Genomic DNA, 72089 nt, shown 5'->3' with positions numbered 1-72089 from the left:
GTTATATGTACAGTGTGATAAATATACATTCTTGGGCTCGAAAATCAGGCTATAGCAAAATATTTTTTTTAAAATTTCATTGAAGCTATCACGTACCCTTATTCAATTGAAGACACATTCCAAAGAAAAGGCGCGAAGATTTACTCGTGACCTTTGGCGCGAAATAATGTATCTTGACCCACCTTTCACAAATGGTCTGATGCAGTAGTGTAGAAGTACAGAAAAAGATTACACAGACATGTCTGTATTTGAAATTGTATAGGATAGAAAGTTGAATGCATAGAGAATAAAGGAAGTAAACACAATAGTTTTTATTTTAGTTTTGATCAGTAACAGATTATTTTCTCTGCTATCAGTTATTGTTAAAACTCAAGTAACAAATCCGATGTAAATCTACTAGTACTTGCACAAAATGTAGCTGGCTAGTTTTCATCCTATAATTCCGCACTATAAGAAAAAAATAATAACCTGCCTGACACTCATTACTTCAGGGAATGAGTGCAAGGTAAACATCGATGATGGCTGGTACATTGCGCTAATGTAGTGGTTTCAATATTAAAGAACAAGGTTCACTTGGGGTCTTCTTTGGCCCTGTGAATTTCAGAACAATTGAAACTGCTTGGTGTTAGTTGACAATGCATTAAATATCATTTAAACCTTTGATGACTGCGTATCAATCAAAAAGACGTAATTTTCTGGCTAGCCAATGCATTATGACGTCATGAAATGCGTCATTTTTTCATATCCTGAAAAATTCTACAAAACAGACAATTTTTAAAGCTATTTTTCGATATTTAATATAAAGTGTAACCTCTGATCTTAAATATGCAACTATTTAATGATAGAACTATTTCTGAGGATTAGAAAACCTGTTTTATTTTTTTAGATCAGAGGGTGCGCTCCTATTATTTCTCTTCTGTGAAAGTACTCAAATATACTTGTTTTCCTTAAAATTCAATAACATTGCAATTCCATGAAGCCTGTTTTCCAGGACCTTGGCTTTAAGGAGAAAATTTTTAATAGGAAATGAAAGCACCAAGTCTCTACTTTATCTTGATGTTTAAAATGGAATATAAAGTGTTAGTCAATAAATTAGTATATCTACAGGTCCATTTTATGCATAAAGTGAACCTAGCTCTTTTCGGGCAGCCGATCTTTGTTTAATCCCGACTATATCTGAATTTTTTGCATTTTTCGTTTTTATTTATCTAGAGTAACCTTAAATATCTTTCAAAATTTCACTTCCTGTTGCGTGTTTTTCTGTCATCAAAATGAGAAATTGTCTGAGCGAGATCTCAAAAAAAGAGAGTAAAAAGTAAAAAGATTAAAACACCAAATTTTTTTGAGTAACAGACCTTGAGGAGTAGGCAAAACCATTTTGGATAAACGCGTCAGTCTAAACTAGGAAGTCATCAAAGAAATCAAAAATTTTAACTTTTCTTCTTTAAATTTAAGTTTGCATTACTTTATTGTATCTCTTTTGCTGTTTTAAAACTTCAACTTCCGGTTTTAGGTGATAAACTAAGTTATTTTGATATTTAACTTTTGTCATAAATATTGCTTATCGATAAAGTACTTGAAATGTTTTTTATGCATTTTGTAGATACTGCAAATGTCTACAGAAACGTCAGAGATTTTTTTTTTTTTTTATAAAATTCACTTCCAGTCGCTTGTTTACCTGTCCTCAAAATTAGAATTTGTTCTCACAATATTGCTCGGCAACAGTAAACGACTGAAGTTTGAAACGTTCAGGACTGATAGTCAGTCATCAGTTTATTTGAATCACGAGAAAATCTTGTATCGCTGTTACTTCCGGTCGTGACAGGGAGTGATGCAAAAAAAGTGAATGGTTAATAGTTGAATTTTCACGCTGACGACCAGGATTAAATCTCCAGAGTGTCTGAATTTCTTTTATCACCTTTTCAGCTTGAATTTACGTTTTTATTCTCAAAATCGGACGGAAGACCTCTCATTGCTCGCAATGAGTTTCTAGTTATTATTATTAAGGTCTTCCGTTTTCACGGAAGACCTTATAGTGATTCTACTGTTTCTTATTATTATTATTAAGGTCTTCCGTTTCAGACGGAAGACCTTATAATGATTCTACTGTTTATTAAGGTCTTCCGTCTCCAACGGAAGACCTTATTGTTTTCGTTCGGTTTCTTTTTCCCTATTATTATTATTAGGGTCTTCCGTCTTCTGCGGAAGACCCTTCTATTATTCTTCGGTTTCTTTTTCACTTTTATTATTATTATTTTTATTCTTTTTTCTTCTTACAAATTTTGTGCAGACGATTTCTCGGAGATGGCTCGTTCAATTTCATTCAAATTTTCATGGTAAATGCGTTGACATCTGAAGTTAATTCCGGCCATTCCGTTAAGGAATATTAACTTCCGGTCGGAAGTTATCGCCCTTTTATCAAAATTTAGAGGACCTCCTTGTCTGCGATGGAACTCAAAAACGGCTTAAGCTAGAGCGCTGAAATTTTCAGTGATGATAGAAGACATGTTGCCATTTTGCACCTGGGTTTGGATATTTTCCGGAAGTGCCTAGTATGGAAGCTCGGTAGGGGTCGAAATTTAGGACACGAAACATGAGTGAATTTTTGAGACATTTTGTATCATATCTTTTAAAGTATAATTATTTTGTTAAAACATACTGAACAATATTTGTGCAGAATGACAAGATCTTTAATATGATATCAAGAAAAAAGGGCTGACTTGTCATATTAGGGGCCGAGAGGGGCCAAAAGTATTAAATCAATAACTCTTTAACGATCAATATTTTGGTATACATTACTGAAGCAAAAATGTTTATCTTAACAATTTACAACTATTTATTATAATATTTATGTCATATGTTACATAAATAGGGGCCATGAGGGGCCAGAATGCCAAATCTTTGACGCTTTATATCTTAAAACTATGAAATATTTTGATAAGCAATATTGAACAAAATATGTTCAAAATAATGTTCTAAACAATATGCAACCTTTCATTTTTTGTTAAACGTCCCCATTAAGGAGTTGAAGGACCGGCCCCTAAATTCTATTTTTGCAAATATCTCAGAAACGAAAAAGAATTTCTGACTAATTGTTGAACAAAAAGTGTTCAAAATCATGAGAGCTTTAAAATGATGTGAAGAAAAAGGGGCTGGACCCTCAAAATAGGGGCTGAGAGGGGCCGAAAGTCTTTGATCAATTACTCTTTAACGATCAATATTTTGTAATGCATTACTGAAGCAAAAATGTTTATCTCAACACTTTACAACTATATATTATGATATTCACATCAAATGTTACATAATTAGGGGCCATAAGGGGCCAGAATGCTAAATCTTTGACGCTGTTTATCTTAAAACTATGAAATATTTTGATAAGCAATATTGACCAAAAGATGTTCAAAATAATGTTCTAAACAATATGCAACCTTTCGGTTTTTGTTAAACGTCCCCATAAAGGAGTTGAAGGACCGGCCCCTAAGTATATCCTTCGCATATATTTTGGAAACGAAAAAGAATTTTTGAATAGTTGTTCAACAAAAAATGTTCAAAATCATGAGAGCTTTAAGGTGATATCAATGAAAAGGGTCTGACCCCTTAAATGAAGGACCGAGAAGGGCCAAAAGTATACAATCAATAACTCTTTAATGATCAATATTTTGTAATATATTACTGAAGCGAAATAGTTCATCTTCAAACACTTTTTCTAAATAACATGATGTTGATATCATATGTTACGCAATAAGGGGTCTTTAGGGGGCCAGATTGCATAATCTTTGGCACAGTATATCTCGAAAAGGAAGAATATTTTGATAAACAGTATTGAACAAAAGACGTTCAAAATAATATTCTGAACAATATGCATTCTTTCAATTTTTGTCAAACGTCCCCATTTAGGATTTGAAGGAACGGCCCTTAATATTTCTTTTGCATATATCCCGAAAACAAAAAAGAATTTCTGACTAGTTGTTGAACAAAAAGTGTTCAAAATCATGAGAGCTTTAAGGTGATATCAAGAAAAAGGGGCTGACCTCTCACATTAGGGGCCAAGAAGGGCCGAAGGTCTTTAATCTATAACCCTTTAATGATCAATATTTTGTTCAACATTACGGTATTAAAGCAAAATTGTTCGTCTTAACAATTTATTTATATCATTATATTTGATCAAAAATCTCAGTCAAGTTCTTATCTCATCTTATCAAAAATCGGACGGAAGACCCACTCGTTGCTCGCAACGAGATCTCATCTAGTTATTATTATTATTCTTACCGATTTTGTGCACGCGAGTTCTCGGTAACGTCTTGGCCGATTTTCATAAATCTTTCACATCTGATAGGTATTGATCTGAACCTTATTGGAAATTTTTTTCGTAGATGACGTCACTTTTTATCTCGAGATATTAAGGATTTTCTGATTTTCAGAGGGTCGGCTTGTCCTGGAAACTCCTCCGAAACGACTTAAGATATTGAGACAAGATTTTCAGTGAAGGTAGGGGAAGGTTTGTAGATTTGCAGGCAGGTGCCCAAATCTCTCTAGCTCAAAAGGCGCCGAAGCTCGGTAGGGCTCAAAAAATGTCTCAGAAACATCTCACAAAATTTTACACCTTTTCTTTCATATCTTCATACCTGTTAAGAATTTGTTAAAACATATAGAAGAAAAGTTGTGCAGAATGATACGACCTTTCATTTGATATCAAGAAAAAGGGGCTGACCCTTCAAATTAGGGGCTGAGAGAGGCCAAAAGTCTTTCATATATAACTCTTTAACCATCAACAATTTGTAATACATTACTGAAGCAAAAATGTTTATCTTCACGATTTACAACAATATATGATAAGATTCTGATCATATGTTACGTAATAAGGGGTCACAAGGGGCCAGAATACAAAATCTTTGACGCTTTTTATCTCGAAAAGGGAGAATATTTTGATAAGCAATACTGAACAAAAGATGGTCAGAATAATGTTCTAAACAACATGCACTCTTTCAATTTTTGTCAGACGGCCCCATTAAGGACCTGAAGGGGTGACCCCTAAATATTTCCATTCAGCATATCTCCACAACGGAAGGAAATCTTTGAATAGTTGTTGAACAAAAAGTCTTCAAAATCACAAGACCTTTCATTTGATATCAAGAAAAAGGGTCTGACCCTTCAAATTAGGGGCTGAGAGGGGCCAAAAGTCTTTCATCTATAACTCTTTAACCATCAATAATTTGTAATACATTACTTAAGCAAAAATGTTTATCTTAACGATTTACAACAATATATAATAAAATTCTGATCATATGTTACGTAATAAGGGGTCACAAGGGGCCAGAATGCTAAATCTTTGATGCTTTATATCTCGAAAAGGGAGAATATTTTGATAAGCAATACTGAACAAAAGATGGTCAGAATAATGTTCTAAACAATATGCACCCTTTCAATTTTTGTCAGACGGCCCCATTAAGGACCTGAAGGGGTGGCCCCTAAATATTTTCATTCAGCATATCTCCACAACGAAAAGAAATCTCTGAATAGTTGTTGAACAAAAAGTCTTCAAAATCACAAGATCTTTCATTTGATATCAAGAAAAAGAGTCTGACCCTTCAAATTAGGGGCTGAGAGGGGCCAAAAGTCTTTCATCTATAACTCTTTAACCATCAATGATTTGTAATACATTACTGAAGCAAAAATGTTTATCTTAATGATTTACAACAATATATGATAAAATTCTGATCATATGTTACGTAATAAGGGGACACAAGGGGCCAGAATTCTAAATCTTTGACGCTTTATATCTCGAAAAGGGAGAATATTTTGATAAGCAATACTGAACAAAAGATGGTCAGAATAATGTTTTAAACAACATGCACTCTTTCAATTTTTGTCAGACGGCCCCATTAAGGACCTGAAGGGGTGGCCCCTAAATATTTTCATTCAGCATATCTCCACAACGAAAAGAAATCTCTGAATAGTTGTTGAACAAAAAGTCTTCAAAATCACAAGATCTTTCATTTGATATCAAGAAAAAGGGTCTGACCCTTCAAATTAGGGGCTGAGAGGGGCCAAAAGTCTTTCATCTATAACTCTTTAACGATCAATGATTTGTAATACATTACTGAAGCAAAAATGTTTATCTTAACGATTTACAACAATATATGATAAGATTCTGATCATATGTTACGTAATAAGGGGTCACAAGGGGCCAGAATGCTAAATCTTTGACGCTTTTTATCTCGAAAAGGAAGAATATTTTGATAAGCAATACTGAACAAAAGATGGTCAGAATAATGTTCTAAACAACATGCACTCTTTCAATTTTTGTCAGACGGCCCCATTAAGGACCTGAAGGGGTGACCCCTAAATATTTCCATTCAGCATATCTCCACAACGGAAGGAAATCTCTGAATAGTTGTTGAACAAAACATTTTCAAAATCACAAGACCTTTCAATTGATATCAAGAAAAAGGGGCTGACCCCTCAAATTATGGGCTCAGAGGGGCCAAAAGCATGCCATCTATAGCTCTTTGAAAATGCTATATAAATCAAAAGAATGAAAACTAAATATGGAAATCTATATATTATTATCTTTTAACAAAGATCATAGTCAAAATCATATCTCATCTTATCGAAAAATCGCACGGAAGACCTACTCGTTGCTCGCAACGAGATCTCATCTAGTTATTATTATTATTTTTTTCCCGTTTTTTGTCCAAGTGATTTCTCAGAGATGGCTCAATGGATTTTCTTGAAACTTTCAGGGATTATGATAAATAAAATAAACTAAAAACATTTTGAAGGATTTTGCAAAATTCACTTCCGGTCGTCAGATATGTCCAATTTCCGTTTTTTTCAAAAGAGATCATGTCCGGACGATATCTCAGAAACGGTAAAAGATAAAGACCTCAAACTCTCAGGGATTATAGATCATGACAAGTACGTTTGCAGAATATGTTTAAATCCGTCAGCCGTCACTTCCGGTCGTCACAGGAGGAGATCAAAGAAATCGAAAATTTCAACTTTTCTTATTTTAATTAAATCTTGCATCGCATTATTGCATCTGTTTTACAGTTTCGAAATATGTTAGTCCCACCGGAAACAGAAATGTCAACTTCCGGTTATAAGAGAAAAACTACATAATTTGAGTATTTTACTTTCCAATAATATCGCTTATAGATGAAGTATTTGAAATGATTTTTAGATATGTTATTTAGACTGCAAATGTCTAGAGTAACGTCAAATATCTTGGTAAAATTCACTTCCGGTCGCATGTTTTACTGTCCGCAAAATAAGAACTTGTCAAAGTGAGATCTCAGAAACAGTAAGAGATTAAGACACCAAACTTATATGAGTAATAGAGCTTAATGAGTAGGCAAAACTCTTTGGGTTAATAGCGTCAGCCGTCACTTCCGGTCGTTACAGGAAGTGATCAAAGAAATCGAAAATTTAAACTTTTCACTTTTGAAATAAAACTTGCATCATATAATTGAATCTCTTTCACAGTTTCTATATGTGTTGATCTCACTGGAAACAAAAAACGACACTTTCCGGTTATAAGAGAGAAACTATGTTATTGGGATTTTTAACATTCCCAAAAATATCACTTATTGATAAAGTTTTTGAAATGATTTTTACATATGTTATTGAGACTGCAATTGTCTAGTGTGAAGTCAACCAACTTAGGAAAATGCACTTCCGGTCGCGTGTTTTTCTGTCCTCAAGTTGAGATTTTGTTCACCTAAATGCTCAAAAACACTACATGACTGAAGTCAAAAACTTGCCGAACTTATAGTTAGTTACCAGTTTATCTACATCATGTAAAAATCGTACGTTGTCGTCACTTCCGGTCGTGACAGGAAGCGATGCAAAAAATTGAATTTTTAAAGTTTTTTTCTTTTTGCAGAAATTTTTGGCTAATGCAGATTTTAGATAGACCATGACCATGCAAATTATATTTATACATTTTATTCGTTTGGAGCACTTTCGTTCATGACGAAGTACATAAAGAAAACAGAAAAGTAATTCCGTTTGTTTTTATCTGTATCTACATATCTTTGGAAGCCTTGATATAACTTTTGTTATTATTTAGAGTAAATTTATTGAGATGATTGTGGTTTTTTCCCCAAAGAAGTCAAGAAAACGGAAGACCTGTTATTGCCTAGGCAATAAGTGTCTAGTTATTATTATTATTATTTTTTTTTTGACCAAATTTTGTGCAGGCGTTTTCTCGAAAACTATTCAGTGGTTTTACGTGAAACTTTCAGGAAAAATTAGTCATTGTATGAAGTTTGTTCATCTCAAGGAAAATTTGGAAAATTCCATTCTGGTTTCAAGTTACGGGCAATTTCCTGATTTTTAAATGGAATGTTGTCCGCGAATGTTCTCAAGAACGGTTAAAGATATGAACTGGAGACTTATTGGAGAGCATAGAACGTGACATTTTAATTTGTGGAATCGCCTTTTCGTTCGTCGTCGGCACTTCCGGTCGTGTACGGAAGTGATCAAAGAAATCGTAAAATTTCAACTTTCTTTTTTTGAATTAAATCCTATATCACATTATTGCATCTTTTGTGTAGTTTCGAAATATGTTGGTCCCACCGGAAACAAAAACGTCAACTTCCGGCTATAAGAGAAAAACTACATAATTGAAGTATTTTTCTTTCCCATTAATATCTCTTGTAGATAAAGTATTTGAAATGAATTTTTAATATGTTATTCAGACAGCAAATATCTAGAGTGACCTCAAATATCTTTCAAAAATTCACTTCCGGTCGCGTGTTTTTCTGTCCTCAAAATGAGAAGTTGTGTGAGCAAGATCTCGGAAACGGTAAGAGATTAAGACACCAGACTTATATGAGCAACAGACCTTAAGATGTAGCCAAAACCACTTGGGTTCAGAGCGTCAGCTGTCACTTCCGGTCGTCACGGGAAGTGAACAAAGAAATCAAAAATTTCAACTTTTCTTTTTTTATTTAAGAATTGCATCACTTTATTGCATCTTTTTCGCAGATTCGAAAGATATTGGTCCCACCGGAAACAAAAACGACAACTTCCGGTTATAAGAGAAAAACTACAAAATTTGCGTATTTTACTTTCCTATAAATATTCTTTATACATAATGTATTTGTTATGAATTTTAAATATGTTATTCAGAATGCAAAGGTCTAGAATAACCTCAAATATCTTTCAAACATTCACTTCCGGTCGCGTGTTTTTCTGTCCTCAAAATGAGAATATTGTCTGAGCGAGATCTCAAAAACAGGTAAAAGATTAAAACACCAGACTTATATGAGCAGCAGACCTTGAGGAGTAGGCAAAACCATTTTGGTTAAACGCGTCAGTCGTAACTTCCGGTCGTCACAGGAAGTGATCAAAGAAATCAAAAATTTTAACTTTTTTTTTTAAATTGAAGTTAGCATCACTTTATTGCATCTCTTTCGCTGTATTGAAATATGTTAGTTTCCACCGGAAACAAAAACGTCAACTTCCGGTTTTAGATGATAAACTACGTTATTTCGATATTTAACTTTCTCATAAATATTGCTTAACGATAAAGTACTTGAAATGTTTTTATTCATTTTGTAGATACTGCAAATGTATAGAGAAACGTCAGAGATTTTTTTTTTTTATAAAATTCACTTCCGGTCGCGTGTTTACCTGTCCTCAGAATTAGAATTAGTTCTCACGATATTGCTCGACAACAGTAAACGACTGAAGTCTAAAACTTTCAGAACTGATATTCAGTCATCATTTTATTTGAATTGCGAGGAAATCTTGTATCGTCGTTACTTCCGGTCGTGACAGGAAGTGATGTAAAAAAGTGAATGGTTAATGGTTAGCACGTTGGATTTCACGCTGACGACCAGGGTTAAATCTCCAGAGTGTCAGAATTTCTTTTATCACCTTTTCAGCTTGGATTTACGTTTTTATTTTCAAAATCAGACAGAAGACCTCTCATTGCTCCTCGCAATGAGTTTCTAGTTATTATTATTATTTTTTTTTTTTTTGACCAAATTTTGTGCAGGCGTTTTCTCGAAAACTATTCAGTGGTTTTTCGTGAAACTTTCAGGAAAAATTAGTCATTGTATGAATTTGTTTCACCACAAGGAAAATTTGGAAAATTCCATTTTGGTTCCAAGTTACGGGCAATTTCCTGATTTTAAAATGAAATTTTGTCCGCGAGTGTTCTCAAGAATGACTAAAGATATGAACTGGAGACTTATTGGAGAGCATAGAACGTGACTTCTAAATTTGTGGAATCACATTTTCGTTCGTCGTCGGCACTTCCGGTCGTTTACGGAAGTGATCAAAGAAATCATAAAATTTCAACTTTCTTTTTTTAAATCAATACTTACATCACATTATTGCATCTCTTTTGTAGTTTCGAAATATGTTGGTCCCACCGGAAACAAAAACGTTAACTTCCGGTTTATAAGAGAAAAACTACATAATTTTAGTATTTTTCTTTCCCATTAATGTACTTTGTAGATAAAGTATTTGAAATGAATTTTAAAAATGTTATTCATACTGCAGATATCTAGAGTAACATCAAATATCTTTGTAAAATTCACTTCCGGTCGCGTGTTTTCCTGTCCTCAAAATGAGAAGTTCTCTGAGCAAGATCTCGGAAACGGTGAGAGATTAAGACACCAAACTTATATGATCAACAGACCTTAAGATTTAGGCAAAACCATTTGGGTTCAGAGCGTCAGCTGTCACTTCCGGTCGTCACAGGAAGTGATCAAAGAAATCGAAAATTTCAACTTTTCTTTTTTTAATTAAAAATTGCATCACTTTATTGCATCTTTTTCGCAGATTCGAAAGATGTTGGTCTCACCGGAAACAAAAGTGACAACTTCCGGTTATAAGAGAAAAACTACATAATTTGAGTATTTTACTTTTCCAGCAATATTTTTTCTAGAAAAAGTATTTGAAATGAATTTTAAATATGTTATTCAGACCGCAAATGTCTAGAGTAATCGTAAATATCTTTCAAAATTTCACTTCCGGTCGCATGTTTTCCTGTCCTCAAAATGTGAAGTTGTCTGAGCGAGATCTCAAAACCAGGTAAAAGATTAAAACACCAAACTTTTATGAGTAATAGACCTTGAGGAGTAGGCAAAACCATTTGGGTTAAACGCGTCAGTCGTCACTTCCGCCTGTCACAGTAAGTGATCAAAGAAATCTAAAAAAAAATTAACTTTTCTTTTTTAAATTAAAGCTTGCATCACTTTATTGCATCTCTTTCGCTGTTTTGAAATATGTTAGATTCCACCGGAAACAAAAACGTCAACTTCCGGTTTTAGGAGATAAACTACTTTACTTTGATATTTAACTTTCTCATAAATATTGCTCATCGATAAAGTACTTGAAATGACTTTATGTATGTTGTATATACTGCAAATGTCTAGAGAAAAGTCAAAGATTTTTATAAAATTCACTTCCGGTCTCATGTTTCCCTGTCCTCAAAATTAGAATTTGATCTCACAATATTGCTCGGCAACAGTAAACGACTGAAGTCTAAAACTTTCAGGACTGATGGTCAGTCATCAGTTATATGAATCGTGAGAAAATTTTGTATCGCCGTTACTTCCGGTACTTCCGGTCGTGACCGGAAGTGATGTAAAAAATGAATGGTTAACGTTAGCAAGTTGGATTTTCACGCTGACGACCAGGGTTAAATTTCCAGAGTGTCTGAATTTCTTTTATCTCTTTTTCAGCTTGAATTTTCGTTTTTATTTTCAGAATCGGACGGAAGACCTCTCATTGCTCGCAATGAGTTTCTAGTTATTATTATTATTCTTTTTTTCATAGTTATGGCGATATCTCAGCTGTGAGTAAGCAGATTTCAGAGATTTTTTCAGGGAAGATGCATCATGTAAATATCTCCAGACGTGTTTTTCACTTTTTTAAAATTCACCTCCGTTCTCGATTTTTGGGGAAATTTGTATTTTTTAAATGGAATTTTGTCCAGAATTTTTCTCGAGAACGGCTAAAGATATGAAATTGAAACTCACTGACGTGATAGAACATCAAATGGAGATATGGTGATCGACCTTTATTTTTCGTCGTTCGTACTTCCGGTCGCGAACGGAAGTGAATTCAAAAATGTTAAATTTGCAACTTTTTTGTATTTCAATATTTTTCTTTGAAATTTACAGGATTAATAGAGACTTTTCTAAGAATTCTATGCATATTTTCATCGTTTTGATTGATACATTTATTGCAAAGATATGACCGATACAAACTTTCTCGTATGTTGCAGGTACGAATCCTGCAGGGGCGGGAGATTGTTTTTCTCTTTTTTTCAGTTGTAAATGATATCTTCTCCGTGAAGACGTATGATAGCTTTCGCTTATTTTTTAAAGCTTTGATAAGAGAAATTCTACAGAAATCCTTTAATAATTATGATTTATGTTGAAAGAATGTGTTACATAAACGCAAACGAAAAATACCTTCAATAAAGTATTAAATAAAGTGAGATAGCATAGCGTTCTGGAGAAAAGTTCGGTCGGAAGACCACTTGTTGCCCTAGCAACAAGAAACGCATCTAGTTAAGGTCTTCCGTTTCAGACGGAAGACCTTATAGTGATTCTACTGTTTATTAAGGTCTTCCGTTTTAGAAGGAAGACCTTATAGTGATTTTACTGTTTATTATTAAGGTCTTCCGTTTCAGTCGGAAGACCTTATAGTGATTGTACTGTTTATTATTATTATTATTATTTTTTTTTCCCCATTTTTTGTCCAAGCGATTTTTCAGAGATGGCTCGATGGATTTTCTTGAAACTTTCAGGGATTAAGTAGAATTAAATAAACTAAAAACATTTTTAAGGATTTTGCAAAATTCACTTCCGGTCGTCAGATATGTCCGATTTCCGTTTTTTCAAAAGAGTTCATGTCCGGACGTTTTCTCAGAAACGGTAAAACATTAAGACACCAAACTTTGAGGGATTATAGACCATGACAAGTAGGTTTGTGGAATATCTTTAAATCCGTCAGCCGTCACTTCCGGTCGTCACAGGAAGTGATCAAAGAAATCGAAAATTTTAACTTTTCTGTTTTTGATTAAATCTTGCATGACATTATTTGCATCTGTTTTGTGGTTTCGAAATATGTTGGTCCCACCGGAAACAGAAACGTCAACTTCCGGTTATAAGCGAAAAACTACATAATTTGAGCATTTTACTTTCCCATAAATATCGCTTATAGATGAAGTATTTGAAATGATTTTTAGATATGTTATTTAGACTGCTAATGTCTAGAGTAACGTCAAATATCTTGGTAAAATTCACTTCCGGTCGCGTGTTTTACTGTCCGCAAAATAAGAACTTGTCAAAGTGAGATCTCAAAAACGGTAAGAGATTAAGACACCAAACTTATATGAGTAATAGAACTTAATGAGTAGGCAAAATCCTTTGGGTTAAGAGCGTCGTCCGTCACTTCCGGTCGTCACAGGAAGTGATCAAAGAAATCAAAAATTTTATCTTTTATCTTTTGAAATAAAACTTGCATCATATAATTGAATTTCTTTCACAGTTTCTATATGTGTTGGTCTCACTGGAAACAAAAAACGACAACTTCCGGTTATAAGAGAAAACTATGTAATTGGGATTTTTAACTTTCCCAAAAATATTGCTTATATATAAAGTCTTTGAAATGGTTTTCATATATTTTATTGAGACTGCAATTACCTAGTGTGACGATAACCATCTTATGAAAATGCACTTCCGGTCGCGTGTTTTTCTGTCCTCAAATTGAGATTTTGTTCACCAAATTGCTCAGAAACAGTACATTGCTGAAGTCTAAAACTTTCAGAACTAATAGTCAGTCCTCAGTTTATCTACATCATGTAAAATTCGTACGTTGCCGTCACTTCCGGTAGTGACAGGAAGCGATGAAAAAAGTGAATTTTTAAAGTTTTTTCTTCTTTTTACAGAAATGTTTGGCTAATGCGAATGTTAGGTAGACCATAACCATGCAAATTATTTTCACCGGAAGTGCCAACCGAAAACCCGGAAGTTGTCTCAAACATGAGTAGTTTTTCATGGAAACTTTTAAGGATGATCAGTTGTGAATAATTTAGGTGTAGAATGAACATTTTATTCGTTTGGAGCACTTTCGTTCACGACGAAGTACATAAAGAAAACAGGAAAGTAATTCCGTTTGTTTTTACTTGTATTTACATATCTTTGGAAGCCTTGAGATAACTTTTGTTAATTATTTAGAGTAATCTTATTGAGAAGATTCTGTTTGTTTTTCAAAGAAGTCAAGAAAACGGAAGACCTGTTATTGCCTAGGCAATAAGTATCTAGTTATTATTATTATTTTCCCGTTTTTTGTCCAAGCGATTTCTCAGAGATGGCTCAATGGATTTTCTTGAAACTTTCAGGGATTATGACAAATAAAATAAACTAAAAACAATTTTAAGGATTTTGCAAAATTTACTTCCGGTCGTCAGATATGTCCAATTTCCGTTTTTTCAAAAGAGATCATGTCCGGACGATATCTCAGAAACGGTAAAAGATTAAGACCTCAAACTTTCAGGGATTATTGATCATGACAAGTACGTTTGCAGAATATGTTTAAATCCGTCAGCCGTCACTTCCGGTCGTCACAGGAGGAGATCAAATAAATCGAAAATTTCAACTTTTCTTATTTTAATTAAATCTTGCATGACATTATTGCATCCGTTTTACAGTTTCGAAATATGTTAGTCCCACCGGAAACAGAAACGTCAACTTCCGGTTATAAGAGAAAAACTACATAATTTGAGTATTTTACTTTCCAATAAATATCGCTTATAGATGAAGTATTTGAAATGATTTTTAGATATGTTATTTAGACTGCAAATGTCTAGAGTAACGTCAAATATCTTGGTAAAATTCACTTCCGGTCGCGTGTTTTACTGTCCGCAAAATAAGAACTTGTCAAAGTGAGATCTCAGAAACAGTAAGAGATTAAGACACCAAACTTATATGAGTAATAGAACTTAATAAGTAGGCAAAACTTTTTGGGTTAATAGCGTCAGCCGTCACTTCCGGTCGTTACAGGAAGTGATCAAAGAAATCGAAAATTTAAACTTTTCACTTTTGAAATAAAACTTGCATCATATAATTGAATCTCTTTCACAGTTTCTATATGTGTTGGTCTCACTGGAAACAAAAAACGACACTTTCCGATTATAAAAGAGAAACTATGTTATTGGGATTTTTAACATTCCCAAAAAATTTCACTTATTGATAAAGTTTTTGAAATGATTTTTACATATGTTATTGAGACTGCAATTGTCTAGTGTGAAGTCAACCATCCTAAGAAAATGCACTTCCGGTCGCGTGTTTTTCTGTCCTCAAATTGAGATTTTGTTCACCTAAATGCTCAAAAACACTACATGACTGAAGTCAAAAACTTTCAGAACTTATAGTTAGTTACCAGTTTATCTACATCATGTAAAAATCGTACGTTGTCGTCACTTCCGGTCGTGACAGAAAGCGATGCAAAAAAGTGAATTTTTAAAGTTATTTTTTTTTTTTTTTTTTTTTTTTTTTTTTTTTTTTTTTTTTTGCAGAAATGTTTGGCTAATGCAGATGTTAGATAGACCATGACCATGCAATTTATTTTTATACATTTTATTCGTTTGGAGCACTTTCGTTCATGACGAAGTACATAAAGAAAACAGAAAAGTAATTCCTTTTGTTTTTATCTGTATCTACATATCTTTGGAAGCCTTGAGATAACTTTTGTTATTATTTAGAGTAATCTTATTGAGATGATTGTGGGTTTTTTTTCAAAGAAGTCAAGAAAACGGAAGACCTGTTATTGCCTAGGCAATAAGTATCTAGTTATTATTATTTTTTTCCCGTTTTTTGTCCAAGCGATTTCTCAGAGATGGCTCAATGGATTTTCTTGAAACTTTTAGGGATTATGACAAATAAAATAAACTAAAAACATTTTGAAGGATTTTGCAAAATTCACTTCCTGTCGTCAGATATGTCCAATTTCCGTTATTTCAAAAGAGATCATGTCCGGACGATATCTCAGAAACGGTAAAAGATTAAGACCTCATACTATCCGGGATTATAGATCATGACAAGTCAATTTGCAGAATATGTTTAAATCCGTCAGCCGTCACTTCCGGTCGTCACAGGAAGAGATCAAAGAAATCAAAATCAACTTTTCTTATAATTATTAAATCTTGCATCGCATTATTGCATCTGTTTAACTGTTTCAAAATATGTTAGTCCCACCGGAAACAGAAACGTCAACTTCCGGTTATAAGAGAAAAACTACATAATTTGAGTATTTTACTTTCCAATAAATATCGCTTTTAGATGAAGTAGTTGAAATGATTTTTAGATATGTTATTTAGACTGCAAATGTCTAGAGTAACGTCAAATATCTTGGTAAAATTCACTTCCTGTCGCATGTTTTACTGTCCGCAAAATAAGAACTTATCAAAGTGAGATCTCGGAAACGGTAAGAGATTAAGACACCAAACTTATATGAGTAATAGAACTTAATGAGTAGGCAAAACTCTTTGGGTTAATAGCGTCAGCCGTCTCTTCCGGTCGTTACAGGAAGTGATCAAAGAAATCGAAAATTTAAACTTTTCACTTTTGAAATAAAACTTGCATCATATAATTGAATCTCTTTCACAGTTTCTATATGTGTTGGTCTCACTGGAAACAAAAAACGACAACTTCCGATTATAAGAGAGAAACTATGTAATTGGTATTTTTACTTTTCCCAAAAATATCACTTATTGATAAAGTTTTTGAAATGATTTTTACATATGTTATTGAGACTGCAATTGTCTAGTGTGAAGTCAACCATCTTAGGAAAATACACTTCCGGTCGCGTGTTTTTCTGTCCTCAAGTTGAGATTTTGTTCACCTAAATGCTCAAAAACACTACATGGCTGAAGTCAAAAACTTTCAGAACTTATAGTTACTTAATAGTTTATCTACATCATGTAAAAACCGTACGTTGTCGTCACTTCCGGTCGTGACAGGAAGCGATGCTAAAAAGTGAATTTTTAAAGTTTTTTTCTTTTTGCTGAAATGTTTGGCTAATGCAGATGTTAGATAGACCATGACCATGCAATTTATTTTTATACATTTTATTCGTTTGGAGCACTTTCGTTCATGACGAAGTACAAAAAGAAAACAGAAAAGTAATTCTGTTTGTTTTTATCTGTATCTACATATCTTTGGAAGCCTTGAGATAACTTTTGTTATTATTTAGAGTAATCTTATTGAGATGATTGTGGGTTTTTTTTCAAAGAAGTCAAGAAAACGGAAGACCTGTTATTGCCTAGGCAATAAGTATCTAGTTATTATTATTTTTTTGACCAAATTTTGTGCAGGTATTTTCTCGAAAACTATTCAGTGGTTTTACGTGAAACTTTCAGGAAAAATTAGTCATTGATTGAAGTTTGTTCATCTCAAGGAAAATTTGGAAAATTCCATTCTGGTTTCAAGTTACGGGCAATTTCCTGATTTTTAAATGGAATGTTGTCCGCGAATGTTCTTAAGAACGGTTAAAGATATGAACTGGAGACTTATTGGAGAGCATAGAACGTGACATTTTAATTTGTGGAATCGCCTTTTCGTTCGTCGTCGGCACTTCCGGTCGTGTACGGAAGTGATCAAAGAAATCGTAAAATTTCAACTTTCCTTTTTTGAATTAAATCCTATATCACATTATTGCATCTTTTGTGTAGTTTCGAAATATGTTGGTCCCACCGGAAACAAAAACGTCAACTTCCGGCTATAAGAGAAAAACTACATAATTGAAGTATTTTTCTTTCCCATTAATATCTCTTGTAGATAAAGTATTTGAAATGAATTTTTAATATGTTATTCAGACAGCAAATATCTAGAGTGACCTCAAATATCTTTCAAAAATTCACTTCCGGTCGCGTGTTTTTCTGTCCTCAAAATGAGAAGTTGTGTGAGCAAGATCTCGGAAACGGTAAGAGATTAAGACACCAGACTTATATGAGCAACAGACCTTAAGATGTAGCCAAAACCACTTGGGTTCAGAGCGTCAGCTGTCACTTCCGGTCGTCACGGGAAGTGATCAAAGAAATCAAAAATTTCAACTTTTCTTTTTTAGATTAAAAGTTGCAACACTTTATTGCATTTTTTTCGCAGATTCCAAAGATGTTGGTCCCACCGGAAACAAAAACGACAACTTCCGGTTATAAGAGAAAAACTGCATAATTTGAGTATTTTACTTTCCCAGCAATATTTTTTTTTCTAGATAAAGTATTTGAAATGAATTTTAAATATGTTATTCAGACTGCAGATGTCTAGAGTAATCGTAAATATCTTTCAAAAATTCACTTCCGGTCGCATGTTTTCCTGTCCTCAAAATGTGAAGTCTGAGCGAGATCTCGAAACCAGGTAAAAGATTAAAACACCAAACTTTTATGAGTAATAGACCTTGAGGAGTAGGCAAAACCATTTGGGTTAAACGCGTCAGTCGTCACTTCCGCTTGTCACAGTAAGTGATCAAAGAAATCTAAAAAAAATTAACTTTTCATTTTTAAATTAAAGCTTGCATCACTTTATTGCATCTCTTTCGCTGTTTTGAAATATGTTAGATTCCATCGGAAACAAATACGTCAACTTCCGGTTTTAGGAGATAAACTACTTTATTTTGATATTTAACTTTCTCATAAATATTGATCATCGATAAAGTACTTGAAATGACTTTATGTATGTTGTATATACTGCAAATGTCTAGAGAAAAGTCAAGAGATTTTTATAAAATTCACTTCCGGTCTTGTGTTTACCTGTCCTCAAAATTAGAATTTGATCTCACAATATTTCTTGGCAACAGTAAACGACTGAAGTCTAAAACTTTCAGGACTGATGGTCAGTCATCAGTTTATTTGAATCGTGAGAAAATCTTGTATAGCCGTTACTTCCGGTACTTCCGGTCGTGACCAGAAGTGATGTAAAAAAGTGAATGGTTAATGGTCAGCATGATTGATTTTCACGCTGACGACCAGGGTTAAATCTCCAGAGTGTCTGAATTTCTTTTATCTCTTTTTCAGCTTGAATTTTTGTTTTTATTTTCAGAATCGGACGGAAGACCTCTCATTGCTCGCAATGAGTTTCTAGTTATTATTATTATTTTTTTCCCGTTTTTTGTCCAAGCGATTTCTCAGAGATGGCTCGATGGATTTTCTTGAAACTTTCAGGAGTTATGATAAATAAAATAAACTAAAAATATTTTTAAGGATTTTGCAAAATTCACTTCCGGTCGTCAGATATGTCCAATTTCCGTTTTTTCAAAAGAGATCATGTCCGGACGATATCTCAGAAACGGTAAAAGATTAAGACCTCAAACTCTCAGGGATTATAGATCATAACAAGTATGTTTGCAGAATATGTTTAAATTTGTCAGCCGTCACTTCTGGTCGTCACAGGAAGTGATCAAAGAAATCAAAAATTTCAACTTTTCTTTTTTGGATTTAATCTTGCATGGCATTATTGTATCTGTTTCGCAGTTTTGAAATATGTTGGTCCCACTGGAAACAAAAACGTCAACTTCCGGTTATAAGCGAAAAACTACATAATTTGAGCATTTTACTTTCCCATAAATATCTCTTATAGATTAAGTGTTTGAAATGGTTTTTTAATATATTATTTAGACTGCAAATGTCCAGAGTAACGTCAAATATCTTGGTAAAATTCACTTCCGGTCGCGTGTTTTACTGTCCGCAAAATAAGAATTTGTGCAAGTGAGATCTCAAAAACAGTAAGAGATTAAGACACCAAACTTATAGGAGTAATAGAACTTAAGGAGTAAGCAAAACCATTTGGGTAAATAGCGTCAGCCGTCACTTCCGGTCGTCACAGGAAGTGATCAAAGAAATAAAAAATTTCAACTTTTCTCTTTTGAAATAAAACTTGCATCATATAATTGAATCTCTTTCACAGTTTCTATATGTGTTGGTCTCATTGGAAACAAAAAACGACAACTTCCGGTTATAAGAGAAAACTATGTAATTGGGATTTTTATCTTTCCCAAAAGTATCGCTTATAGATAAAGTTTTTTGAAAAGATTTTTATATATGTTATTGAGATTGCAATTGTCTAGTGTGACGTTAATCATCTTAGGAAAATGCACTTCCGGTCGCGTGTTTTTCTGTCCTCAAATTGAGATTTTGTTTACCAAATTGCTCAGAAACAGTACATTGCTGAAGTCTAAAACTTTCAGAACTGATAGTCAGTCCTCAGTTTATCTACATCATGTAAAAATCGTACGTTGCCGTCACTTCCGGTCGTGACAGGAAGCGATGCAGAAAAGTGAATTGTTACAGTTTTTTTCTTTTTACAGAAATGTTTGGCTAATGCGCATGTTAGATAAACCATAACCATGCAATTTATTATCACCGGAAGTGCAAACCGAAAAACCGGAAGTTGTCTCAAACATGAGAAGTTTTTCATGGAAACTTTTAGGGAGGATCAGTTGTGAATAATTAAGGTGTAGAATGAACATTTTATTCGTTTGGAGCACTTTCTTTCATGACGAAGTACATAAAGAAAACAGGAAAGTAATTCTGTTTGTTTTTATTTGTATTTATATATCTTTGGAAGCCTTGAGATGACTTTTGTTAATTATTTAGAGTAATCTTATTGGCAAGATTGTGTTTTTTTTTTTTTTTTTTGTTTTTTTTTTTTTGGAAGAAGTCAAGAAAACGGAAGACCTGTTATTGCCTAGGCAATAAGTATCTAGTTATTAGGGTCTTCCGTCTTCAGCGGAAGACCCTTTTATTATTCTTCGGTTTCTTTTTTACCTTTATTATTATTATTATTTTTATTCTTTTTTCTTCTTACAAAATTTGTGCAGACGATTTCTCGGAGATGGCTCGTTCGATTTTATTCAAATTTTCACGGTAGATGCGTTGACATCTGAAGTTAATTCCAGCAAATCCATAAAGGGATATCTACTTCCGGTCGAGAGTTATCGCCCTTTTATCAAAATTTAGAGGACCTCCTTGTCTGCGATGGAACTCAAAAACGGCTTAAGCTAGAGCGCTGAAATTTTCAGTGATGATAGAGGACATGTTGCCATATTGCACCTGGGTTTAGATATTTTCCGGAAGTGCCTAGTATGGAAGCTCGGTAGGGGTCAAAATTTAGGACACGAATTATGAGTGAATTTTTGAGACATTTCGTATCATATCTTTTAAAGTATAATTATTTTGTAATAACATACTGAACAATATTTGTGCAGAATGACAAGATCTTTAATATGATATTAAGGAAAAAGGGCTGACCTATCATATTAGGGGCCGAGAGGGGCCAAAAGTATTAAATCAATAACTCTTTAACGATCAATATTTTAGTATACATTACTGAAGCAAAAATGTTTATCTTAACAATTAACAACTACATATTATAATATTTATGTCATATGTTATATAATTAGGGACCACAAGGGACCAGAATGCTAAATCTTTGACGGTTTATATCTCGAAAGTGAGAAATATTTTGATAAGCAACATTGAATAAAAGATGTTCAAAATAATGTTCTAAACAATATGCAACCTTTCATTTTTTGCTAAACGTCCCCATTAAGGAGTTGAAGGGCCGGCCCCTAAACATATCTTTTGCATATATCTCGGAAACGAAAAAGAATTTCTGAATAGTTGTTGAACAAAAATTGTTCAAAATCATGAGAACTTTAAAGTGATATGAAGAAAAAGGGGGTGAGAAGGGCCGAAAGTCTTTGAACAATAACTCTTCAACGATCAATATTTTGTAATGCATTACTGAAGCAAAAATGTTCATCTCAACAAATTACAACTATATATTATGATATTTACATCATATGTTACATAATTAGGGGCCATAAGGGGCCAGAATGCTAAATCTTTGACGCTTTATATCTCAAAAGTGGGAAATATTTTGATAAGCAATATTGAACAAAAGTTCTTCAAAATAATGTTCTAAACAATATGCAACCTTTCATTTTTTGCTAAACATCCCCATTTAGGAGTTGAAGGGCCGGCCCCTAAATACTTCCTTTGCAAATATCTCAGAAACGAAAAAGAATTTCTGAGTAGTTGTTGAACAAAAAGTGTTCAAAATCATGAGAACTTTAAAGTGATATGAAGAAAAAGGGGCTGGCCCCTCAAAATAGGGGCTGAGAGGGGCCGAAAGTCTTTGAACAATAACTCTTTAACGATCAATATTTTGTAATGCATTACTGAAGCAAAAATGTTCATCTCAACAATTTACAACTATATATTATGATATTCACATCATATGTTACATAATTAGGGGCCATAAGGGGCCAGAATGCTATATCTTTGACGCTTTATATCTCAAAAGTGGGAAATATTTTGATAAGCAATATTGAACAAAAGATGTTCAAAATAATGTTCTAAACAGTATGCAACCTTTCATATTCTGCTAAACGTCCCCATTAAGGAGTTGAAGGGCCGGTCCCTAAATACTTTCTTTGCAAATATCTCAGAAACGAAAAAGAATTTCTGAATAATTGTTGAACAAAAAGTGTTCAAAATCATGAGAGCTTTAAAGTGATATGAAGAAAAAGGGACTGGCCCCTCAAAATAGGGGCTGAGAAGGGCCGAAAGTCTTTAAACAATAACTCTTTAACGATCAATATTTTGTAATGCATTACTGAAGCAAAAATGTTTATCTCAACAATTCACAACTATATATTATGATATTCACATCATATTTACATAATTAGGGACCATAAGGGGCCAGAATGCTAAATCTTTGACGCTTTATATCTCGAAAGTGGGAAATATTTTGATAAGCAATATTGAACAAAAGTTCTTCAAAATAATGTTCTAAACAATATGCAACCTTTTGATTTTTTCTAAACGTCCCCATTAAGGAGTTGAAGGGCTGGCCCCTAAATATATCCTTCGGATATATCTCGGAAAGGAAAAAGAATTTTTGAATAATTCTTGAACAAAAAGTGTTCAAAATCATGAGAGCTTTAAGGTGATATCAAGGAAAAGGGTCTGACCCATTAAATAAGGGGCTGAGAGTATACAATCAATAACTCTTTAATGATAAATATTTTGTAATATATTACTGAAGCGAAATAGTACTTCTTCACACACTTTATCTAAATAACATGATGCTGATATCATATATTACGCAGTAAGGGGTCTTAAGGGGGCCAGATTGCATAATCTTTGGCGCAATATATCTCGAAAAGGAAGAATTTTTTGATAAACAGTATTGAACAAAAGACGATCAAAATAATATTCTGAACAATATGCACTCTTTCAATTTTTGCTAGACGTCCCCATTTAGGAGTTGAAGGGCCGGCCTTTAATATTTCTTTTGCATATATCCCGAAAACAAAAAAGAATTTCTGACTAGTTGTTGAACAAAAAGTGTTCAAAATCATGAGAGCTTTAAAATGATATCAAGAAAAAGGGGCTGACCTCTCACATTAGGGGCCAAGAAGGGGCGAAAGTCTTTAATCTATATTCCTTTAATGATCAATATTTTGTAAAACATTATTAAAGCAAAATTGTTCGTCTTAACAATTTATTTATATCATTATATTTGAACGAAAATCTCAGTCAAATTCTTATCTCATCTTATCAAAAATCGGACGGAAGACCCACTCGTTGCTCGCAACGAGATCTCATCTAGTTATTATTAAGGTCTTCCGTCTCCAACGGAAGACCTTATTGTTTTCGTTCGGTTTCTTTTTCCCTATTATTATTATTAGGGTCTTCCGTCTCCAACGGAAGACCCTTCTATTATTCTATTGTTTCTTTTTCACTTTTATTATTATTATTATTATTCTTTTTTTTTCTTTACAATTTTTGTGCAGAAGATTTCTCGGAGTTGGCTCGATCGATTTACTTGAAAATTTCAGGGAAGATGTATCTTTGTCTGAACCTTATACGTTTTTCTCATTTTTTTGAAATTCACTTCCGGTCGGAAGTTATCGCCTTTTAATCAAAATTCAGAGGACCTCCTTGTCTGCAATGGAACTCAAAAACGATTAAAGCTAGAGTGCTGAAATTTTCAGCAATGATAGAGGACATGTTGCAATTGATCACCTGGGTTTTCAAATCTTCCGGAAGTGCCTAGTATGGAAGCTCGGTAGGGGTCAAAATTTAGAACACGAATCATGAGTGAATTTTAGAGACATTTCTTACGATAACTTTTTAACTATGAGTATTTTGTTAAACGATATTGAACAGAAATTGTATAGAATTACAAGATCTTTTATATGATATCAAAGAAAAAGGGCTGACTCATCACATTAGGGGCTGAGAAGGGCCAAAAGTCTTTAATCAATAACTCTTTAACGATCAATATTTTATAATGCATTACTGAAGCAAAAATGTTTATCTCAACAATTTACAACTATATATTATGATATTTACATCATTTGTTGCATAATTAGGGGCCATAAGGGGCCAGAATGCTAAATCTTTGACGCTTTATATCTCAAAAGTGGGAAATATTTTGATAAGCAATATTGAACAAAAGATGTCCAAAATAATGTTTTAAACAAGATGCCACCTTTCATTTTTTGCTAAACGTCCCCATTAGGGAGTTGAAGGGCCGGCCCCTAAATACTTCTTTTGCAAATATCTCAGAAACGAAAAAGAATTTCTGACTAGTTGTTGAACAAAAAGTGTTCAAAATCATTAGAGCTTTAAAGTGATATGAAGGAAAAGGGGCTGGACCCTCACAATAGGGGCTGAGAGGGGCCGAAAGTCTTTGAACAATAACTCTTCAACGATCAATATTTTGTAATGCATTACTGAAGCAAAAATGTTCATCTCAACAATTTACAACTATATATTATGATATTCACATCATATGTTACATAATTAGGGACCAGAAGGGGCCAGAATGCTAAATCTTTGATGCTTTATATCTCAAAAGTGGGAAATATTTTGATAAGCAATACTGAACAAAAGATGTTCAAAATAATGCTCTAAACAATATGCAACCTTTCATTTTTTGCTTAACTTCGCCATTAAGGAGTTGAAGGGCCGGCCCCTAAATATTTCTTTTGCAAATATCTTGGAAACGAAAAAGAATTTCTGAATAGTTGTTGAACAAAAAGTGTTCAAAATCATGAGAGCTTTAAAGTGATATGAAGAAAAAGGGGCTGGCCCCTCAAAATAGGGGCTGAGAGGGGCCGAAAGTCTTTGATCAATAACTCTTTAACGATCAATATTTTGTAATACATTACTGTAGCAAAAATGTTCATCTCAACAATTTACAACTATATATTATGATATTCACGTCATATGTTACATAATTTGGGTCCATAAGGGGCCAGAATGCTAAATCTTTGACGCTTTATATCTCAAAAGTGGGAAATATTTTGATAAGCAATACTGAACAAAAGATGTTCAAAATAATGCTCTAAACAATATGCAACCTTTCAATTTTTGCTTAACTTCCCCATTAAGGAGTTAAAGGGCCAGCCCTTAAATACTTCCTTTGCAAATATCTCAGAAACGAAGAAAAATTTCTGAGTAGTTGTTGAACAAAAAGTGTTCAAAATCATGAGAGCTTTAAAGTGATATGAAGAAAAAGGGGCTGGCCCCTCAAAATAGGGGCCGAAAGTCTTTGATCAATAACTCTTTAACGATCAATATTTTGTAATGCATTACTGAAGAAAAAATGTTTATCTCAACAATTCTCAACTTTATATTATGATATTCACATCATATTTATATAATTAGGGTCCATAAGGGGCCAGAATGCTAAATCTTTGACGCTTTATATCTCAAAATTGGGAAATATTTTGATAAGCAATATTGAACAAAAGTTATTCAAAAAATGTTCTAAACAATATGCAACCTTTTGATTTTTGCTAAACGTCCCATTAGGGAGTTGAAGGGCCGGCCCCTAAATATATCCTTTGGATATATCTCGGAGAAGAAAAAGAATTTTTGAATAATTCTTGAACAAAAAGTGTTCAAAATCATGAGATCTTTAAGGTGATATCAAGGAAAAATGTCTGACCCATTAAATAAGGGGCTGAGAGGGGCCGAAAGTATACAAACAATAACTTTTTAATGATCAATATTTTGTAATATATTACTGAAGCGAAATAGTTCATCTTCACACACTTTATCTAAATAACATGATTTTGATATCATATATTACACAGTTAGAGGTCTTTATGGGGCCAGATTGCATAATCTTTGGCGCAATATATCTCGAAAAGGAAGAATTTTTTGATAAACAGTATTGAACAAAAGACGAGCAAAATAATATTCTGAACAATATGCACTCTTTCAATTTTTGCTAGACGCCCCCATTTAGGACTTGAAGGACCGGCCTTTAATATTTCTTTTGCATATATCCCGAAAACAAAAAAAAAATTTCTGACTAGTTGTTGAACAAAAAGTGTTCAAAATCATGAGAGCTTTAAAATGATATCAAGAAAAAGGGGCTGACCTCTCACATTAGGGGCCAAGAAGGGCCAAAAGTCTTTAATCTATATTCCTTTAATGATCAATATTTTGTAAAACATTATTAAAGCAAAATTGTTCGTCTTAACAATTTATTTATATCATTATATTTGAACGAAAATCTCAGTCAAATTCTTATCTCATCTTATCAAAAATCGGACGGAAGACCCACTCGTTGCTCGCAACGAGATCTCATCTAGTTATTATTATTATTATTATTCTTACCGATTTTGTGCACGCAAGTTCTCGGTAACGTCTTGGCCGATTTTCATGAAACTTTCAGATCTGATAGGTATTGATCTGAACCTTATTGGAAATTTTTTTCGTTGATGACGTCACTTTCCATCTCGAGATATTTAGGATTTTCTGATTTTCAGAGGGTCGGCCTGTCCTGGAAACTCCTCCGAAACGACTTAAGATATTGAGTCAAGATTTTCAGTGAAGGTAGGGGAAGGTTTGTAGATTTGCAGGCAGGTGTCCAAATCTCTCTAGCGCAAAAGGCGCCGAAGCTCGGTAGGGCTCAAAAAATGTCTCAGAAACATCTCACAAAATTTTACACCTTTTCTTTTGTATCTTCATACATGTTAAGAATTTGTTAAAACATATAGAAGAAAAGTTGTGCAGAATGATACGACCTTTCATTTGATATCAAGAAAAAGGGGCTGACCCCTCAAATTAGGGTGTCAGAGGGGCCAAAAGTCTTCAACCTATAACTCTTTAACGATCAATAATTTGTAATACATTACTGAAGCAAAGATGCTTATCTTAACGATTTACATCAATATATGATAAGATTTTGATCATATGTTACATAATAAGGGGTCACAAGGGGCCAGAATACTAAATCTTTGACGCTTTTTATCTCGAAAAGGGGGAATATTTTGATAAGCAATACTGAACAAAAGATGGTCAGAATAATGTTCTAAACAATATGCACCCTTTCAATTTTTGTCAAACGGCCCCATTAAGGACTTGGAGGGGTGGCCCCTAAGTATTTCCATTCAGCATATCTCAACAACGAAAAGAAATCTCTGAATAGTTGTTGAACAAAAAGTCTTCAAAATCACAAGACCTTTCATTTGATATCAAGAAAAAAGGGCTGGCCCCTCAAATTAGGGACTCAGAGGGGCCAATAGTCTTTCACCTATAACTCTTTAACGATCAATAATTTGTAATACATTACTGAAGCAAAGATGCGTATCTTAATAATTTACGACAATATATGATAAGATTCTGATTATATGTTATGTAATAAGGGGTCACAAGGGGCCAGAATGCTAAATCTTTGACGCTTTATATCTCGAAAAGGGGGAATATTTTGATAAGCAATACTGAACAAAATATGGTCAGAATAATGTTCTAAACAATATGCACCCTTTCAATTTTTGTCAAACGGCCCCATTAAGGACTTGGAGGGGTGGCCCCTAAATATTTCCATTCAGCATATCTCCATAACGAAAAGAAATCTCTGAATAGTTGTTGAACAAAAAGTCTTCAAAATCACAAGACCTTTCATTTGATATCAAGAAAAAGGGGCTGACCCCTCAAATTAGGGACTCAGAGGGGCCAATAGTTTTTCACCTATAACTCTTTAACGATCAATAATTTGTAATACATTACTGAAGCAAAGATGCTTATCTTAACAATTTACGACAATATATGATAAGATTCTGATTATATGTTATGTAATAAGGGGTCACAAGGGGCCAGAATGCTAAATCTTTGACGCTTTATATCTCGAAAAGGGGGAATATTTTGATAAGCAATACTGAACAAAATATGGTCAGAATAATGTTCTAAACAATATGCACCCTTTCAATTTTTGTCAAACGGCCCCATTAAGGACTTGGAGGGGTGGCCCCTAAATATTTCCATTCAGCATATCTCCATAACGAAAAGAAATCTCTGAATAGTTGTTGAACAAAATGTCTTCAAAATCACAAGACCTTTCATTTGATATCAAGAAAAAGGGGCTGACCCCTCAAATTAGGGACTCAGAGGGGCCAAAAGTTTTTCACCTATAACTCTTTAACGATCAATAATTTGTTATACATTACTGAAGCAAAGATGCTTATCTTAACGATTTACAACAATATATGATAAGATTCTGATCATATGTTACGTAATAAGGGGTCACAAGGGGCCAGAATGCTAAATCTTTGACGCTTTATATCTCGAAAAGGGGGAATATTTTGATAAGCAATACTGAACAAAAGATGGTCAGAATAATGTTCTAAACAATATGCACCCTTTCAATTTTTGTCAAACGGCCCCATTAAGGACTTGGAGGGGTGGCCCCTAAATATTTCAACTCAGCATATCTCCACAACGAAAAGAAATTTCTGATTAGTTGTTGAACAAAAAGTCTTTAAAATCACAAGACGTTTCATTTGATATCAAGGAAAAGGGGCTAACCCTTCAAATTAGGGGCTGAGAGGGGCTAAAAGTCTTTCGTCTATAACTCTTTAACGATCAATATTTTGTTATACATTACTGAAGCAAAGATGCTTATTTTAACGATTTACAACAATATATGATAAGAGTCAGATCATATGTTACATAATAAGGGGTCACAAGGGGCCAGAATGCTAAATCTTTGACGCTTTATATCTCGAAAAGGGGGAATATTTTGATAAGCAATACTGAACAAAAGATGGTCAGAATAATGTTCTAAACAATATGCACCCTTTCAATTTTTGTCAAACGGCCCCATTCAGGACTTGGAGGGGTGGCCCCTAAATATTTCAACTCAGCATATCTCCACAACGTAAAGAAATCTCTGAATATTTCTTGAACAAACGTTTTCAAAATCACAAGACCTTTCAATTGATATCAAGAAAAAGGGGCTGACCCCTCAAACTAGGGGCTCAGAGGGACCAAAAGCATGTCATCTATAGCTTTTTTAATAATGTTATATAAATTAAAAGAATGAAATCTAATTAGCGAAGTCTATGTATTATTATCTTTTAACAAAGATCATAGTCAAAATCATGTCTCATCTTATCGAAAAATCGGACGGAAGACCTACTCGTTGCTCGCAACGAGATCTCATCTAGTTATTATTCTTTTTTTTCTTATTTCTTTTTCGGTACTTTTTTGTCCGCGAGTGTTCTCGGAAACTGCTCATCCAATTGAGTTAAAACCTTTTTAGGGTTAGTAGGCATGTTGTGTAGATGTGCTCGTCGAAGGTCATTTTGCGCGCACATGCATGCACGTGCGGGCGCGTGCAATGAGTGAAATGACTGATATACTTTATATAGCTGTAACTTTTATATTTTTTGATGAAATACTTTGAAACTCATTATATAAAGACACATTAGTAGTGTAGACAAGATGACATGGTCAAATTAGCATAAACTCACGCGCATGCATGTGCGCTTTGCTCTGATTGGCTGGAACAAAAATCTCAATATCTTCTTTGTTTTTTGACAAAGTACTTTGAAATTTAAGATATAGGCATATATTATAAGTCTCTACAATATGATTTACATAGAAATTCTTGAAAACACGCGCAAGCACGTGTGCTGCAATTTGATTGGCTGAAACTTTGAATGGCTATAACTTCCTTAGTTTTCAACAAAACAGGGTGAAATTTAGAATATAAATAGGCATAATGAGTTTGTACATAACAGTACTATCAAAATTGAATGCAAGGACATGCATGCACGTGTTCTGAAATCTGATTGGCTAATAGTTTATAGGCTGTATCTCTCTTACTATTCAATATAATTCTTTGAAATTTTAAACATAGTCATACATTAGGAGGTTCTACAATATGATATATATAAAACTTCGTGAAAACACGCGCATGTAGGTGTGCTGCAATCTGATTGGCTGAAACTATAAATGACCGTAACTTCCTTAGTTATCAGCAATACAGGATAAAATTTATAAGATTGACAGGCAAAATGGGTTCCAACATTATGCTTTGATCAAAATTAAATGCAAGAGCATGCATGCACATGTGCTATATTCTGATTGGCTAATACTTATATTACTGTATCTCTCATAGTTTTGAATTAAAATCTTACAGATTTCACTCGTAGATATTTATTGTGAGTTTCTTTACGAGAAAGACATGAGAAATATCTAGAAAACATGGGCAAGTACGTGCGCTGAAATCTGATTGGCTAATACTTAAAGGACTATAATACTGGCATTGTTTTTCGATGAAATACTTTTGAAAATAAAGTGTAGATCTATTAAAGAAAACAATTGCCTAAATTTAATGAAGTTTGTAGGGAATGAGGCCCAAAGGGGAGTAGGGGAGCGTTTGGGGAACATCTGTAACGGTTCCCGTTACAATTAGTACTAGTTATACATTTGATTCTAACATTTCTAAAAAAAAAAAAATAAATAAATAAATAAAATACATTGGGCATTAACACTTGAATTTGAAACATACTCTCTGCCAAATTAAAATACCACTGCCGACACATGTATATTTTGAACTACTATTGTTTAATGACTTTTTTAGATGCATGTTGTTTTGAGACTGCAATGTTTGTGCTAAAAAACACATTAACTTCTTTTTAAATGTCAATTAAAATATACTGGAAATACTGACTAAGTAACCAATTAAGGAGTGGGGGGGGGGGGGGGGGGGGGCTCTTAATCATATCGAATGGCAAACATATAAAGTTACAGTGAAGGAAGAATTTATTTTCTCTATAACTATAGACTTTATGTATTGTAGAAGAGAAAATCCTGTAGTGTATTACATTTTAAATAAATATTTTTTTACAGTCCCTGAAACGTTCTACTTTCCCATTTTTCCGTTCGCTCACCGTTCGTTCAGCGTGCGTTCACCGTTCGTTCAGCGTGCGTTCACTGTTCACTCTCCGTTCACAGTTTTGCGTTCACCGTTCACCGTGCGCTCGCGTTCAGCGTTCACAAAGCGTTCAGCGTTCGCTCTTCGTTCCGTTCACTCTGCGTTCACCTTGCGTTCAGCGTTCACCTTGCGCTCAGTTTTGATTGTCATTCGGAACTCCGAAGTGAAAGGACTTATCTTTTTGTAGGTAAAGAGTTACAGGTTTTTTTTTAATTTAATAACTAACATATCGTGTTTGAAAAATCATTATTTCATGGGGAAAATTATCTACGATATATATATTTATTATTCTAACTTAGCTGTTGGGTTATTTATCAAATTACTCTGGAAAATAAATGTTGTTATAAGCACATTCTTTACCTATGTAGACCGATGCTGAAATGTTAAATTTAACTAAGGTCAATGTGCAAATACGTCTAACACTGCAACAATTTGTTGTTTTGTTAAATTAAATGTTTGTGATATAATTATCGAAGTAAAATAATTACGCAGCAAAATTACGAAAATATTTATTTCTAACACGTTTTTTTTTCACTTACTATAGAAAATATGATAGAACTAGTTCTGATAGTTATACATAGTACTGCGGATATCCTGTTTGTTTATATTTTCTTTGGAGCGAATGAATGAAATTGATAGTGTGGTTAAAAGAAATATTTATTTAAATTGTAATGCACTACAGAGTTTTCTCTACTATAATATGTTAAGTTTATAGTTATAGAGAAAAAAAATTCTTTCTTCACCGTAACTTTATATGTTTGCCATTCCATATGATTAATACCCCCCCCCCCTTTCCCCCTAAATCGGTTACTTAGACAGTACTGTATTTCCAGAATATTTTAATTAACATTTTTTAAAAAAAGTTAAGGTCTTTTTTAGAACAAAAATTTCAGTCTCAAAACAAACATGCATCTAAAAAAGTCACAAAACAATAGTAGTTCAATATGTACACGTGTCGGCGGTGGTATTTGAAATTGGCAGAGAGTATGTTTCAAATTCAAGTGTTAATGCCCAATGTATTTTATTTATTTATTTATTTTAGAAATGTTGGAATCAAATCTAGAAATGATAAAAATCAATGTTATAACTTGTTGGAAATACTCGCACTTCGCCTTCGACATGACGAAACTTTCACACCTGCACAGTGTCGAATGATTTTGATTGACAGGACAAGCACGTGGACTTCGTGTGAACTTGAAGCAGGAAAATAAAAACGAGTATGACTGTCAAACAAATGGATATGATTTGTTGATTAAAAAAAAGTTACTTTCACTGTCTGATATATTTAGAAAAAAAAATTCAGAGTTTTTGTTTGATATAGGTACAAACATTTAGTGAAGCCTGAAAGGAGGGGGGGGGGGGGTAAAACGGAATCTCTCTCTCTCTCTCTCTCTCATTTGCCTGTTTAATAAACACTATAACAGCATTTTACTTAAATATTGAGTTCTGAAAATTGAATTTATAACAAATAATATGAATATGCATCTTCGTATTATCTTGTCCGAGTATAATCACGGCCATCTACAGATACATAAAGAAGTCTGCTCAATAAATCATCATGAAAAATAGAAATGACACAATATATTATTGTATTAAACATTTAAAATACGAGCGTATAAATGCAAAATGTCCACTGACCTTTGTAATTAATTTTTTTTTTCATTCTTTACACGAAATCGTCTTGACACGGAGATATATGAATGGATGTTACAACCGCTTTAATTCATTCTGTAAGTCAGAAGTTTTCTCTGATTTGTTATCAAATAAGAATAAACATTTTTATTTTCCACTAAAAAACAAAAAAAAAAAACACACATCTTTTATACTTCAGCGTTTGGCAACAATTACAATGTTTTAATGCGATAAAAATCGTGTGATTAAAAACTTAATGTGCATGCATCGTCTTTCAAGTTTGGAGAATTTTTTTATTAACTTATTTATTCATTCATTTATTGGTTTACTTATTTATTATTTATTTATTTATTTTTTTTTTTTGGCACCTAACATTATAATACAATAAAATTGGTTCAATGCAAGGAAAACATCAGAGGCATTCCGAATATATCGTTCATCTTGCGTTCACCGTTCGTTCACCGTTCACTTTGCGTTCGCGTTTGCGCTCCGTTCGCGTTCTGCGATCGCTCACCGTTCACAAATCGTTCACCAAGTTGCGTTCAGTGTTCACACATCGTTCACTCACCGTTCGCTCTGCGTTCGTTCAGCGTTCGTTCACCGTTCAAGTGGGAAAATAGAACGTTTCAGGGACTGTAACCACACTATCAATTCAATTTGCTCCAAAGATATTTATTAGTCCCCTACCGGTGAAACCGGAGGGGACTATAGGTTTCCTCTGAGTCTGTCCGTCCATCTGTCTGTCTGTCTGTCCCTCTGTCAATCTGTCCCACTTGGTTTTCCGCACTTTTTTTCATAAACGCTTGCAGATACTGAGCTGATTTTTGGTATGTGAGTATACCTTGATGAGTTACAGTTCAAGTTTGCATTTCGTTCTGCTTCACTGATTTTTGACGGAATTACGGCCTTTTCAATTTTTAGGGGTTTTCCGCAATTTTCTTCTAAACGCTTTCAGATATTGAGCTGATCTTTGGTATGTGACTTTACCTTGATGAGTTATAAATCAAGTTTGCATTTCGTCCCACTTCATTGATTTTTGTCGGAATTATGGCATTTTCAATTTTTTAACGGGAACCAGATTACACATGCCGGTAGGGGACTAGTATTGCTAATGCAATACTCTCAGAATGCTTGTTTAACAGGATATCTGCAGTACTATGTATACTTCTCAGAACTAATTCTATCATGTATTTCTGTAGTATTGAAAAAAATTAAACGTCTTAGAAATAAATATTTTCGTAATTTTGCTGCAGTTTGTAAATTAATTGACTTGGATAATTATCTATCCATTAACGATTTGTCGTCTTTAACATAACAACAAAATGTTGCTTACTTGAAGTATCTTAAAATTGCCCGTATTTAAATGTAATTTTTCAGCATCGTTCTACATAGGTACATACTTATAACAACATTTATTTTCCATAGTAAATTACCTTACAGCTAAGTTAGAATAATAAAAAATAATGAGAATATTATGGATAATTTTTATTTCCATGAGATAATAATTCTTTCAACACGATATGTTAATTATTAAATTAAAAAAGCTGTAAATCCTTACTAACAAAATGATAAGTCCTTTCACTTCGGGGTTTCGAATGGCACTGAAGACTGAACAATAAGTGAATGTTGAACGCAAGGTGAACGCAAAGTGAACGAACGGAGAGCGAACGCTGAACGCTTTGTGAACGGTGAACGCTGAACGCAAAACTGTGAACGGAGAGCGAACGGTGAACGCACGCTGAATGAACGGTGAGCGAACGGAAAAATGGGAAAGTAGAACGTTTCAGGGACTGTATGTGTTCAAAACCTACTAATGTGATGGAATCTTTTATTTTTAGGTGTTCTACAAATGCAGCATCTGAAGCAACTCTGATAGTATGCATCAATGAATTATCATCAGTGAAAAGTTGGTAAGCATAGGGCACTTATAGAAACTTTAGAAAGAAACTGCTCCAAAAACATTAACCTGGACATTCATTCCGAAAATGTAATTAGATCCAGCATCCGAAGCAAGATTGGTAGTGTGCATCCTTAGGCCAAATAAAAAAATATGTGTGGTTCCGGTTACCCGACCTTCCCTATTTTATACCCCCGACCCTAAACTTTTTTTGGCAATTTTCATATTTTTTCTGCAATTTTCCCCGATTTCCATCAATGGCTCCAGTTTAAGTTTTAGTTTCAGCAATGACGGCCTCCTTGCAAAACGTAGTGCAAGTGTTTAATAGTGTTAAATCCAAAGCAAGCTGGCATGTAGGTGTCCCCTACCAATATTGACTAGTATATTATCACAACACATCTAAATTCCATTTGCAAAGCAGTGATAGGTATTATTTAGAAAAAATTAAGAAAATCATTTTGTTAAAAAAAAAAAAAAAAAAAAAAAAAAAAAAATCCCTACCTACCTACCCTAATTTTTTTGGAAGTGTAACCGGAACCACACATATTTTTTTGTTTGGCCTTAGATGCATCATCCATGCAAGTTTTGTGAACATAGGGCTTATATATACCCAAGGAGTTCACAGTAGCTCTTGCAAGATTTAGTGAGACTACAGGAAAACAAGGTAAATTATTAGGGTACCTTAATTAATACTACAGGAATTTTATGCTCAAAAAAAAAAACCCAAATCTACAAAAATCGGAAAACACAAAGAATTTTTTTTGTATGCAATTCGTAAATGGAAAGCAATATGTCCACTTTTTTCTATTATTTCCAAGCTCACAATTACAAACAATTCATTTGTTTAATGAAACATGGAATTCTAGGTTTCTCAAAGCCATACTGTAAGGTGAATTGCATCTGTATTCCTACGTAAGAGGATTGATTTGATTCTATCTCAAGAGATTTTTTTTAAGAAGAGGCCCAGGGGCCTTAACGGTCACCTGAGTATAATACAACAATTTAGAGGATCCATAAACTGATAAATGAAACTTATTCTGATGAAATGTTTATGTGCATAAGACTGCATCCATGTGTAGAACAAAATAATTTCTATGGTTTTGTTGATTTAAAAAGTTCAAGCCAATACAGATTTTAACTGCTAGTAACATACAAGAAACTTACTTTCATATATCATGAGTTTTTCTGCAATGCGTCTTCTCTCTTTTGTCAGACCAGAAGAGGCAATTCCAGTTAAAGGTTGCTGCATTAAATATCTTTCAGCAAACTTAAAATAAAATATGTAAATTACTTTTATCAAATTGAATGCCATTTGATTTAACAATGAAAGAAAAAGTGAGCAAGCTCACATACCCCACACTCCCCCAAAACTCGACAATGCAACACATAATGAATGGCACAGTGCATTTTAAATACACAATATAATTCAACAAGAGACCCAGGGGCCACATTGCTCACCAAAGCACTCTGGCTAGGAAAAAGCAGAAAGCAGTTTAGTCTTGAAAAGTTTTGATATAAAAGTGGTTTGAAATGGGGGGGGGGGGGGGGGGGGGTTGATTTGAGCTAATTTGAATTTATAATTCATAGGGATGCTTTTGAATTAATATGACAAATAATGGCTTTGTTGTTCTTAAGAAGACAATTTTTATTGATATATCATTTGTATTCCTTTGTTTGACTATGATCTCCTGTTATGGCCCCTCTATTCTCGGGGATGGAGGGGGGGTTGGTGGGTGGGGGTTGGGGGGGGGTCATGATTTGAAACAAAATTTGAATGTACATTACCTGAGGATGCTTCCATTTAAATATGACTAATTATGGCTTTGCTGTTCTTGAAAAGAAAATTTTTAAAGATTTTTTCCTGTATATTCCTATGTAAAACTTTGATAGCCCATTGTGGCCCCACCCTACCTTCGGGGCCCTGATTTTAACAAACTTGAATCTACACTACCTGAGGATGCTTCCATATAAATATGACCAATCATGGCTTTACTGTTCTTCAGAAGAGGATTTTTAAAGATTTTTCCTGTATATTCCTATGTAAAACTTTGATTGCCCATTGTGGCCCCACCCTACCCCCAGGGGTCATGATTTGAACAAATTTGAATCTACACTACCTGAGGATGCTTCTTTTAAGGTCATAAAATATTTCACATAAAATTTCCTTACAAAAGCTGATTCCAGTGGATTTCCTTATTACCTAGATGGAAAGTTTCTTCAATAATAGGCAAACCTCTTAAGGCAAAAATAATGGAATCGGATTTTCCTGGTAATTTGCACATCTACACATTGTGTCCTAAATATCCTCAAAGTTTGACGAAATTCTGTGCAGCAGTTTATGAGGAGTTGCGCTGACAAACTCTTTATCTCTATATTCAAGATATGGCCAAAAATCTAAGTTGAAAAGTGCCGAAATTCCCAGAAAAAATAAAGGAATCGGAATTTCCTGGTAATATGCACATCTACACATCTACACATTGTGTCCTAAATATCTGCAAAGTTTGACGAAATTCTGTGCAGCGGTTTATGAGGAGTTGCGCTGACAAAAAAACAGGACTGACAGACTTACTGACTGACGGACTGACTGACTGACAGGTCAAAAACATTATACCTCAGGCAACTTGTTGCGTGGGGTATAAAAAGAAGTATACACTGACAAAATGTCAATTAAGATACTCAAGCTGTAGAAAGTCTACTAAGAAATGTCATAAAATGTCGACATAAGATGTAGGCTATCAAGTTTCAAAAACTTCTCATGAAAGAAATACATGTACTAGAAAACAATGCAAATATATGCATGTTTAGTGGTAATCACGAAATTGCACTTGTGTTAAAAAATACTTAGTAGTTTTAATTATTTTACTGTAAATTCATTTAGAACTCAGAATTAATGTAATTAATTTATAAAATTAATCCAAATATATGCGAAGAATTAATTAAAACATAATTTTGCAAGAAGCATCACTCCCGAAATAAAATTACTCGCTTTTATTTTTATGGTGCTGAAATGCATGTAAAATCTCAAGATCAAACCTCTACTTGCAAATTATTGTTCTCGCAATTGGATGTCTAAGGGCCATTTCCCAATATAAAGTACTCGCAAAAAAAGGAATCTACAGTAGAGGTCGGAGCAACCTACTTTCAATGCACAACACAACTTCTACCCAAGAAGTATCAGCTGACAAAGTTTGATATTTCTACGTCTAATAGTATTAAAGTTATGAGCCAGACACGAAAAAGCTAACAGACGGATGGACATACATGAATGCCATAACATTATACTTCCCGTCTTAAGACAGGCATATGAAAAGCAGACAAATCAGACACATTTTAAATTATTCAAATAGTGAGAGGGTGTGTTTATGTTTTCACCCATTTTGTACTAAAGTAAAAGTTTTTGTATTTTATTTCATCTTAAGGACAGATGATACATGTAAAAACTTTTATTTAAAAAATTGAACAACTTGAGTCATGTTTATATAAGTAAAATGAACATGTTTAACTGAAAGTTTTTAATTTTTCATTCAAAATTTCACAATAATGGGATTTGAAGTGACAAAAATTGTATAGACTAATAAGGATTAATAAGGATGGCTGCAGAAAGGTAGAATTTTGAACATCATAGAAAGTTTACACTTTCTTCGTATCTTAGAAATTTCTTATTTCCATCATATACAACAAAAATAGGCCCAAAATTATTACCAATCCAGGCATTGGTTTTTTTCTTCGTATCATCTGTTCATAATAGAACCTTAAATAACAAGAAGCCTAGTATATTTTCTGGAATTTAAATTCTGCATTTCTCTTACCATTAAGCAAAATACTCCACAATTGAATCCATCATTTCGAACTGTATGGTCTACGCAGTGCACTTTCCATGAAATAATTTGTTCCATCTGCCTCTCATTTAAAAATGCACTAAAAACAGAAGCCATGAATTACATGTATTATTCAACTGACTTGTGATCACAGATACATTTAAACAGAACAACTTTTATAAATCAGAATTTGCTTTAATCAGGTAGACTTCAAGAAGATTTCAGCAGTATTATCAGACAGAAAGTCCATGGACCACAATGCTCACCTGAGTAAAAGGACAAGCTAGGCTAAGACCCCTTTTTGGCCCCTGGTTTTGGGTGTCTTTTAGAATGATGCAACAGTTTATTAATAAAAACCTCTTGTCACCCCTGCCACAAAATGAGTATTGGTTCTAAGTTATGGGATACACAGAGGTCACAGGAAGGTCAGAAAATGTGTCAATTTCTGGATTTTCTCATTTTTATGCAATTTTTCATCGATTTTACAGAACATTTTGTTTCAGAAAACATAGAGCACAAGCTTGCCTATCTACCAAATTTATATATTTCATACACTAGTATCAGATGCATCTTGTGTACAAAAATCTCAGATAGGCAAGCTTGTGCTCTATGTTTCCCAAAGTGAAATGTATCCCAACTTTGACCAAATTCCACCAGAATTGAGGAAATTCAGGAAAATGTCCTACTTAAGCACCCTCTTGTGGCCTCCATGTTAGCTTTGAATCAAAATTAGTGCTGTTTTTAAAACAAGCATCATTTTAAGTTCTTAACTAAAAACTATCACAGTTTAAACTGTGTTCTGATTTTTACATCAAATAAGGGGCCAGATTCGGCTGCTACCATACCTTGTCCTTTATCCTCGATTTTAGCCCATCTCAAACCAAGGTTCATAATTTAAAACAAGAGGCGCAAGGACCTTAAAGGTCACCCGAGTACAATACAACAATTTAGAGGATCCATAAACTGATAAATGAAGCTTTTTGCCCAAAATCAAGAAAAATAGTATGATTTGCATCAACAAAATAATTAGTCTAGTATATATCTGTCCCCCATTTATCACTATTTCCATGCAGACTATTAACAAACTGTCTATTTTTTAACCCCATGTTATTACTTCTCACATTGGCCTCTCTTGGCCTTTGAAGAACAGTTAAAAAATATAAGTTATTTTTGTCTCAATTTTATTCATCTATAATTTCCAAGTCTACCTGATCATTACAACTATGAAAGTACTTTTTGTATTATACAATAAATATTCTTGCATAATTCTCTTATTCTATTAAGCATTCAAATACATAATTTACAGTGATTTATTATCAAAGGTGAATGGCAAAGGGGAATAACTTTGCTCAGCAGAATACATGTTAAAAGAGCACTGGCCAGGACCAGAACACTTGATTAAATGGTCCAGGTGTTTAAAATTCTGGTAAAATACCTTTGCATATGGAAACTTTTCTCTGTTTGCCAAATTTCACGGCCCCAGGGTAATGAGCTTATGGGCAATGGGTCAGATGTTCTGGTGTAAGGATGGGGCTTTATTTATCTAATATTATCAATAGAGCCCCACCCAAACACCAGAACCCCTGACCCAGGGGCCATGAAATTCACAATTTTGGAAGAGGCAACCATGCTCATCATAACTATGCACTAAGTTAGTTTATTTAAAACCCAAGAGCAGAGAAGATTTTCAAGGAATTAATGCAATTTTACTATATAATCAATAGAGCCCCACCCTAACACCTGAACCCCTGACCCTGGGGCCATGACATTCATAATTTCTGAAAAGGCAGCCATGTTCACCATAACTATGTTCTTCAATAGTTTATTTAATATCCAGTAGCAGAGAAGATTTTCAATGAATTAATGCATTTTCACTATATAATCAATAGAGCCCCACCTTAACACCAGAACCCCAGACCCATGGGGCCATGAAATTCACATTTTTTGTAACCTTCATTACTGCACCCCAGTCCCAATCTTTTCAAAGTTTTCATCCTGCCCAATTTTTTTTTTTCAAATAGTCATTTGGACAGATATTTTCTTGCAAGTTATTGGTCCATTTAAATTTCACTAGCCTTAAAATTGCCAACAGGATGGACAGGTTTTCCATAACTCTGGTCTACATGTTTTAAAGTGGGATCTTTGAAAGCCAAAATCACTTATTTTGAACTTCATTTATATTGAGAAAAAAAGTGTTGGTCCCCTGAATTTCAATATATCCAAAGTAGACAGTATATCATGAAATACATGGAGATAACGAACAGTATTCAAGCTCAAAAGTCCATTAAACAATACAAAATAGGAGCAGAGCAAACACGGACCTCCAAAACATCAGAGGTGGGATCAGGTGCCATGGAGGAGTGAGCATCCCCTGCCAACCAGTCACACCCACCGTGTGCTCCTTAATTGTCATGATCGGGAAATAAGAAAAAATCCGTCGACAATTCAGTGTGTAAATAATGGCCTAACAATTAGTATGAAAAAAAGTCAGTCAGCTAGCATTTGACTCAATGATAAATTGTATTTGCTGACAAGGTCATTATATTGACCATAGAACTTACAAAATGATGACTTTAAAGGAGACTGCTGATATTCTTGTTCCATCAACTTGTTTGTCAATAATTTACTTCGTTTTAGAAATTATACATAATTATTACGTAGATCATGCTCTTGCATATCGAATCAACTAAGAGATATAAACCCCGTATGCAGGTGATGAAGGTATATTGCTGCATAAGTAAGGGAAGCTGACGATTGAAAAGTTAAAGTCATCATCATTTCGTACAACTTGTCTTCTGTTAACCCCTTGCAACAGAGTTGTAGGGGATATAGTAACGCAACTGTGTGTGTGTTAGTGTGTGTGTTAGTTTGTCCTGTGCGAAACGGAAGTGACATTATTTGCATCAGGATTGATGTTGAATGCTGCCTTTATTATAGATATGCTCTTTGCTAAGGCATGCTCGGCTTCAGGGTGCCCTTGTTTTATTTTAATTCCTATTCTCTCCCTATTTACTAACTATAGCATTTAAGGTAAATAAATCTTACCTTGACAAATTCCTGTTTAGCACATGTGTGCATAATAGAAACATTTCTTTTATTTATAGATTATAAAACAAATTAAATTTATTGAATTCAAAATGTTCAAGCAAATGAATTACAAACACTACAAATTTCTTCATGTACCAAAAACTGAAAATGCTTGAATTTGCTTTCTATTGATTCTTTCAAAATTTATATTTGGCTGATCCTTAATTAAAATTAATAACATGAACATTATTCTTTATCAAAATATACTATGTTGTTGTTTTGTTTTTTTTTTGTTTTTTTTTTAGACGGGGTCACATGACCCTGCATGTCTATTAGTTAACTGTTAGTTAAGGACTCAAAACGGAAGCTGTGCGTAGAACACATGATATTAAATCTACGTTAACTAAAAGAGTGCATAAATTGTGTTGATCAAAATACAAACACACTGGATCAAACTAAAGACAGTAATATGAAGATTTTCTTACTCAAATTAAAGAAACAATTCGAAAATTTTAAACATGGAAAATTTAATATTGAACCACACTAGTATACAAACTACTCAGCTGCGTAATATTAGAGTGCATATGTGTCATTGATTGCTTACTTCCAGAAATGTTATATTAATTTGGACCCATTGAAATTCAGACAATTCAAAAAGGTTTCTTAATTACCAGTAATTACTGATTAATCTATGTAACAGAGTGAATTAAAAACATGAAGGTATATTTTTTACTTTTTTTTATTTTAATTTTTTCTTTCATATATTTTATGATAATATCAAATGTATAAAAAAGTTTTAAGTTGTATCAAAACCCTTAAAAAATTTTTCACCATAAAGCAATGAAATTTGTAAAATCATGAAATTAATTATTTTGACCCCATCTTTCAGTACTGTATCTGCTAGTGCTTCAATTTTTTTTCAAGGAGGGAGGGGGGTATTACCTCCAATTTTGCAGAGCTTTTGATGCTTGTTTCTGTTTGTGTCCAAATGGGTCAATATAATAGAAGTTTCCTTTGGATGGTTCTAGCACCTGTAAAATGTCGAAAAAATAGTTGCAAATCAAGGAACTTGATACTTTCTATAAATGCTTAGGACTCACAGTTAAGAAATCAAAGTTATTATTTAAACACAGGTTTTTCCAACAGAATTAAAATTAGAATTCTTACATAACCAACAAATTGTTAAGAAAATATGGGAGTTTTGGGAAACAAGGTTATATAACCTGTAAATTTGAATTCAAAACCTACAAATTATCTCCTTATTATTGGTACTCCAAATATTGCTTGAGATTCATTAATTTACAGATCAACTGCTACAAAGCACCATGTCTCCATTTCAAAAACGTGAGTAAATTGCATGTGGAAAAGATTATACAATTAATTACCCCTTATGAGGTCAACATGTTGAAATAAGGACCCGAGACCTGGCCCACGAGGTGACCTGACCTGACCGAGGCCACGTAGTGGACGAGGTCAGGTCAGGTCAGCGAGTGGGCCAGGTCTCGGGTCCTTATTTCACCATGTTGAACTTATAAGGGGTATCAATTGTTTTATTATACCTATATAAGTTAAGACAATTTTTGTAGGCTTAATTACTAAAATAATCAAGTGTGTATTTATAGACCTACGAACTGTTATTATCAGTGTTTCATCGGGATCGGGATTTGCTAGTGAAGTTGTTTACTGCAAGTCTTGCAAGTTTTTGCAACGCCGATTTATTAAAACACTCTGTGATTGTCAGTAACATGCATTTTTATAAATTCACAAATACCATTTGCGAGTACAATGACAATCTGGTGCAGACTTTTACTGTACAAAAGAGCCAAGTCTGCATTCGTTGAATTTGACATTGTAATGAAAGTTTCAATGAAAATGATAAATTTTATGATGCATCTAAAGGACAATTGTATATGTATCATAAAAAGACTATACATATTTTTATAACGGCATTTTTTGTAAAGAACAGTCATTACTGTATGCATTAATTTTTAAATTTAAATGGGATTTAGATTAACAGGTCATTTTTAGCGGTCATTATTTATAATGACCGGGTCATTATACCCCACGTGCAATGATTCATAGGTCATTATTGCTGTAATCGGTACTTTTTGGAGTCAATATTGAGTTTAAAAGCCTTCTAACAAGCCAATCAAATTTAAGTATTCTTAATAGAGGTATAAAAAATAATTTAATTACTTACAAATTAAAGTATCATCTTTTGTTACAAAGGAGATGGGTGAACATGACGAGCGATAAGCCTAAAGTGTGACAAACATGAAGATGAAAAAGTAAATTTCTATTATATCAAAATTTTCCTTGATATTTCGTCTAACATTAAAATATACTTTATGTAATATCTCTACAATTTGCAAAAATCCCTCAAAGATTGAAATTATTTGCCTGTGAAATATTGGACACACACTTAAGCGGGGAAAAAGAGTCATTTTTGCATACTATAACACTATTTTTCGATATGAGTGGGTCTTCACTCCACCTTTATGAAAGTTAATCCTCAAAGTTTGCATAAAAATATACATTTTTTGGTTCCCAAAAATATGGAGCAATGACCCACTGTACCTTAAAAATATACTTTAATGACATAACATTCGCATCTTTTCGAGAAATACTTGAAGTCCATTAAGTCAAGGGTCATATCACAAACATGATTTAAATGCCATTATTCATCAGGACTTGTGTAGTCTAGTGGTTAGCGTGCTAGTCTCAAAAGAAAATGATACTCAGGATTTTTTTATTGCTAGGGTTCAAACCCCACGAATACCACATTAATTTTTTTAATAAAAGAATAAATTTTGCCGAGAAAATTTTCCTCAGAAAAGTTTTGTTTATCACAATTATATAAATTTCAATAATGAGAACTTTACTCTAAATATTAAATTCACAAATTGAACATGATTGATTGTATGTTGTTTAACGTCCCATTCGAGAATTTTTCACTCATATAGAGACGTCACCATATACCGGTGAAGGGCTTCAAATTTTGACCTTTACTCGGCACTCAGGGCCATTGAGCAGTGAGGGATCTTTATCGTGCCAACGCCTACCGTGACACGGGGCCTCAGTTTTTAAGGTCTCATCCGAAGGACCCGCAACTTTCACTTCAAAGTGCCGAGCGCATGGTGAAGGAACAGTTGCTACCCATTTTTTATCGACTTAGGTCAGTCGCGGCCGAGATTCGAACTCACGACCTCCCGATCACGGAGCGAGCGCTCTACCGACTGAGCTACCGTGAACGGTCAAATTGAACATGATTTTTATATTTCTGAAACTATAGGCTTTCTGCACACTATGTTCGCCCATCTCCTTTACTTTTCTTGTAATAAATTCATGCATGGTTTTAAATCTTGCAACATTTTGGTTGTAAGTAAGATTATTAATTGTATCCATTCAAAATAAGCTGTGAAGATGAAGGCATTGGTAATTGAAAAGTATCAAAATACTGATTTAGACTTTCAGTGTTTTCTTTACAATGTATTCATGAAGAAGAGGCCCAAAGACCTAACTAGCAGTTAGTGGTCACATGAATATTATTATAAAACACTGTAAAGAATCCAAAGAAGTAAAAAATAAATTAAAAGAAACTAATAGAAGAAAATATGTCCAGAAGCAGAAATTTTCAAAGAATTGAGGCATTTTTCACTTTATAATCAATTAAGTCCCAACCTAACACCAGGCCTCGGGATCATGAAACAGACTTAGAATTAAGTCAAATTTTCACTTGCCTGTAAATTGTTTATTAATCTCTAAATTTGCAGATATCAAACCTTTTGTGACACAATATTGAAAAATGTTATAATTTTGGACTGATTGACTTCTACAATATTTTTCAATAAAGCCTAAAGATTTTGACTTAAGCTTAAGATGTTTCATGATCCCGGGCCAGAACCAGCCATTACTTAGGTGTCTTGAATATCACAATTTTGGAAAAGACATGCATCCATAATGCTCATCATAATCATGCAATTAGTTTGCTTACTTAATAATCAGGTGCAGAAAAGAAGATTTTCCAAGTAATAAAATATTTTCACTATATAATCAATATAGTGCTGCCTAACATTTAACACCTGAACCCCTGACCCATGGGCCATGAAATTCAAAATTTTGGGACAGGCACCATTAATTGCTCATCATAACAAAGAAATTTACACTTACCACAAGAATCCAGTGGGATCTTCCCTGGTTATACGCTCCCAAAAGAACATCATATGATGTAAGTAGATGCTATTTTGAGAAAAAAGAGATTTTAAAAGTAACACTTGCTCATGATGAATTCCTGTATGTATGAGGGTTGTTCGTACAGTTCATGGACAAGCTATAGTTGAAATACAAGTTGTGTTATAGATATTTATGCCCTGTTCACACGGAGAGTTTAATTCGCAGTAAATTAATGCGAAGTAAAATAATGCGAATCAAAATAATGCGATTTAAATTGCATTCACATGACAGCTAAGGCGAAGTAAACTAATGCGAATTAAAATTTTCTTTCTACAGTAAGGCTATTCAGTAAGGCTATTATGACGTCATTTTCAAATCACGTCACCTTATGCAGAGCAGACCCATAGATGACATTCTGTCATAGTGTCTATACACATTTCAGTGATTAACATAATTTTTCTTTGTTTTCCACTAAAAAATAGCATAAGTACCTATATCTGACCACTGACAAGTGGCATGTGACTTAATTGTGCCATTACGCATGCGTCAAAATTTAATCTGAATTAGCTTCGCTTAGCGTTCACACGGAGCTAATGCGAAGTAATTTAATGCGCAGTAAATTAATTCGAATTAAACTAATTCGCATTAAATTACCCGTGTGAAAGCGGTTCAAATTTAATTCGCAGTAACTTAGTTTTAATTCGAATTAAACTCTCCGTGTGAACAGGGCACTATTATTAGCATATTTATAATCCTTTACTATATGAGAATTACAAAATGTAAAATTTTATTCAATTTTAAATGTATTATATAATTACATTTATGACTTCATTTTTAGACTTGACCTTAGATGGCGACCCAGAGCATGGCAAAATTAATTAAAAAGTTATTTATCACTTTATACAATTCATTTGTATTTTGTAAAATTCTGCGAAAATTTGGATGGAAGAAGTTCGCGACGTGATTGACAGTGATCGGCGACTTACAGTTTTATTTCCATACATAAAGTCATTTTTACACAGACAGAGGTATAATGAATTGCAGGATCTGAGACAGGAAGTGTTAAATATTATTTCATGTATGAAACCAGAACAGTTTGTGCACATGTTTTATGACTGGTTAAAGTGACATAAGAAATGTGTTGAGTAAAACGGTGACTATGTTGAGAAGAGTTAAATGTATTTAGATTTTGACTTTGGGTAATGTCAAGAATTTTTTTAGTGCTAAGGGTATGAGTGTGTGTCTTTTTTTGTATCTGTTAAAATATAACTATTTGTGCTTTATTTGTGATGAAAATTTGCATATTAATGAAATGAAATATGAATTTAATGAAAATAATAGTTTCATATATTTTACCAATGTTTGTCAGTTATTATCAAGATTGACTAAGAACTTTTCGGACAACCCTCATATCTTAGATGAACTGATATACATACACTATAATTAGGTCTTAATTTTCCACATTCCTGTGGAAAGACCTATTGAAATTGTTCTGTTTATTATTATTATTTTTCCGCCGAGTATGTTTTTGAGTTCCAAGATTCATCGAAAAGATCTATATACTTCATGAGAATGTACTCCTTAAAAGATTTTTTCGCTTGACCCTGCATATATGAACATATATCCCCTTGAAGAGTTATTACACCTCTTGCAATAAAAGCTTGTTATAGCTACTCCTTGGAAACCATAAACCATAGAGACACCAAACCATCACCAATGTCTTTGACTAACTTCATGAACGCTCTGAGCTATTCAGTGCCAAAAATAACTTCATAAATAGTCTACAGGTACAAATCAAGTAGATTAATTCAAAGTGTGTGCTATTGTACATAAACCTCGTACATGTATAAACCAAGATCAGGTATTAAATGACAGTCTGAATTCTGATGTATGTGTAATGTCTAAGAACAACCTAAATACGATACCAAATGAAAGGAATAATTTATATTGTAAGTGTTACTTAACTGCTTAAAGTCAATCAAAATGAGTCAGCGTAAAAGTTATGGTATGTAAAAAGAAAACTATCATAAATTTCTTAGCCAACAAACTTGAAAGGTTGTATGTGTGCATATAATTTGCACTTCAAAGGGAAGTTCATATTACACCATGTTTGCCGTGGCGAAACTTTTCCATGATGGAATCAATCCTCAGCAGTAAAAACGGATGAAATTTACATGTATTTTCCTGTTATTTATTATTATTTCAATCATCATAATTATCATTTTTTTTATTTTGTATTTGAATCTCATGTAGTCGCAATGTATATGCAGGATAACAAATTGTGAAATGCATTTAAAAAATAAATTTAAACAAACACCCAGATTATCAGACCTATATGACACTGTAAACAATTTACAAGTGTTGAGTACATTTTACCTCTTCTGGATATTTTGAAATTCCTGACTAATTTGTCTATGTCTTTAAAAAGTTATCCAACCTTTTTTAAAGAAACTCTTTCCACAAAATTGGCATAAAAACGTCATTATTATATATATTTAAATAGTAAAGCGTAAAAATAGTACTAAAAACTATACCGCGTTTACAGTAATGCAGCATTAAAACTACGTACACAAATTTAATAAAAATTACAGATAAAATGCTATAAATTCTAAGGAACATTATATCAAATTTTTAGGATATGTTTTCTCGTAAGAATTTTTAAGCGGTAAACCTGCGACCTACCTTAAAACTAAGAGTCATAAAAACATGGGACTAACTGCAAAAAAACCTTTACCTTGAATATTTGCTCAAGGTCAAAGATCAAGGTTATTTCAATTTCTTTCAATATTTTTGTTTTTTCCAAGCAATTTCTAGCTTCCTTTTCATGGAATTTAATTGTAAAGAGTTAAAATCTGAAAAATTACTGAAATTTAAATAAGGTGGAAAGACCTTTAATTGTTCTTTGACTAATTAGTCTACTAGTTATCAAAGTGCTTTTTTCATGGAAACCCCTTGGGTGTCTTATTGGTTGGGATGTATTTATTTATAGCACAATGTAACTGTCTCGACTGTCCATCATTCAAAAAAAGATTTTAAAAATTTAAAATCTTAAATAAAATTAATAAAAGTTACAACAAATATAAATGTTTCTGAAAATTGTATCAAACGTTCAGGTGAAGGTCAAAAGGTAAGATACTGTGATCCTGACACAAGATAAAAAAATAAGAAAGTCCTGTCTCATCTTGAGCAAAAGTTATGGCCAAAGTAAAATGTCTTGTCAAGAAGTCAATTAAGGAATGAATTTAATAGCTAATACTGTATAACCTGGATTGGGGTACTTTATGCTTTATAAACCACGAAGCGGTTATAATAAAAAAGCCTAAACTTTTCCAACCCAGGTTATACCAGTATAAATTGGGTAGCTATCAATTTTATCAGTCAGGGGCATCATGGAAATAAGTTATTTTGAAATAATTTGTTTAAGTTATTAAGGGTCATTATTTTGGTTTATCTTTTCCTGATTTTGTTTTTCTTCAGTAACTTTTTGAGGTTATCAATACTTAACTATTATTTCATTATTTCTAACTTACTGGTATCTGAAAAGCTTTATTCATGCTGTACTTGGGATATTAACTAAACAGAAAAAGTTCAATGGCAGTAAAAGTCATCTATCTTCAAAATTTTACTAGTTGAAATTCTACAAATCATAACTTATTTCATTTATTTCATCCTTAATCTACCTCACTTTAGAACTCTTGCACAAAAAATCTACAGATCTGCACAAAAAATATAAGACATCTAGAGATTTTACATCAATATCAAAGGATTTTAGGAAAATTCTCTGTGTTGGCAAAATTGGCGGAAGTTGTGCAACTGACCACTGAAATGTCCATTGAATGGAATTATTTTTCTCTGATATTTTGATAAATATCATCCTATCTGCTAAGAAGATATCAAATCTGTCAAGTCTATCAAGAGAAGTCCATGTATTTACAACTTTCTCAGCCTTACATCATCTTAAATTAGCAGCAAACTCAAAATATTGATGTTTTTGACAAAACTGATAGGCATTCTAGTTTTTGTCTACCGCTTTCACTGAAAGTGGGGGATATCAATTTGGGTCTGTCTGTCTGTCCGTCTATCTGTATTTCTGTCTGTCTGTAATGCTTTCGTTTCCACGCGATATCTTGAGAACCCTTTGAGCTTTCGCAATGAAATTTTGCATAGCAACTCCCTATGGCCTAAAGAAGAACCCTATTGATTTTGAGGTCAAAAAGTCAAAGGTCAAGGTCATAAATTCAAAAATTCTGTTTTAACACTTTTGTTTCCATGCGATATCTCTAGAATCCTTTAAGCTTTTGCAATGAAATTTTACATAACAACTACCTGTGGCCTAAGGAAGACCACTATTTTGAGGTCAAAAGTCAGAGTTCAAGGTCGTAAATTTATACATTCTGTCTGTGTGTAGCACTTTTGTTTCTGGGCAATATCTAGAGAAGCTTTTGAGCTTTTGCAATGAAATTTTATACCATAACTCCCTAGGGCCTCTCTGACCCCTCTCAAAGTGCCCTACCCTGTTTTTTAATTATTACTTACATGTATTGTATTAAAAGTCGCTTGGCACTATTTTTAGCACAGGGGCTTGTGGAGAGTTATTACTTATAATACAGGTTGTCGGCGGACATTATATTCTTGTTACATCTATTAGAACTGTTTAGTAAAGGCTAAATTAGACACCATGTATTGATTAAAATTTTGACAATATCAAACATCAATATAAACATTATATGTGAATTAATGTTTGCATTTAATTTGCTCTAAAATCAAGTGCCTCCATGGTCTAGTGGTATGTTTCTCGCTTAGCAAGCAAGAGGCCCGGGTTCAATCCCCGGACGATTCTCTTTTTTTTGGGGGGGGGAGGGGGGGGGGATTTACTAAATGATACTATTCAACATGTGAAATGAAAAAGTTATGATGTCTGGTGTGTACAAACGCATAAAATCATTATTACAGTGTGATAAATATTCTGTATATTGAAAGTAATCTTCTATACAAAGAATTTATATTAAAGAATAAGCAATGAAATCTTTATATCCATATTGGCATTTTTTTAAATTTGCTTCAATATACATGTATACATTTAATAATTCTACAAATACAGGGGGCAGTGTGACCCCCCCCCCCCCAGCCTGGGGCTGGGATGGACGTGTTAATTAGGTGTTTACATAGATGATAATACACCTGTGAGTCCTCTGAGTGTTGATATAATTAATTGGTTCACTGATAAATTATGAACAAATCGCTTCACAACTTATTTTGACTGGACGAGACGATAATTTTGAGAAAAAAATTTAGGGATGTGTCCATAATTTTCCATAGATTATGAACTTTAATATTATTAGAGTCTACACAATCCCAGTTTGGCAAACATTGCACTAGAAATCCTATCTCAAGAATTGTATACCGATTATGAGCAATCTTGTGAAGGACCGATCAAGCCCGCGCCCGGGGATTAGCAAAATCGACGATTGCTATTCAGGTTTCATGTAATCATGAAATGAGAACAAATAAATATAGAAACTTAAATTAATCATTTTATTTATTCAAAACACGATCATTGTTGTTGAAATCAAGTGAATAACCTGTAAAATACGAATGAAAACGTGTAATGACATTATCAACATATACTTCCGGTATGTATAATAGTAGAACAACTATGGTCGGAACTGAAAATTCTGGATTTTATTCACTTTCTATCTCTCGAACCCCCCGATCTCTCAAACTTTTCTTACGATACCTTGAACTTTGAGAGATCGAGAGTCACCTGTATTTAAATGTAACGTCAAGCGGATTGATAATTTTTCATTACATAAGTCATTGTGACCTAGGCAACACAGGTTATACAATATAATCTAAGTTTTTATCAGTGTTGTCAACAAGTACCCGGTTAACTGTGGAACGATGCGAGTATTGGTTAGTAAAACTGCTATTCGGTTACTCGGATGTATAAAATTTTAACATTTTATTTACCATTATTTAACAATAGCCTCAACCTAGCATTTTATAAATATGATCAATTTCTTTTAATAAGTATTTCACAATTTATCTAATTTGTGGCTTTCATTGCAAAGGGGTATACAAGTTTTGAAGGATGCAGTTAATTTTACTTGCCTCACACAAATCTCTGCTAGTCTGCAGTAAATGATTAAAGAGGATGCCACCATATGCATCAAAATGATTTTTAAAAATTGCTGAATTTAAGTCCGTAAGGTGTAAAATATTTTAATTGGAATTTTCCTAAACGGGTGGGGCAACAAATAATATGCTAAATCACCTAAGATTGAATAAAGGAAATCCTGCAAAAAAAAAAAAATTACTGGATATTAGAGAAAAAAAAATTATTTGGAAGATATTTAACACTGTGAGTTTGTATTTAAGAATAAAGTTCATAAGCAGTACATTTGTTTTATATATATACCAGTATGCGTACATGTACAACGATAAGCTTTATATAGAAATGGTAACGATGTTACATATACAAAATGTATTTCAGTTACCACTGAGTACATATACCGCAAAAAAGGATGTTTTGAGTGCTAAAGAAAAACCATTTACTCGATCAGAAAAGTAAGCCGGTAAATGGTTACTAAAAATTGTCCCATTTGACAACACTAGTTTTTATCCAATCGAATGAGGTGTTACAACCAAATTTAAATTATATAGTTATGTCTCTAAAAGGTGTTGTCAGAGGCAATGAACATGTAAAATATATAAAAGCTAGCTATTTTCCCTAAATTAAAAGTAGGGTCACCAAGTTAAAAATTTTGAAAAGTACTGTAGATTAAACTTAAAGGATAAGGTTGAGAAGATCACAAACCATAGCAATTTAGAAAGGTCTGCAAACAGGTAATGCATATGTTAAATATGGATACCCTATCTCATCTTATTTAAAAGTTATCACCAAACCCAAGTTTTAGATTTCATAAAGTTGGTCATGCACTTCCTGAAATGAAACATTTTACTTTCCCACCTGAATGGTTAGTGAAATGCTAATATTACTAAATGAACTGTGAGCAAATGTTGAACAACTCAGAGCAAATGGTATTGTGTGAAAACTGGGTTAATGCAAAGACGAGTGCAAAGTGAAGGGAGAGCACACAGTGAATGCAAGAGGAACAATATATAATGTCTCTGATGTTCTTCTTTTATTGCACATGCACCACTCCCCATCCCCTGGTGGGAGAAGAGGGTCCATGAAATTAAACAAGAGGCCAAAGGGCCTTAACGGTCACCTAAGTGTAATGTAAAAATCCATAGATTAAAACAGAATAAGCTGATAAATAAAGCTATGTTGCTCAAAAGCAAGAGAAATAGGATAATCAGGGATCAGCAAAATATTAATTTAGTACTCAATAACAAATCTTAAAAGTTGATCTATTTATTTGCCTGTACTTTCCCCCATTTGTCACTATCCTCATGCAAACTAGACAAAACACTATCAGTTATCACAATTCATCCCCCCTTGCATTGGCCTCTCTTGCTCTTTAAACATTATTTATTGTACAGAGATATGGTATTTTTGTACCATTTTCATTTATCTATTATCTTAAAACTTTTCCTGACCATTAAAAACTATGAAAGTACTTTTGTATTAAATATTATAAAAATTTCTTGCATAATTCATTTATTTGCTTGACCTTTTAGTGTTACATTATTAACAGTGATTAACTATTATAGGTAAATAGCAAAGGTGAATAACTTCTTTCAATAGAAAATAATAAATTGACCAAAGGGTACAGAACCTCAAAATCTGGTAAAAACATCCCTGCTTTTTACAACATTTTATACTTCAGAACAGAGAAGAAGATTTTTAAGGAAATAATACATTTTCACTATAGATTCAATATAGCCCCACCCTAATACCAAAGCCCCTGACCCATGGGCCAAGATAATCAAAATTTTGAAAGAGTTGCCCTTGCTCATCATAACTATATATTTGTTTTATCTCCTTAATACCTAGGACCACAGATGAAGACTTTCACAGAAATAATGCGCTTTCACTATATAATCATTAGAGCCCCATCTAAACACCACAACCCCTGACCCAGGGGCCATGAAATTCACAATTTTCGAAGAGGCAATGCAATCTTCCTCATCATAACATTGCATTTATTTTGTTTGCATAATACCCAGGAGCAGAGGAGATTTTTTTGAGAAATAATGCATTTTCACTATATATTCAACAGTGCCCCACCCTAGCACAAGAACCCCTGACCCTGGGGCCATGAATTTCACAATTTTGGTAATGCTTATTACAATCATGCCAACAGTTTGACTGCTTGATGTCCAGTAGTAAAGAAGAAGATTTTTAAAGATTGCATTATTTTAGCAATTTGGGCCCCACCCCTCATGGGGGCAGGGACCATGAAATTCACATAAAACTCGTGCTTTCTGAATCATTGAAATTCCATGTGGAAAGATCATACAAATCACTTTTCTCACATGACCCTCTAAATGCTAATTGTGATGTCATAAACTTGTGCATTTTCCCTATTTTCTTCAAAAGTTGCAGAAGACACCAATTTTCAATGGAATTTTCTTTCAGATAATATTGTCCACAGGCATCGCCCACAAAGATTTTGAGATATGTGAATTTTCAAAGAATTTTACACAACATATCTGAAAATTAAAGTGGGCGACGGCTGTGGACACTATTTTCTTAAGGAAAATAACTCTTCAAATGGGTCATTTTGAGGCTTTTTCTGTTTAAAATAGAGAAATGCATTATATTAATGATGTCATATTTCTAGAATGGTACGCCTTCATGCCATATTCTTTCCTGATTTATCACAGTCATATACTCAACTAATATTTGAGCCACTTTCAAAACGTTTTAAAAACATTAAATTTTTAGGGCACAATAAAGCCAAAACCATACCTTCTTCTTTTCTCATAGGAAATGAAAGCACTAAGTCTCTACTCTATATTGATGTTTGAAATGGAACAGTGAGACTTGCATGGTCAGTTAATTAATTGGTATATGTACAGGGCCATTTTAAAGATAAAGTGAACCTAGCTCCTTTGTTCAATGATTATAGATAAAAAGCTGAAAATGATCATGAAGTTAACAACAGATGATGATAAACAAAAAAAAATAGTAATAGGTCATTTGAGTGACTCAGGTGACCTAAAAACCTATACAAAAATCAAATGCACAATAATTTTATACATTCCTATTTGTCAAGGGAGACTGAACATAGTTCAGCTCCCTACCATTCCTAAATAAGAGGTCATTTACATTCTTTGTCCCTGGACAAAACCACACTGAGTAAAAAAAAAATACATTTTTCAACATATAGTACTTTTCAACATATAGTACTTTTGCTATGGTTCATATTTTGAATATCATAATGGGTAAAAGTTTGAAAGATTGGAGTCTACTAATATATGAAGTTTCAAGAAAATCCATGATTATGAATGCCAAAAGTGCATACAGTGAATGGTTTATTCAGTATGATAAAAGAAAAAGTACGAGTAACAAAAGATAAAAATGTTTTCATTAACACCTTTCAATTTAAACAACAAAGATAGTTGACAATAGCATGAATTTTAAAAGTTATTTACCTTTGGAAAAAAAGGTGATTTCTTATTTGCTCTGCCAGGAAGCATAACCATTCCAGTACATATTGATGTCATTGCCTGTGTAGGAATATGTAGGACTGGCTTTCCCTTATCAAGTTCTGCTTGGCAAAGCATTCTCAAATAAGCATCAATAACCTAAAATTAGAAATCAAATGAAAACTAATATAATATCATTGAGATTGTGACCATTTCAAAAGATTAAGATGAAATAGACTGTATTTGGAGAAACCTTTTTTAAACTCGGATAAATACTTGTGACTGCCATTTGCAACTACAATGAAATAAAGTTACTACAGTAAAACTTGGTCATAGCCAAGTTCTGTGGACCTGTGAATTTAATTCGCTATATATCCGTAATTTGTTATATCCATATAACGATTTTGTATAACTACAGATAGCAAATTCGCAATATACACGTTTCCCTTCAAGTATTACTACCTAATATGGTAAGGAAGCAATTATTACAAAACATACCTTGGATAACTAAGGTTTTATTATAAATTGAATTTTGTGTACAAATACTTAATGAAAATAAAGTCAGTTCAATATATCAAATTTTGAAACTTTGAAAATTTGTTATAAAAAATGTAAATTTCATTATTTTTAACTTCTGCGGGACTCAGAATCAGTTCGCTATATCCATAAATTCGTTATATCAGAGTTTGTTATATCCGTAATATTTTACAAGGAATTGTTAAGAATCTTGCCGGGGACCCCGAAAATTTTGCTATATCCGTGAATCTAAAGAAGTTTTACTGTATATCATACCTAGTTTCTCTTTATTGTAAGCATACTTTTTAAGTCAAAGTAATCTACATTTTGTTCCAATTTTTTCACCAAGGATGCACCAGCTGACAAAGGACAAGGTTCAAATGATATAATTTTTGGCCCTGGGAATTTCTAACAAGAGGCCCATGGGCCACAACGCTCACCTGAGCACATTGGCTAGGCAAAAGCAGAAGTCAGTTCAGTATTGAAAAAGATTACCAAATGGGGGGTGGGGGGGTGGTTGAATTTTAAACTACTTGATGATGCTTCCATGTCAATATAACAAATGGCTTTGTTGTTGTACTTGAGAACATTTTAAAAAATTTTTCTCATAAACTCCTCCCTCTCCCAGGGGTCATCATTTGAACAAACTTGAATCTACACTACCTGAGGATTTTTCCACATCAATATGATGAAACATAGCTTTTCCGTTCTTGAGAAGAAATATTTTTTCTATATGTTCTTGTGTAAAACTTTCGACCCCCCATTCGGCCCAACCCTACCCCCAGGGGTCATCATTTGAACAAAATTGAATTTACACTACCTGAGGATGCTTTCTTATCAAAATGACTAAACATGATTTTCAGTTCTTGAGAAGAAGATATTTTCCTATATGTTCCTATGTAAAATTTTCGATCCCCCATTGTGGCATAAACCCTATCCCCGGGGGTCATCATTTTAACAAACTTGAATCTACACTACCTGAGGATGCTTCCATATCAAAATGACTAATCATGGCTTTGCAGTTCTTCAGAAGTATTTATTTTCCTATATATTTCTATTTAAGACTTTCATCCTCCATAGTGGCCTCACCCTACCCCCGGGGGTCATGATTTGAATAAGTTTGAATCTACACTACCTGAGGATGCTTCCATACAAATACAGTGCCCACTGTCCAATCCGACAACTGTGCAATCCGGCACACTGGACTTTCGGACCTCATATTTTATTCCCAAAATTTTCTTTAAATTTTATATAGAACAAAACACTGTATATTCCGACCACTGTACATTCCGAATTCTGGCGCTTTTTTTTCATCAAAACTAGATAATTACATTATGATTTCACCTGGGAAATCCGACATAATTACACGGGTGATCCGTAATTAGCCGCAGGCAAGGTGACATGAATGTCCCGTTTGGCCAAAAGATTGGTCTACTTAGAGAGTAGTTAATTACATGTAAGTTTGAAAGTGTTCATGTAAGCATTAAATGATCAGTTATAAATTTTAATTAAAAAATTAGGCAATCAATTCTCTTTGTTGTTATCAGTTTTATTCTCGCATTTAAGAAATAGCATCCACGCGACAGAAAATAAAAAGAGTACATGATATTTTGATTACATTAAGATTTTTAGCTTGAAATTAAAATCAAACATGCAGTCAGTCCTTCATAAAGCCATGTCCTGAAAAAAAGAGTACGGCAAACGTAACATGTAGACAATGCACAAGTTGAATGGTACATCTTGTCTAAAAGAAAAAGTTTCATTTCAGGGTTAATATACACTGAATTAAGCAAGGCTGTGCACATAAAGGATTTGCCGGAAGCAAAAATACCGCTTTAAGTTGCCCATTAAATTTTAAAATATTACGATTGTTTGATAAAAATCACAATGTTTTAGAGTTATGAAAAGTATGAAAAGCCGCATGACGGTATTAATAGCACAGTCTATGTTGAGAAGTAAACAGTGGAGAAAATTCGGAGAGAAATGTAGTGTAGAAAAAAAAATAATACCACTGTGTAAAGAAGGTACATGTAAACGAAATATTTACTTAACCATCTACTGCTTTAGTAAAATGCTAAAAATTAAATTGCAACATCTCGAAGCGATCGGCGGTTCCATCTGTTTTGTCCATTAAAAAAACAAACATCGTATATTACTACAGAGTTTACTAATGCTCAAAGAAATGCTAATTAACGAAGGTATATTTTATACAACAAAGAAACACACAATTATGCAAACATTTTGACAATTAAATACACGTGTACTCTAAACCTAATGAAAAATGGTTTTTGAAGTCATTTGACACCAATCATAACGCTCAGAAATATTCAACACTGGGTAATCCGACACACTGTCTAATCCGACATTGATTTTATTTCCGGCAGTATGTCGGATAAGACAGGTTTCACTGTATGACCTATCAGGGCTTTGCTATTCCTGAGAAGAAGATTTTAAAAGATTTTTCCTATATGTTTCTATGTAAAACTTTGGTCCTCCATTGTGGCCCTGCTCTACCCCCAGGGGTCATCATTTGAACAAAATTGAATCTACACTACCTGAGGATGCTTCCATATAAATATGACTCATCATGGCTTTGCTGTTCTTGAGAAGATTTTTCCTTTATATTTCTATGTTAAACTTTGATCCTCCATTGTGACCCCGCCCTACCCCCAGGGGTCATGATTTGAACAAACTTGAATCTACACTACCTGAGGATGCTTTCATATAAAAATGACCAATCATGGCTTTGCTGTTCTTGAGAAGAAGATTTTTATAGATTTTTACTATATATTTCTATGTAAAGCTTTGATCCTCCATTGTGGCCCGCCCTACCCCAGGGGTCATGATTTGAACAAACTTGAATCTACACTACCTGAGGATGCTTCCACATGAGTTGCATCTTTTCTGGCCCTCTGGTTCTTGAGAAGAAGATTTCTAAAAGATGCTATTAATTTTTCACTAATTCTTTATTATCTCCCCTTGAAAGAGGGCGTGGCCCTTCATTTGAACAAACTTGAATCCCCTTCACCCAAGGATACTTTGTGGCAAGTTTGGTTGAAATTAGCCCAGTGGTTCTTGAGAAGAAGTCGAAAATGTTAAAAGTTTACAGACAGACAGACAGACAGACGGACGGACGCCGGACAAAAAGTGATCAGAAAAGCTCACTTGAGCCTTCGGCTCAGGTGAGCTAAAAATCAAAGTTTACACTGAATAAAAACTTTAAATTGAAAATAAAGGTTTGATATATGGTTGTTAAAAAAATAAACCCAAACTTTGAGAATGTGTCCCCTGTATACTGTTTATCAGTGGTCAAATCATCCACGGAATGCGTATTTCTGGAAAAATCATTAAAAATCAAGGACTTAAAAGCATTTTCCGATAGGTCCACATTATATCACCACTTTGAAATTTTCACAAATGAAACATCGATTTGAAAGCATTTTATATGCAAAAAAATTACGATGGTGATTTTCTGCAGACCATGGTTTTTTTTAAAAATGTGTTCATTTTATAGCATGCAACACACATGCATTCGACAGTGTTTTGCTAGATAATAATGAGAATATACCTCGCCACGTATTGCTAAAAAATCCTTTCAATAAAGGATAAAATCATCATATCAATATTGATTTGTGAAGATTTGGTCTGTATTAATTCTTTACACGTTGTTCGAATTCAGATACACTGCGCCTATATTAGTATATATAGCATCTTACTTCCGCGCCCCCTAACTAATAAGCGACAGTAGTTTGAGTTAGACCATATCTGGATATAGGTGGTTGAAAAAAGTAGCAGTTCAGGAAAAAATGCAGTATTTTGTTTCTAATTAGAGTTTATTCCCACAAACATAACTTTATCTATAAAATTTTCCCAGGATATTTACCCCTCAGGGAGCCCACTATATAAGAATCATGTGATGTAATTGACTAATCGGATCAGTTTACATTCTTTGAGGTTTCAGCAGTTGTGTTTACATACAGTTCCTATTTGTTCATACCTCCTCCTCCCCATCCACCAACCATTTGCTTGGGTACAAGACATGCAAAAGGGGTTCATGATTTAACTTTGATTTGTGTTCATTATGTTTAGCACAATCTGTTATAATTATTGCATATTACTTCATGGTATGTTTACCATTCAATTTCTCCCAAGCATGGGATATTGTAGGTTTATCATTCAGCATCATATTGTTGACTACTCTTGTTATGACAATTATCAAATATTGCATCCTGGGTAAGCATTGCTTTACTCAGGTAGGATTACTCTGCTCTTACATAGGTGCTAGTGAACATAGCTCATATCGGCAAACTTGCTTTGCCCTCAACCTTCATGTATCAGGTGGTAGTGAGCATGTTTCAGATAGGCAAATTTCACTTGTTCTCAGCCTGTTGTTTATCCTATTCCATCTTGTTTAAGTCATAACTTCGGCCTTCTTTTTCAATGCTGCTGATAAATACTTAGATCACTGTGGGACACTGATGCTAATGCAGGGGTATATATAGTATTAACACATCTCAATTTCATCGAGGTAAGCTAAAAATGTTAACTGCCCAATCTCGAAAATCCTAATTTGTTATGAGTGAGGTTGGGTGGGGGGAGTAGGACCTTTCTCTAGCTAGCCTTTTGGTACATTTCCCTTTAAATTCTGAAATTTGCCTGTGTTTGACAAATAAAATTGTGTGTTTGAGTTATAGAAAGTGAGGGGTCAAGCAACTTCAAAATGACAATTTACATAGTAAAATATCAAAAAGACTATTCTCAGACCCCCTCCACTATAGGCCTGCCATTTGTTGCAATTATCATCAATAATTTTCCTTATTAAATATTTCTCTCTGAAATTCAAACTTCTGTATATAATTCTAAAAACAGTTTCATAGCTACATCTTTATATTTCTCCTGCTCAATAGTCTGTATTTCATTGAATCAAATTAACTGTGGTATAAATTTAATGTATTGTCTGCCCATCCTGAATAATTCATGCATAGAAAATGCACAAACAATACAAGTTATCTTGCAAGTTACATCCACACATATCACAACCTTTGCCATATATTTTCTTTCAATAGGCTGACTTGACACTGAATGGGAAATTAGAATTTTTGAGAAGTTTTGGCAGGTTTGAAACAACTAATTTTATTTAGATTCCTCTCCAAAGATCTATCATGTCAAAAACTTACCTGATCTGTGAGCCATTGTGTGCCTTGTAAAGATCTTATGTCCCGATCGGTTATATTAATTCCATACACACAACTCAACCTGAAGTCTGTTGAATCTCTTTGAGACCATATTTTTTGAACTTGTAAAGATTCTAAAATTAAAAAGAGGTCCTTGAGTTATACAGATCACTTAAATTAAAATGATTTAACTAAACAAATTGCACATCAATATCCATTGTCATGCGTGACATACACTATAAACATATATACATACACTATTGCAAGCAAAAGCAGACTTTCTAGTTTTCTTTACATTTGAAACTGTAACATAATAAATGAATACATTTGCTGCTAGTACAATGTATATATATTTGTCAAATTCATGCAGTGGAGTTTCACTAACTTAGTTAAAAAAATATTCATTTGTTCATATAAAAAGTAAGAAGTGAACATTCAAAAAAAAGTTCATAATTATGTAAAGTTTCTTTTCCTTTACCTTCAGTTTCTTCAGTAGAAGAGCTTGTTGTTTCAGCACTTTCTTCCCATGTTTCAGTATCCACTGGTGAATTTCTTGGTACTTCTGCTGTCATAGCTTCTTCGTCCTTTGTTAATGGTTCTGTTTGAGTAGGGAAGTAAATTTTGTCCTGCTTAATATGTTTGAAATGAATGGACAGCAGGGGCTGACAAACAGATTTTTAGGCACTTGTCCAAGGGCCAAGTGCATGTTCAAAATTCACTTGCCCTACCTGAATATTTGCTTATCACACCATAAACTATTATCATATTTATATATTACATTTAAAAAAAAGTGGAAGACAAATACTGAGTAGATCATGCAAACCCCTGTACAAAGCTTTAGATCTATGACTTGCATATGGATTTTATTTTTTTGAAGTCACTTGCCCATGGGCAAGTGGTTGATAAAATTTCACTTGCCCACCCTTAAAATTCAATAGCCCTGGGCAATAGGATTTGTCAGCCCTCGACACATTGCCTGTTTACCAACATTTATCAGGAAAGAGGTCTCTGATTAGACTGTAGCTCTACTGGTTTCAACTAACAATCATAGGAAATCGAAGATTATGAAGCAAGTCTGGAAGTGTCCATCTCCAGATACAACATTTATTCTAGTCTGGTTCTGGTAGGGCTAATTTTCACTCATCCAGGAAATATCAGATTGAGCATCTGAAGCAGGTCCGGTAAATTACATCCCTTTTATTGGTCACTTATCTGCAAAATGTCTGATCCAGCATCTAAAGCAACTGAAGTAGCTTCTATCCCAAGATGCATCATCGATGCAAGTTTGGTCCAGGTAGGGTGAAGATTTTTTTAATTACCCCACCTTAATTTTCCCTGTTCTTGATTATATCTCCTTGGAAAGGGGCTCAGCCCTTCTTTTTAACAAATTAGAATCCCCCTACCCAGGGATGCTTTATGTAAAGTTTGGTTAAAATTGGCCTAGTGGTTCTTGAGAAGAAATTAGAAATGTGAAAAGTTTACAGATGGATAAACTTGATGGACACCTGATCTGAAGAGTTCACTTGAGCTTTCAGCTCAGGTGAGCTAAAAAGTTCATAAAGTTTATTTTCCTTTACCTTCAGTTTCTTCAGCAGAAGAGCTTGTTGTTTCAGCACTTTCTTCCCATGTTTCAGTATCCACTGGTGAATTTCTTGGTACTTCTGCTGTCAAAGCTTCTTCATCCTTTGTTAATGGTTCTGTTTGAGTAGGGAAGTAAATTTTGTCCTGCTTAATATGTTTGAAATGAATGGACACATTGCCTGTTTACCAACATTTATCAGAAAAGAGGTTTCTGATTAGGCTGAAGCTCTACTGGTTTCAACTTATAAGCATGGGTTGGAAATCAAAGATTATGAAGTTCACATCTATGAATGTTATTTATAAGTCGGGCAAATTCCAAATAATTATTTTCCTAGTTAGTGTGCATGCAGAAATCAATATCCATTAAGTTTGGTTTAAGTTGGTCTTTGGTCCACAGTAGTAACTTTGGAATAGACTTGCTCCCAAAATTTAAAACCTCTTCACTCAGCCAGAAAATGTAAGTCAGTTCCAGTATCAGAAGCAAGTCTAGTAGTGTCTATCCCTCACTGCACCTTCCATGCAAGCTTATTCATTACAGGTCATAAAATTATATAGCTACTTCAAGGCCCATGGGCCACATCACTTAACTGAGCACTATGGCTAGGAAAAAGCAGAAATCAGTTCATAATTTCTAAATTTTCAATAAGATTTTTTTTAATGATCCCACCCTATATTTGCCTTTTCCTGATTATCTCCCCTTGGAAAGGGGCTTAACCCTTCATTTTAACAAATAAGAATCCCTTTACCCAGAGATGCTTTATATGTTGAAAATGTGAAAAGTTTACAGACGGAGAGACGAGCAGACTAAAAAGTTCATCCCTATTATCTGCAAAATGTTGTCTGATCCAGCATCTAAAGCAAGTGAAGTAGTGTCCATCAATAGATGCATCATCTATGCAAGTTTGGTCCATGTAGGGCTTATTGTTACTTGGGAATAGACTTTATTTTAAAACTTGAACTCGGAAAGGGACATCACCACTAGGAGTGTACATGTAGCAAAAACTCATCTCAACATCTTCGAGGTTATATAGATAGAAAAGCAGCATTTGTACATGAATCTTAGTAGCTATAACATCATTTTCTGTGTCACCTGCAGAGCGGAGCACCACTTCAGAATCTGGGCGCAGTGGTTAGAGTGTCTGCTCTAGAATTGCGGAGAAAGGAGATGATCCTTACATGGCTGGTTCAAATCCACAGTCAGACGTGGAGACCAGTCCTTCCAATGAGACCATATAAACTGAGGTCCTTTGTCGCAGTAGGTGTTGGCATAAAAAAAAAGATCCCTCATTGCTCAATGGCCCTGAGGTATAGGTATGAATTTTCAACCCTCCACTGACGAGTGGTGGCATCTCCATATGAGTGAAAAATTCTCGAGAGGGATGTTAAACAACAATCAAACAAAACTCGTCTCTGTCTGTCAAACCTTATATCTTAAGAACTGTAAGAGATATGGATTTGCTATTTTGTAAATATATTGCTTGGCTCTGTGGCTTTTGTAAATCATCATGGTTACTGACCCCTGACCCTTGAACTTGACTTTTGACCTACTTTTCAAAATAGTCATAGTGCTGATACATACAGGAAATTTTTGACATTTTATAGGTAAGTTTATGCTACTTAGCACAGCTTGTTTTGATATGTTATGCAAAATACCAAATCACTTTGACTTTGACTTGCTTTGCAAAAATACTGTGGAATTTTAATTTTTCTAATGTAAATTTGAATATTTAGAGGCATGGATTTGAAAATTTGCATTTATATCATGTTTAGGAGCTTATGACACTGTACTTTGAAACTATATATCATACAAGTTACCACACAAAATTGAAATTTTGAAATATTATAAAAAAAAAACAAATCAATATATCAAAATAGATGGTTGTAAACTGTCAACAAATGAAATTAAACATTTTATAAAATAATTGTATTTATATTATAAATAATTATTTCTAATAATTTTAATTAATTTATATTTTTCATTTTAGATTTGAGGGTGGGGGAATCATTTTTCTGATTCTATCACAGTCTGACTATCCTTTGATTTTTTTTTCAGGAAAATACATGAACTAATATATAATCTAGCAGCACTTTTATATTTACTTGGATCATTGATGATGCTATAAAGCAAGTGACATAAGTGTTTCTTGGAATGCTTTAGTTTTTGTTAACATGTATACCGTCATTTTTTTAAATCAATCTGAAAATAGTAGATTTTGAAAGCATTCCAAAATTGCGGTCTTTTTATGCCCCCATATTGAAGATTCCGGGGTATATAGTTTTTACCCTGTCTGTCTGTCTGTTTGTCCACAAAAACTTTGACATTGCCCATAACTTTTGACTGGTCGGAGCTATGGCTTTCATATTTCAAATGTATATTCCTTGTGACAAGACCTTTCTTTGGGTACCGTCATATTTGACATTGACCTTAGAGTTTGACCCAGTTTTGCAAAATATTACTGAACTTTAACCTTGGCCATAACTTTTGAACGGTTGGTGCTAGGGCTTTCACACTTAACATATGTAATCTTTGGAACAAAGACTTTCCTTTGAATACCAACAACTTTGACCTTGACCTAGGGGTTTTATCTGCTTTTGAAAAATGTTAACATTGGCCATAACATTTGAACAGTTGGTGCTATGGCTTTCATATTTCTCTTGTGTTTTTCTGAAGAGAAGGCCTTTCCTTTGGCACCAATTATTTTGACCATTTGACCTTGAAGTTTGACTTACTTTTGAAAAAACTTTTACCTTTTCCATATCTATTCAATAGTTGCTGCTAGGCTTTCATATTTCACAGGTACATGTATATTCCTTGAGACAAGACCTTACTTTGGGTACCAACATATTTGATTTGCATTTGTTTAACCTTTCCTATAAGTTGCCACATGGGGGCATCAGTATCTCACAAACACATCTTGATGTGTAGTTAAAACAACGAAAAACACCTAAATCAAAATCCATTTATAAAATTATGTATCAATTATTAACTTTTTTAAAAATCAAAACAACTTAATACCTGTACTTTTCCCATGAGGTAGAGATGGTAAGATTTTTAACTTCTCCAGGAGCACTGAACATGCCTTCACCTAATACAAATTTTGAATATCACGGTCATTAAATTTGTATGGTAAACATGAATAAGTCAATAAGTACTTTTACAACTGAAAAATATATAATGAGATTTTACCACAAAAAAAAATACGAAAAAATAACCAGCAAAATTTGGAAATATTGATGAAATATATGCTTAACTGTAAAAACAATGACAATTAGATTGTAGACTTTAATCTATATATATATATATACATATACACAATCAAAAAATTCAATACTGTTAATAGTATACTCTGAACATTCCATCTGCTTGTCTTCTGGGGAATTTTTACTTTAATTTTCGGAAAAAGGAGTCAATTTTCAATTGGGACAGGGTTCTTTTACAAGATGTGCATCTCTCTTTTCTCTCTCTCTCTCTCTCTCTCTCTCTCTCTAAGTCATGTTAAACCATTTGTAATAGCAATATAAGGTACATGTATAAAGTTAAAAATCATGGAAAATTCTTAGTCTTTAAAAGGGCAGATCAAGGAGGTTTTTCAAGAGGGGGTGGTAGTTTTGAAACCCACTTAAAAATTGTCTCATATTTTTTTTATACTAAGTGAGAAAAACAGAAAACAAACAAATAAACAACACCCCTTTATGCACAATTTGAAAAGGAACAAACATGGAAAATATTTCAGGGAAACAGGAATATGCAGACCATTCTCACATGTACTTTGAGTTTCCCAGCAGATCAAGACCAGCTTTATATTACTTTATATCTATAACCAGAAGTCTCTGATTAGACTGTAGCTCTACTGGTCTGTACGTATAACAAAGGAAAACTACCACTTGGATTTGAAACTTTACAACATGCAACTATAAATAGAATTATGTATCTTAATGTAGTCTACTTGTGTGCCATGTTATATTGAAATCAAACAAAAACTGTAGGAGGAGTAGCGTATTAAAGGAACTTCACAGAAATTTCTATTTTTAGTAACCATGGCAACACCCTTCATGGAAATCAAAAACCGATGCACTAGATTATGTACCATTGAGCAGTCTACTTGTGTGCCAAGTTACATTGAAATCAGAGCAAAACTGTAGGAGGAGTAGCTTTTTAAAGGAATTTCACAGAAATTTCTATTTTTAGTAACCATGGCAACACCGTTCATCGAACTCAAAAACCGATGCACTATATTATGTATCTTAGTGTAGTCTACTTATGTGCCAGGTTATATTGAAAGCAGACCAAAACTGTAGGAGGAGTAGCGTTTTAAAGGAACTTCACAGAAATTTCTATTTTTAGTAACCATGGCAACACCGTTCATCAAAATCAAAAACCGATGCACTAAATTATGTATCTTAGTGTAGTCTACGTGTGTGCCAAGTTATACTGAAATCAGACCAAAACTGTAGGAGGAGTAGTGTTTTAAAGGAATTTCAAAGAAATTTCTATTTTTAGTAACCATGGCAACACTGTTTACCAAAATCAAAAACCGATGCACTATATTATGTATCTTAGTGTTATAGTCTACGTGTGTGCCAAGTAATATTGAAATCAGACCAAAACTGTAGGAGGAGTAGCGTTTTAAAGGAATTTCAAAGAAATTTCTATTTTTAGTAACCATGGCAACACCGTTCATCAAAAACAAAAACCGATGCACCAATTTATGTATCTTAGTGTAGTCTACTTGTGTGTCAACTTATACTGAAATCAGAGCAAAACTGTAAGAGGAGTAGCACTTGAAAGGAATTTCAAAGAAATTTCTATTTTTAGTAACCATGGCAACACCGTTCATCAAAATCAAAAACCGATGCACTAGTAAATTATGTATCTTAGTGTAGTCTACGTGTGTGCCAAGTTATACTGAAATCAGACCAAAACTGTAGGAGGAGTAGCGTTTTAAAGGAATTTCACATAAATTTCTATTTTTAGTGACCATGGCAACACCATTCATCGAAATCAAAAACCGATGCACTAAATTATGTATCTTAGTGTAGTCTACTTGTGTGCCAAGTTATATTGAAATTAGACTAAAACTGTAGGAAAAGTGAGCATTTTCAAAAATTGTTTACAGACAGACAGATGGACGGACGACGGACACCTTACTATCGCATAAGCTCTTCTGGTCTCTGACCAGTAGAGCTAAAAACCCAGAAGAGCCAAGAGACAGTTAATTATGCCAAGAAATTTTAATTTAATCTATATTCAATTATATTTTAATCATTCATGAACCACAAAATCCAAATAGTTTTATTATTGTATAGTACTCACTTGTATTAAAGTTATATAATTAGTTTTATAATTCTAAAAGAATTGAAGCCATGTAGTACATTGTACTTTTTTCAAAATTTCTCAAAATATCTTAAAGAAAAAAAAATGATTTTGTGCATACATGTATTTCATTTTCCACACCCCCTTCAGGAAATTCTCTTTAAAAGATGTAATTCCTAACAATAATGCACATATATGTATTAAACGATGTAATTTAGCCACATTTATAAAATATTATTTATTCTATGTACCAACAAAAGTAATCTGAATTTGTTAGAAATTTTATTAGCATATTTTGTACAATCACTTGTAACTTGCCAAATACCAGTGAGATTTCCATCTTAGTTTGACATTTTCCCTATAATAATCAACAAGAGGCCCAGGGGCCACATCGCTCACTTGAGCACTTTGGCTAGGAAAAATATGAATATGATGCATGATAGCTTTGAGGTTCTTTTTTATTGATATATCCTTTATATTCCTTTGTATTACTATGATCCCCTGTCATGACCCCTTTATTCTCCTTGGGGTCATGGTTTGAACAAATTAAATGTACATTACCTGATGATGCTTTTATATTATTATGACTAATCATGGCTTTGCTGTTTTTGAGAAGAAGATTTTTAAAGATTTTTCATATGTATTCCTATGTAAAACTTTGATCGCCCATTGTGGCCCCACCCTACCCCCAGGGGTCATGATTTGAAGAAAATTGAATCTACATTACCTGAGAATGCTTCCATGTGAATATAACCAACCATGGCTTTGCTTTTCTTGAGAAGAAGATTTTTAAAGATTTTTCATATGTATAACTATGTAAAGCTTTGATTGCCTATTGTGGCCCCACCCTACCACCAGGGGTCACAATTTGAACAAACTTGAATCTAAACTACCTGAGGATGCTTCCATATAAATATGACCAATCATGGCTTTGATGTTCTTGAGAAGAAGAATTTTAAAGATTTTCCTTATGTATTCCTATGTAAAACTTGGATCGCCATTGTGGCCACTCCCTAACCCCGGGGGTTGTGATTTGAACAAAATTTAATTTACCGGTACACTACCTGAGGGTGCTTCCATATAAACATGACCAATCATGGCTTTGCTGTTCTTGAGAAGAAGATTTTTTAAGATTTTCCCTATGTATTCCTATGTAAAACTGTGAACGCCTATTGTGGCCACTCCCTACCCCGGGGTCATGATTTGAACAAACTTGAATCTACACTACCTGAAGATGCTTCCATATAAATATGACCAAGCATGGCATTGATGTTCTTGAGAAGAAGTTTTTAAAAGATTTTCCCTATGTAAAACTTTGATCCCGCATTGTGGCCCCACCCTACCCTTCGGGTCATAAATTGAACAAACTTAAATCTACACTATCTGAGGATGCTTTTCTCTGTGTTTCACATATTTTGGCCTAGTGGTTATTGAGAAGTAGATCTTTAAAAAGATGTCATTAATTTTTCACTAATTTGTAATTATCTCCCGTTTGAAAAAGGTGTGGTCTTTCATTTGAATAAACTTGAATCCTCTTTACCCAAAGATACTTTGTGGTAAGTTTGGTTGAAATTGGTTTAGTGGTTGTTGAGAAGTTAAAAATGTGTAAAATTTACAGATGGACAGACAGACGGAGAGACAGAGGCTCAAGTGAGCTAATAAAAGCCTCAGTTTACACCCATGCTTTTCTATTTTAAACAAGAAGTCTGTGGGCCAATGCTCACTAGTAATACCCCACTTTGATGTGAATGTACACAAGTTCAGTTATGGACAGATGCACAGATAAACAGGAAGTTGACATCGGATTCGTACAAAATTGATTCCCAACATATGGCATGCCTAAACAAAGAGTGTGCTAAAATTTCAAGCATCTGCAATCAGTAGTTGCTGAGAAAACTGCTACCAAAATTTGTTATGTATGGTACGGACAGACGCACAGATAAACAGGAAGTAGACACACAAGGGTAAAACAGTATACCCCCCTCTCATTCGGACCAGGGGTATAAAAACATTTCTCTACCTCGGAGGTTATCCTACAACATTCATGAAAACACGAACTTTATTTCTTAAACAGTGGTACCAATATACTGTGTATCATGCATATACATTGTAGCTTTAGTACATAGTGTAACTGGAAAAGATGATAGGGAAGCCTTTTCTTGTTTATTGTTCTGATATCTATTGCAATAAAACATGCACTTGCTTTTTTGATTTTTCTACATTGCATCTAAGTATTCAAAATTATTACTAAGGTCTAACTAGTCCTAGTCTTGGTAAAATTTTTCTGTTTAAATATGTTTTCGGTCAGTTCATAATACAGCGTTTGCTCTGTGATTGGAACGTCATGGGTTCAAACCCTGGCCACAAGTGACCAAAATTGATAAAATTTAGGTAGCATCTGTTTCTTCATTCAGTGCTTTGAAGTGAAAGTAGCAGGTCTTGAGACCTTCAAAACTGAGATATGAGATCCAAGAGATTATGTGGCCTTCAACTCGACATTTTGATATATCGACGGCGTATTGTCAATTAACAATAGTTACTTCCATTCCTATGTCGACTTGATATATCCCAGTGAGCATGAAATAAAAGATACCACAGAGTCTGACACATCTGTTTCATATATAGATGTTTTACTAGTAAGACAAAGATGTTAATGGCAACCTTACAACAAAACTTTATGATAAATGTCATGACTTCAACTTTTCAATCATCGATTTCCCTTACTCGTGTAGCAATATACCCTTATTACCTGCATATTATGGGGTTTATGTCTCTCAGTTGATTCCATATGCAAGAGCATGCTCTACGCATGAACAATTTCTAAAACGAGGCAAGCTATCAACAAACAAATTGATAAAACAAGGATATCAACAGTCTCGTCTGAAGTCATCATTTCGCAAGTTTTATGGTTGATACAATGACCTTGTCAGCACATACAATAGGGATGGGCAATTTTATCAGTATACCGGTATATCGTGATTTTTTACTGCATGATACATATCTTTATACGGAGACTAAAATACCGTTATTCGGTACATTATTAAAAATTCCAGAAATTATTCATTTATTTCTTCAAACTATTAAATAAAAATTACAGGAAGTCTAAAAAATGTGAAAAAAGTTAAACTATGGCATCCAAACATGCTTTTAAGTTATATTATATAAATAAAAATGAAAAAAAAGTGAAGTTATGGTTTTACAGCGTATTTGTAAGAAAAATTATAGAAATTCATTCGAAATTGTAATAAAAATATCATGATATTATCGTGATATTTTGGAGAAAATATCGTGATATATCATGAAAAGAATTTTTGGCAATACCCATCCCTAACATAAAACCTATCATTGAGTCAAATGCTGACTGACGTTTTTCATACTAATTGTTAGGCCATTATTTATACACGGAACTCTCTACAGAATTTTCCAGGTTTTTTTTTTCGGATCATGACAAATAGCACACAGCAGGTGTGACCGGTCGGCAAGGGATGCTCACTCCTCCATGGTACCTGATCCCACCTCTAAATTTTGTGATCCGTGTTTGCTCTACTCCAAATTTGTATTGTTTCATTGGACTTTCCAGATTGAATACTGTTCATTGTCTTCATATTTCATCCTGTGTCATGGCAATCATTGGCATATGTTAAAGACCCTTCACTGCTCAATGGCCCTGAGTGTCAAGTAAAGGTCTAAATTTGAAGCCCTTCACCAGTATATGGTGACATCTCTATATAAGTTTTAAAAATCTCAAACGGTACAATAAACAACGTACAATCAATTGGCCAGTTCATGGAGTGTCCCAAATCTCTGCAATCAGAGATGTGAAACTGTTGACAACGAAGCACGAAAATCACTCAAGTGTAGCATATGCAACAAGGTTTATATATAGTGGATAAAAGAAGACAGTTTGGAAAGAAATATGGCAGAATCAATGATCTAAAAAGGCTACAAAGAACACCTATGGGGTAGAGGCACTAAATACAATTGGGAGAATACAGTAATCCAGATTATTTGATGGACAAGCTGATAGAGAATTAATATAAATCTGTACAGAGATTTTGCTTCCTATCCAGGCAAAAATATCCATGTAAAAATCTAATTCACCTAAAAATTCTATTTTCATTTACC

The sequence above is a fragment of the Saccostrea echinata genome, unplaced genomic scaffold (genome assembly GCF_033153115.1).
Source record: "Saccostrea echinata isolate AGI-Se365-2 ecotype Australia unplaced genomic scaffold, CSIRO_AGI_Sech_v1 ptg000086l, whole genome shotgun sequence".
In the NCBI taxonomy this organism is placed as follows: Eukaryota; Metazoa; Mollusca; class Bivalvia; order Ostreida; family Ostreidae; genus Saccostrea; species Saccostrea echinata.
The sequence above is the reverse complement of the archived record's forward strand: the minus strand, read 5'-3'. Positions refer to the sequence as shown.